The 72,089-nt window shown below is 40.5% G+C and overlaps 1 long non-coding RNA gene across 1 annotated transcript; it reads left to right on the forward strand.

Annotated features, from left to right (window-relative positions):
• The first annotated feature begins 35,012 nt into the window (after positions 1-35,012).
• LOC123022776 lies at positions 35,013-54,135 on the forward strand. The gene is made up of 3 exons (XR_006414575.1): positions 35,013-35,124; positions 36,200-36,274; positions 53,375-54,135. It is a non-coding gene; the product is annotated as an uncharacterized LOC123022776 (long non-coding RNA).
• Positions 54,136-72,089: the final 17,954 nt, after the last annotated feature.

Genomic DNA, 72,089 nt, shown 5'->3' on the forward strand with positions numbered 1-72,089 from the left:
CAGTCACATGATGGACAGTGACTATGATGGCATCTCACCCTATGTAGTCAATCAAATATGGCTATGTACTGATGTGTCCCTGTGAGCAAATTAAGCTCACAGGGTACATTACCTCCACTGAACACTTCTTTGGGGCTGGCCCAAGATATCATGCTGTGTGGATTGAAAGACAAGATAGCATCCCTCCTTCTCCAGTTCTACATTAAGGAAGCCAGGCAGATTGGCAGATGGATCCTGTTTCAACACAGGCAGCTGGGCAGCGCCTCCCACTGCATGTGAGAGCTACAGGCCAAGTTGGGGCAGAAGGCAAGCTGCCCGGCACCCACTGCTCTGCCCTCCAAATTGTTGCCGCTGCCAACAGAAGCAGTCCCTTGTTCTGCTGAGTAAGAGGGATGGCTCTGCCAACTCCCGCCCCCCCCCCCCACACACCTTTACCACAGTCTGGAAGGGAGGACCCCTTAAACAGAGTAAAAAGAAAGCTTCTAAAAACATACAGATCAACCTTAGAGAACAATGTCTTGGGAATTCAGCAAATAAAGTATGCCTTTTGCAGTAAGAGTTTCTAATCTACTCTGAAATAAATAAAGACTTCTATTTATATATACAAATTACATCAACACGCCTGTCATTTTCTTAGCACCATTTTTGCATAGTGAAATAATAAATGAGTCCATGAAGACTGAAATGGAAATACTATTTAAGGCTCAAATTAGACCTTTTTTTTTGCAGAAGTTATCTAAGTATGCTTCTAAGTATACAAAATGAGAGAGCTTTACATTGCAAATTCTATGCCTGTCTATGCAGAGCTAAGTCATCTAGTATGCAAAGGAGCTTATTCCTAATCTAAAACTGTAATATTAACCACACTTTCCTGAGAATGAGCAACTTTGAACAGTGGGACTTACTTCTTAGTAATCATGCATAAGATTATATTGTTAAGTTATTGTTCAGTAACAGTGGTGAATTGTTAGCTATTTGTTCTTGTTGAAGGAGGAAGAAGAGGAGTAGGAGCAGGACAGTGGCAGCAGCTTGTTCTTATGCATCATTAAGTCTTCTTCAACTTATGGTAACCCTATGAATGAAAGCCCTCCAAAATGTCCTGTCCATGGTAGCCCAGCTTAGCACTTCCATAGTCAAGGCTGCAGAGGCATTATTTTCTCTGCATTTCTGCTAGTTTTCCATTTTCTTCCTACTAGCTGGCAAAATGCACAGAAATGTCATGTATTTTTCAAGTGTCATAATTAAATTATCTTTTCTGTTTTATTAAAAGACTATAGACACAGAGAACATGAGAAAACATGCTGTATCTCCACCTGGCTTGCCATAACATATGGACTAATTCAATTTACAGGATGAATGGAACAGCAGACTTAATTTTCCCTCTTAGTTGGCTTACGGTACCATTTTTGAAGCTCAACCGTCTCTTCTGAAAATAAGTGACTTCACGGCCTCCTGAGAAGTGCATAAATTGTACATCCTGTGCTCATGTCCTACAGAAGCACCCCTGTCTGGAACTAATGAACTCATTAGACATAAACCCATTAGACATAACAATGAAAATTGGATAATTCTCTGTAGATATACATTAAACAATTTGCAGTTCTTGTAATCATAACCCTCCTTACTTGGGATTTTAGAAAGGGTTTGAGGCAAAGAAGAGGTTGTTGGATCATAATATGCTGCCTTGTATCAGGCACACCTTCCGAGATCAGACACAGGAGATGTGAAAGAAGATTAGATATGCCACTCAGCAATGTCAGTTCTCAGTTGCCTTACTTGGGTGGAAATCTCCTTATACCATATTAAAATGGCTGGTAGTTTATCTTCATATACTGCATTAAGTTGCCAGGTAACCAGCAGAAGTATAAATATTTCAAAAACGTTCCTTCCAATGTTTCGTGTTATTTTTATTTATACAGCCCTTGCAAATTAGGCCACAACAGACAGACGGAGTGCAATCCTATGCAAGTTTAGCTAGCAATGATAACTACAGCTCCCAGCAAACCCCAGCCAGCTATGCTATCTAGATATAGAAATATTATTCACTAGCATATTTCACAGATGGAAAATGGGGCATAATCTTAATGCCACATATCAAGGAGCATTGCCTGGATGCAGCTGCAAAACACTGTTTGCTCAGGTATCTGCTATGTACATTTATTCTTCAATAGATTGTCTGGCTATGTTTTAAAAGCCAGGAAGCTGCTTTCCCTTTTGGTTAAGTGTATGCAAGAAAAACATAAGCCTTCATCATACATTAGGAGTTGTTTTCACACATTGTTTCTGCACATGAAGACAGCAGGTGGTGGTAGCCTCCTCCCCCATCCATGTCTTCATAAGTGTATCTGTAATATGCGCTTGTGCAGATATGCACATGGTGTGGTTGGATTCTGCTTGATGGAGCAGGTAGAGCACAGTCCTCACTTTTGAGCACATCCCTTATTTGAAAGGTAATCTGGTCAAGGCCCAGCATAATTATAAGGAGCACTAGGAAAGAAGAACTGGCCTTGCAGTTGCCCATCAACAGCACCAGGACAGCAGATGGAGCAGGCACAAGGGGCATCCAATCTGTTTTTGACACCCTGGTGGGAAGGGCTGCATTTCCATTTAAATTATGGTAGGCCAAACCTTTTTTATTTTCCCAGGATTTTAAGGTTTAGATTGTGATTTTAACTGGGATTTTATTGTACAGGATTGATACTGTGCCTTACTTTGTTTTATTGTAAGACCATCCTGAGACTATTTGGTAGGGGATGGTATAGAAAAGTTTTAAATAAATAAATAATAAACATTATTTCTAAATTTACATTTAGGATTCACATATTTTATGCAGATCAATGTCCCCTTTTGCCCCCCTTCTGTGTGCTAAGCCATCCTAGTTGATGTAACTCATTTTGGTCTCTTCACCATGTCTGAGATGAGTGTTGAGGAGCCCTGAGGAAGCAGGTGTGTGGCAGATGGGAACCACAGGCTGCTCCCTCACTCTGGACCAGTGATGAAGTGAGGTCATTTCAGACTCTGAACATCCAAACAGAGCAAGCGTTAACTAGCTTTTGTTAACTAAAATGTCAGCTCTCCTCTGTGCCTCATTCCATGCTTTGAAGAATTAAATATATTTAAAAGTAAGAACAATAAAATAACTATCTGCAAGGATGCTTCAGGGAACAGTATCAGCTCTGGCCAGCCCAGGTGGTGGCACTGGATCTGTATGCTGCTTTTCCATCACCTGCCACTCAGGATGGTCATTTGGGTCTTCTGGGGCTATGGGTAGAGATCTCAGAGAAATCAGTAATGGGAAGGAGTTTCACTTTCCAGAAATGCAATCTGTGCTTTCTGTACTAGACCAGTTATTTCTGAGTTATGCAGAGTTTGTGGACTTGTGGACTAGTTATACAGACTTGCAGGGATCTGCACAAATTCACGCTGGCACTGATGTGCATTTGTGCTAATGAAAATTAGTGCACAGGGAATGCGATTCACATTCATCCCTAAAATATCTGATTCTGTCAATGAACAGACAACAGAACAAAAAATGCCTGACAACTTGCAAAACACAGAAGGAACAAATTTAATGAAATATGAGCAGGCTTGGTTATGGGACACCGGTCTTTTGTAAGAAGCCGCCCCAGCCCCATTGACCACTCCTGGCTACTGCCATGCATTTTCTAGAGTGAAAAGTGCCACAGTGGCTTCTTGATGGCGGCTGGTTAGCTGTGTGGTGCTTTTTCCAGCCTGGAATCAATAGCTCTGCAAACCTGCAGCTCCTGCCTCTTATAGGCGTCATGGTGCGGTTTAACTGTGGCCTATATGTTGTGCGCTGATGAATTCCAAGCATCTTCAAAAAATGAATGAAGTTCAAATGATTCTTTTCGATCAATTGCATCTCCCTCCCTTGTGTAAGTGAGTGACTGGCGCTTCAGAGATAACCTGAGGGGGAGAAAACAACAACAAAAAAAGCCTGTAAACATTCTGACAAGCCTTGTTGAAAACAAAAGGCAGCATTCAGCATAAGTTAAATTTGGTGCTTATATTATCACTGACATTGGTGCAGCGGTGACCTTTGAAGAATCTTGTGAAAGGAAAGGGCATAGAAAGACAGCTTTATACTACAGTTCTCTGCCATATAAAATCCAGTTCTAAATGAGTCCAGGCCACCAAGCTCTACTTCTTGGCAATCTCTCCTCATTCCCACGGGGCCTGTGCAAGGTTCCCATGGAAGAACCCTGGGAATTGAGAGACAATTATCGGTGAATTGCATCTATAATCCATGCTGTATTTGTGTCACATCTTTCAGTTCTTAACTTCTGTTGTTGAGAGTAGAAAATTTGTGGTGGCCTATTTTGTCACGTTTCCTAGAAAAAAAGGAGATGATGATGTCATATCTTGAGCTCTAGCTACTATTTGTTTAGTTTTTGCATTTTGAAAGCAATCAGCTGTTTTGAAGAGGCATAAAGTAATCTGTTTCTTTAACAAGCCAACAGTATCATTAACACCAATGGTAATGGAGAGTTCCAGTACTTGGGAAGAAGGTCTAGTCTCTAGTTGAATATGGGTGCAATGATATTTCTATTTAGATGAGCAAAGGCTTACAATCCCCAGCATGTTCCAACCGGTTGGGGCATACTGGAAGTTGTAAGCCTTTTCTCTGCTTAAACATGGGTAGGATTTTTCCTTAAGGTTTCAAACAGCCTTCGTCAGCCTGGTAACCACTAGATGTTTTGGGTTTTGACTCCTATCAGCCCCAGTCTGCATGACCAATGTTCAGGTAACCTGGAAGTTGAGTTGGAGAAGGGTGGTTGTAGAGAAGCCCTGTTCATGTGTTACGCACTTGTAGGGTCTTTCCATGTGAAGACAGGTATCGCTTTCCTGATTATGCAGAGCAAGACATGTGAGCAGCTTCAGGCAGATTGAGATTCCTTTGCAGTCAACTGCATTCGAAGAGGGAATGTTGCAGGAAGCAGATACAACTTGGGGAGTATGACTGAACTCCTGCCTCAGCACATGAATAGAGCTGTTCTTGAACCCTGGAGAGCTGCTGGAACCCTAGAGAGCCTATCAGTAGCAACAATTTGGGCAGATGGACCAGTAGTCTGAGCCAGTGTAAGGCATGGACGATGTTCCCAGCTTCTGAATTCAAAAGCAGAACAAAATCACCTGTTCCTTGGTCAAGGCCATGAAGCTTGATAGATGGATTCATGACAGAAATTTGGCTGGTCATAGCTGGAATACAGAAGCAATCTGGTGTCAGGAAAGAAGCTCTTAGAGTAAGGGATGTTGAACATGCAGCCTTCCAGTTGTTGTTGATTCCCAGCTCTTATCACCCATAACCATGGGACATGATGGCTTGGGATGATGAGAGTTGTAGTCCAACAGACCTGTTGTTCAGCAGGTTAAGGAATGTTTTTCACATCGTTCACACATGGGATAATGAATGATAGTTCACTATACAGTTCACGTATAGTTTGGTGTAAGCCTACAAATTTTATTTTACTTTTTAAATAATTACATATGGAGGGATGCACTATTTAGTTAAATTAATGTGTTCTTTATTTTCATTTTTCAATATTTGATTTTCTAAATTCAATGCAGAGCTTGGAAGCAAATCTTTTTCTTATGCTTTTAAGTTTGGGCTTCCCAAAACATCTGCTGGATTCTTTTCTATTTATGCCTGAATCTAACCTTGTTAAAAGTAGTGGCTGAGAACAGGTTTGCTTTAGTTGGTTTCTGGCAGACTTTTTTTTTTCTTGGGATTGGATTCCACAAGGATTTTGTTCTGAATTAACCTTTCAAACACAGTTCTTCAGGTTAATACTTAGGGATCTAGTTTCCTAATTGATAATTCCATATTCTAGCAGAAGCAGTTTGGATGCAAATGTGAGAAAATGGAATGTAGTTAACACCTTGCATTAGTTTAACAGAAAACTGTTACAAAATGTATTTCAGGTATCATATGATGCAATGGAGGTTTAAGTAATTTTTTTCCTGACATAATCCATTTGTTGGCTATGTGGAAACAACAAAGCAGACATGATATGTATCTATATGGTGGAATTACGCTCAAATACAGCTGTTTTGTTTTCAATTTTTGTCTAAAATTAAGGCTATCATAGGGTAGCGTCAAGATGCTGTCATTGACTGGGTTTGTACAACACGTTAAGCCATGGTGGTTTAGTAGGATGACTGAACCCAGCCATCTTCCTTCAGGGTAGTTTATAGGCCATTCTGGATTGGCCTATAAATTACCTCAACAAACCATGCCTAGTAATAGGGTTTAATAACCCACCATGGTGCATTTTGCATCTGATTTTCTATCAGCCAGAGGAATTTTAAACACATAGCAAGGTTAAAATTCCCAAGGGGGTTAACATGTTGTGTGATCCCAGGAACTGACTGTGTGTTTTAAAAGAACTTGGCCCAGAACACAACATTAAATCATTACTATTTCATTTCTATTCCTGTATTTACTGCTGTTTTATACCACTTTCCAAGCAATTATTTTCTCCTAGAGTGCCTCACATCAATCAAAAAGAAGACAGGCCCTGCCATCAGCTTATAAGCTACAGTGATGAGACACACAAGGAGAACACAGGGGAAAGGAAATGAGTTTTTCAAGACCAGAATAAGGTGGTGAGCTCTAAGTGAGCATTTAAATGCACTTTGGGCCAGGCTGGTCTCCCTTTCCTGGTTCTTGCCTGAACAGCAGTTGGTGTCCTTTGTCTTTTTAAGGGATGGATAAGGTCAGATCTTTCCACTGACTTCTGCACTCCAAGGGCAGCTATCAGTTAGAGTTAAGCATTCTTTCTACCCAGGAGGGAGAAGCAAGCTCCCTGCAGCTGCCTTTTCTCTAGCCAAGAGATGGGACAGGCTGATCTATCCCTTAGCCTGTATATCAATATCTTCCTGAACACCTCACAAAATAGATTGTTCACCATTACTTACGCATAATGGTGTCTTAACAATGTGGGCTTAACATATACACAGTGTGTTCAAAATGAGAACATCTGTTGGGGAAAAAATGGTCAAGAAAAAAGGTACATGTTAGCACATCATGATTATTTCTTATTATACATCTATGTACAAGGAGTACACACACACACACACACACACACACACACACACACGAGAGAGAGAGAGAGAGAGAGAGAGAGAGAGAGAGAGAGAGAGAGAGAGAGAGAGGTTCCACTTCAACACCCATTACCCTCTGTCCATGTTCTGCTGTGCTGCAGCTTGAAGTGACTGTGCCACTGCTCCAGGTCACACAGCCCCCTTTGGAAGGAATGAACTATAAGAGAGGAAAGAAGGCTTCTGTCAGTCTACTGCATGAGAACAACACAGCCCTCCTTCACAGGGCACTTGCTCACAATTCCAGTTCATGACATAGTGGTATCTCTCTGCGGACCGCAGCTCTATGGATGTGGTCTGTGTGTCCTCAGTGGGGTCATTCCAAGCATTCACTGGCCATGTGTTTGTGCACGGTGGCAGCTCAAGTCTCTGTTCTCTGTGGGAGACATGACATGCTCCACATGACAGGCAAGCCAAATGTCCCTTTCTTCAGTTCAGCCTTACATAGAATGCCTTGCCTTGCCTTGCCCTGCCCCAAGCCCAGGACTGGGAACCTCAGCAGGCCCTAGTTCCTTCCAGGGTTTGTCATTCCCTTCTGCCACAGGAGGACCCAGTCACCTCTCATCTGCTTCCACTGAAGGTGTTCTCCTTGATCTCCTTTGACACTGAGGAAGAAGATACTTTGAAAAGGATGTTAAAAAGTGTGATGGTCTCAGCAGTCACTTATTTATTTATATTATTTATTTATACTTCCTTTTGTATGCCACCTATTACCAAAGTCTCAACGTGGCTGATCCATGCATTATAGCGTGTTTTTAAATTTGATAGCTTTCACCTGTGGGAGGGAGAGAACATTTGTGGCAGCCTTGAAACTAGTGTATTTTTTCATGAGTGTCGGCTAGCTTCATGCCTTGCACATGTGCCACACACACACACATTTATTGAATGTGGAATAAATACATATTCATCTGTATGATCTTCTGTGTAATTGGCTACATGTGTGGAAACATATTGCTATATATGTGTAATAGATATATGTACGGTACATATAGAGATGTTGTGGACTGGTGCAGTGATAGTCTATGTTTCCACTTGACACTTAACGTGGCTGCCTATCAAACCATCCTGGCCTTTCTCCTGCCATCTGCAGCCTGGAAAACTCCTTGAAAAGGGGGCTTCCCTTCAAACATATCAATTGTCGTAAAGAATCCAGCCTTTAGTCTCTTGAACTTGGACTTTGTTTATGTAGATCCCTTTGGTAATGTGCAGTGCAAGGGCCATGTATAATCCTCCTGTACATGCTTTTGTCTCACAGACAAGGTCAAGCAGCCTTTCAACCCACTCAGACTCCCAGTACATTCCACACTTAATAGGCATGTTTGCAGTAGTGGATCAAAATGCAGCCCAACAATTTCAAAGATTCGAGGTAGATGAACCTGTGCTCTTCTTGCCATGCCAAGTGAATGCTGGGGAGAGACATCAAGCAGAAACGGAGGGGAGGGGGAACCAAAAGCAACAGAGGAGGACACTGACCAGGATATTGATAGAATGGGGACAACGGGCAGCAGTCATGAAAGGAGGTAAAGGGGATTTAGTGCAATATGTCCAGCAGTTGTCAGTTGCTCTTGCTTGCTTGTATATAAGCAATAGCAGGAATTTAAAAAATACAAACAAAAAACCGCTTGTGAATGGAACAGCTACTGCTGTGGTTACAGCAGTAACTGTTCTGAAAATGAGATGCAAAAAGGGATGAGAGAACCAATATTTTGTTGGATTTGCTGGAGTTTCAGTGAAGTGTGAAATGGGAAGAAGGCATGGACAAGTGTCACTTCAGTGCTTCAAGCAAGGGCACTTAATTGCCTAGTGGAAGATACAGTCTCTTCCCCACCCCACATTCTGGTGCACCGTCTTCTCTCATGTTGCTTTGCTCATGTTGCCACTTTGACAGCAGAAACATACAAGGAAATTAACCAGGCAAGATGACACATATCAGACAGCTGAAAGTGTGCTGTGTATATTTGTGTGTGCATATCTGAGCACAATGGGTGTGCAACTGATGTTTTTAATGGTCTGCAGCTATCAATAGTCTTCCAGAGTGCTGCTTGGACACTCTGAAGAATTGTCAGTGACCATTGAAATTGGGATTGCAAATGTTGTATGTCAAGCCAGTTTTCATGATCTCCAGAAGGAAAAACAAAAATGGTATAAAAACAGCAGCCAGGCACAAATGGCTTGCAATCATAGCAGGAAGGGCTGCAAACCGGTGTCCGCCACACCCAAGTGCCACTTGGACCCTTCAGGCATGGCTGGCAGTAGCTGGAGCTCAGCAAGCTTGGTAAGTGTGGCAAGCGGGTTTTGGTGCTTGGTAGCCAATCCCCAGCATCCATGATAGAGGCAGTTCCCAGGTTCAGATAACAAGAAGCTGTTGAACAGTTATTGGAGGCCAGGCTGGTCTGTTGGCCATAAACAAGGCAACCCTGTGGGAATTGGTCTGAGTCTGCATGACACAACAACGCATTGTAAGTAACAACCCAGGAATGGTGGCCATGCCTAGCAAACCCAGTCTTAGAGCGATGTGCAAATTTGCCCTGAGGGAATCATGGTTTCCTCATCTTATACCTTTAGGTGCATGGGAGTTAACATGCACCCAAGCTATTTCCCAGCCTTATCTAGTAGTAACAAGTGCCAAGCCCATCACCTTGCTAGAATGAAGACTGCCAATTTCTTGCTGTTCCTGATCTCATCGGAAACCCATCCTCTTCCAGACGTGCACCGCTACTACCAATCTACAGAGAGAAAATCAAAGGAAAACTGAGTACTGAAAGGCTTGTGGGGGAAATGTTGCATTGATGCAAGTCCTGGCCGCTGTACACTACTGCTATCAGTCAAGGAGGCACTGAATTTTATATTGCACGCACATGTAAATGTGCACATGAACCCCCCGCCCCCGTCCTGCAGGTTTTACTATTGTGAAGGCTTAACGATCAATACAACAATGGGTTTTTTGCGGCTGCTGTAGACACCATCTCTCCAGAGATGCAGTGCTTTAAAATCCAAGGTCAGAACCTTGAAAGGCAGAGTTTTATGAGATACATTTGCCTGAGCTTGTAGAATAACCTGGAGACCCTCTTCACAAGGTTGTCCTCCAGTTCCCCAAGAGCACAAATATAAAACTGATTTACAGAAGCATCTGCTGAGTGGTTTTAATAGTGATAGAGATGCATTTGGTCATATTTCCTCAGGCAGGTTAATAGTGTGAGACTTAATATTCCCTTTTCCCTCTACCAAGCAACCAGTCAAAGGGGAAAAGGCTAGTTGGTGGCAGAAGCAGATTCACTGTCTGCTAAGTGCAAGGGTGTCGTAAATGACCGAGACTCGCCGGATGCCCTCAGAACACATCAAATGGTCAGTAATTGAAAAGACAATGTCCTAGTCCCACTCCAACCCTCAGCTGGCTTATCTGTGTGCTGAGAGTCTAGCATGGACTATAGAGTCCTTCTCTTTCACTGCATACGAGCATTTGACCTCTTTATCTGTGTAAAAAGATAAATGTAAATAATAATATCTCCCAGGTATCTTCTAGTATTTAGCTCTAATTGATCATGGAACAATTTTCCAGTCCAGCATCAGCCTCTTCAGACTTAGTGAGTCACATGCTTTTTATTGTTTCCCTAGTCAAAGAAAGGAAATCTCAGCTTCCTGGAAATCTTAGCAACTGGAGAAAAGAAGATAAGGAATGTTTATGTTTTCCATTATATTCCTTCCTAGCAGAGATTCTGTAACTCATTTACAAAATACAGTCTGTTCTAAGAATGCTTAAAATAATCTCTCTCTCTCTCTCAACCCATCTTTTAACCCATCTTCCCCTACCCAAGAGGGTTTGGTCTGGATTCCCATCAACACAGGCCAACAAAGCCTATGTTCATGGATGATAGGACTTATGATCCAAAGCATCTTTGACCTAAGAAGTCTAAAAAGTGCAAGATTATGCCATGGTACCTGACTGGGCTTATATTGTTTAAGGCCTTCCTTTTCAGACAGGGGAGAAGTTCTATGACAGCTTTACAGGGTTACTTTGGGGTTTTGTGGCCCAACCAGACATGTTGCTGAATGTGTAATTATAGCATATCTATCCTATCTTTCCTTCTCACCACCCTATTGAATCCTTCACAACAATCTTATGAGGTAGACTAGGCTGAGAAACTGTGACTAGACCAAATAATCTAGTGTGCTGTAGGGTCAAGCAGAGATTTAAATCCAGCTTGAAGCCTGCGAATGGTGCTGGGTGAGGCTGACATGCCTAGCTGGGATATAAGCAGATGCCGGCAATTCCTGTCCTTGATGCTGGCCCTGCAGCTACACTGCAGCTACTTATTTCACAACACAATATTTTGCCTTCTTATAATAGCACAAGCTGCTAATTATCTCTCAGAAGAATTCCTGAGTTCAAAAGGGGTGCTACTTTTAAATATCAAACTATTTCTCACTTCATTTATGGGAGTAAAACAATGTTGTGACACAAGTATCAACATTGAAATGAGAAACAAAAATTTTTATTCAGGCAATTGTTTTCTGAGGTGAGCATGTTCTTGTTTACAGATTTTAGTTCCTTCTTCCTGTCTTGCAAGGGCACAGTACAACTTCCCTTTTAATATTTTCTTAAAAAGCAAACCCAAACAAAACCTAACATAGGGATAGACCTTTGGAATGGCACCCATTTCCTTTTAAATACAAAATGTAAAGACTTCTAGAGTACCAGGAATTTTCCTAAGAATGCTATTTCCAGTATTAAATATGGTATTTCCTAAGAAGTGGGGGTGTGTTTATTGAAAAACTCATCTAAAAGCTGACAGCCCTAGAGCAACAAACTAAATGAGCTTCACAGTTAAAATTGAAAAAGAATTTCACTTCTGAAATCATGACTTGCTCATTTCTCTGTAAGCTACAGCAATACTTCTGGAGCAGCGTAACTGAACATTGTAAGTTACAAACCGAGGGCAACATTTTGTTCTTGCTGGGCAGAGGTACTCTGGGGTTTAGGGGCCAAGGACAATGACTTGATTAGCAGTGTAAGGAGAAATGTTTGTTATGCCTCTCAGGCATGTGGGAGAAGGAGTAGACTTGAGATGCCTTTGAAATGGGAACCGGGGCAGAGAACTTGATTATTCTCCAAGGATAATGTGTTTCAGTCTTATTTCTATACTGAGCATCTTCTCCCACACTGCTTAATCTCTGTGTGTTCCATAGCAGTCTATACGTCTCTCATTTTTTGGCCTCACATGCACACACACACACACACGCACACACTCCTGTATCTTTTTTTTTTGCGGTAGTCTATGCAGGCAAGGAGAAATAATGCCCTTATTTCACACTAATAAATCAGGTCTCAAGTTGGCTGTTCGATGAAAAATACTTATATTTTTTAGGCCAGTGACCCCCACCACCCAACTTTACCAAGCTGGAAAAGAAAGATCAGTGGTCACTGCACTCCCAAGTTGTTCATTTGAAACTACCCAGTATATCATCATACTCACAAGGAAGTGTCCAAAACGAGCCTAGTACAAATGCCCCACCTACCCTCAGGACCATTAATCTTTAGGCCACCATATACAATCCACACTGCTGTGTTTCACAAAGAAAGAACAGGTGCACTGCCAAATGGAGCCTGACTGAGCCCGTCCAAGGTTACATGGGAAGGCACTCTCAAATTTTGTTTTACAAAGTAGTGATAAATTGTGGTGCCATTGTTTTATAGCCATTATAGCTACATGACAAAATTTATACCAGTTTATCTGTCAAGGCGTCCAGCAAATAACCTTAAGAACTGTCACCCGGTGAGGTCCTTTTACAATCTTAGGTCTCTGCTACAGATCACTAGTCCATGGGAATCATCAGTCTCTCAAAACTGCAGTTCCCACTTAGTCCTGTACTAACTAGCCAAGAATAGTAGAGTTCTTCTAGTCAGGAAGAGCTGCCTTTGTCTACCAATTGAATGTTCACCTTGGTGAACTAATTAGGGGCTGTTGCAAACTCACCTTCCACCATCCCCCCACTCCTATCCAGTTTCACCTGGAATAATGATAGACACTTTCCTGCTGCCCTCCAGGCTAATGGGCAGTTTGTTTCCTTTTGTGCTGATTCCAGACCCACTGGGCATGTGGACGATGCCAGTGTTAGGTGCAGCAGTTCACACTTCAGCCAGCAAACCTTCTATTGAGGAGTAAGGGAGAAATGGACATACTGTCAGTGTCAGGAAAGTTCAAGAAGCTGGTTTATAAATGTCAGACAAGGAGAAACCTCTTATGAATTGGATATACTTCATTCTTCAGTTTGGCAGGCCATTGTCAGCTGGATAGACTAAATCCTTCCGTCCTTCCTTCCATCCTTCCTTCCCTATTGCTTTCGAATAAAGGCAAGTTCTTCAATCTCATTGCAAGATGTTGAAAGTTCATTCTATGAAAGCATATTTCATCTCTTTCAAATCTCAGTGATTAAATTTTTTGTAAGTAATGCAGAATTATTTACAAAGCTGTTTGGTACAAATTGCAGTGTTTTGTAGCAATAAGGTCAGACTGATCATTGCACTAGAGCTGGTTTATACTTGCATCTTTTTCTAATGTAGTAACTTTGGCCTTTGCTAAAGTGGGGGCATCCTCCTGAGCTGGACTACAACTGGCCACCACGACCAAATGGCTGGATATGATGGGAGCTGTAGTTCATACCATCTGGGGGCAGCCAGGTTAGGAAAAGCTGTAATCTTTTTCTGCTGGGCTTATAATGTCTAAGTGATGAGTCTTCCAAATCCTGCTGTGGAAGCATAAAATTGAGGTTGTTGAAATGTATTTTACAGAGGACACAGCCAGGTTTATGTTGCTGAGATATAAGGCAGCTGAAAAATCTACCTTTACCTAGGTATACGGAAGCAGCACTTACAAAGGAAGACATCATGGAATGTCATGGGATTTTCCATAAATCTCATATCCAATTCTAGCCTAGGTAAGACATACTTATTATTGCTTGTGCAGATGTAGCTTTCCTAAATTTGTAACATCCATAGTCATGAACGTTAATCTAGTCCTACCTTCTTTTTTCTCTGTATATGCAGTACTGCTAAACAGTGGTTTAACCATATGAAGTTATGTAGTGTGAGCAATAAGGGGCCCCACATAACACTGGAAGAGCTTGCCAGCATATGTAAATGTCCTGTTAAATCATGGAGAGCTTGTAGTAATCCCCTAGAAACTCCACAGAAAGGACAGTGGGAATTCAGTAGAGCAACACAAAATCTAAGCAGCTGGAGTCAGAGAATTTGGCCAGCTCCTCCAAAGCTGGGACAAAAGGCAGCTGTTTCAACCCTGGGGAATTGTGCAGTAATTCCTTCACATAACCTCACTTCTGAAATCCTGGGAATGACAGAGAGATGAAGAGTTAGAGGCTAATCAGGGATTTAAAAGAGGGTGTGTGAAGGACTATTGGAGGGGAGGACCAGAAACATCTGTCCTGTAAATTCAGCGGCAGACAATATTGATGTACACTGGAGTGGTGAGGGACTGCAAAAAGGATGGCACCAAGCAAAGGCTGCCTCTGAACAATAGGCTCAGTGCTCTAGCTGGCGTGGACTGTTAATGAAATTAGCTAGGCCAAGAACCCTTCTGTCTGGCATTTCAAAAGCAGGCTGCAGACCTCAGAAACAAAGCATGTACCCTTTGCAGACCCTTTTGATTAACTAACTTGCTTCTGCTAGCAGACTGTTAACAACTGGCCAGGCTTTGTGGTTTTAAAAGACAGAAACTAATCAAGGGTGTGTGAGCCAGAAAATGTTTCTTTCTGTTTAGACTTTCTTCATCTGGGACATTTGCTTTCCGAAGTCATCCTCTCCCAGCCTAGTGCAATCCAGATGTGTTGGGCTACACCCCATCATTCCCAGAACATCTGGAGGACACCAGGCTGGGGAAGGCTGTCCTATGCTTATCAGTGCTGTTTTGCTTTCATTGTGTGAAGCAGACAATATTACCCTCTGTTTCTGTCCTAAAGACATTTCAGGTAATGCTTGGAGCTTGCTTTGAATGTTGGTTCATTGTCTGCTGCCTTCTAGGCTGCCTTATCTCAGCTCCTACATGGAACACACATCTATGTGTGTGTGGAGCAGGTTTCAGTCCATGTATTAGGGTGACTAGATGCCATGGAGCACTGAAAAGGGAATTTTCAGTGGTACTGATCAACATGAAGAAGGAAGAAAAGTGACAGCTGCAGGAATCCTTTTCTCAGCACAAGAATAAAGAAAGAAGCCCAGTTTTGCATCAGACATAGCCACTCTGAATATTAAGAGGGCTTTTGAACTCTCAGGTCTGTCCAACCTGAGTTCCCAGTCTGGCCCTCTGTGCTAATCAGATACCAGAACCCTTTCCCCTTCTGTGATTGTTGATCATTTCATGGTACCCTGGTTCTCGAATGTTCTTTCCCCATTCTAAAAGGTTGAAATTCCTCTCCCAAGTCTTAGAAGCAGTAAGGAAATTGAGCTAAAATACACAGGCATATTTGCATTTAGCTCCACTCTTTCTGACCGTGGCCCCACCCACCACTGGAATATATTCCCGTAACAGCTTCAATAGTCCTGTTTTAAAATGTAAACAGGACATACAGATGTTAGCTTGTCAACTAAGAAATCATTATTTGTGGCAGCCACAAGTCCTCCCACACCCCCTCTACTGGCAAAGGTACTTCAGTGGGTAGTTGCCAACTAGATGCATTTACTCTTGGATGAGGCAAATTATCTGTTTCCAATTCAATCAAGAGTGAGGCAGTATGGAGACAGCCTTGGTTGGTCTATGCGAAGACTTATGGCAGAAGGGAGACAGGAAGAGTGTGACCTGTTGATTCTCAGTTGGGAGGTAAGCTATTACAATACTTTTGCTCCTACTTGGATCGTGGGCTCCTGAAGGTGGTTCTTGGGCGACGTTGTTTGACTTTGTGGATTATCTATTATGAAGTCCCAGGGAAGTTAATTTTACCTCCCATGCTATGTAGCAGCTATATGAAACCATGTGGAGTACATTGCCAACAGTGTTGATGACACATCTCCTTCTCTTCAGGTGAAGATGTGAATGTACTTAATGAGTGTCTTGCTGAGACAATGGACCTCATGAGGCCTAAAAACCTAAACCTCAAATCCAGAGAAGACAGATATGCTTTTGGTGGATTGTAGACATGTGTCAGAAATCCATTTCAAGGGTGAAAATTTATTGGATTTCCTAGACTGGGATCTCTGGATTGGGGTCTCCTTTGATACACCCATAGCCAGGAATTGAGCGCCACATGATGTGCAAACAGCATCCCTCTTCTGCACCACATACAGCATCCCTTGTTCGTGCTGTTGCTGCACATGAGGTGGAAGACGTTTGTTCATGCAGGGAGCCCTGTGTGACAGCTGCACAAACAGCATCCTTCTTTCATGCCATGTGCAACAGACTTTGCTTGTGCCACTCCACAACCTTCATTCCATGAGCATTCTTGGACTTCTTCTCAGCTTGGCTAGCTTCCTAAGATTGGGTTATGCATGAGAGGAAGTCCATGAACTGCAAAGCCAAGACATTCAGTATGCCCTGGTCTGCTTGTGTGAAAAGAGTTACTAACACCAGAATAAGGGTCTATTTTGCACTGTGGAAGAGGACATCGAAGCGATCCATAACTATGAAATTTGCCATATCCTTGCTAGAGACAGGATTATTCCCCCCGATTGTAGAAGGAAAAATAAATGCATTTTATATGTACAGTTGGGCTGGCACTATGATTTTGCCACTTTAGAATTATCCCCATTATCTAAGCACTGCTAAATGTGACACTAGAAAGGTCAGGGTTTAATATTACATCTTTTGTCCTTCGTAGCATCATAAGTACCTGCTGGAGAAGATGTCTGATTACAAGATGAGGGGCTTATTTCCCACAACTGCTGAAAACCATAAATCTTGACTGTAGTTTAAGCATGACCAGTTTTTGATTTGTTCAGTTTTAATACTCTGCTTGCTTTCTTCTTTGCCACCACCTATTTTGCCATTTAATCACTGGAGCCCTAAGGTAGCCTGATTTAGAAATGTCATTAAAACCTTATAATAACATTGTATTTCTTCTCGGATTGTTTTAAATGGATCTGTCAGCACAATGTTTATTGATGACAATTCATCTCTTGGAAACATTCATTCCTGTTCTGTTCTTCAAGGACAAAATGACTCTCTAAGCTACATTACGATTTAGAGCATTTATGTAAGAAGGATGGAAGAAACAAGTTCAGTTCACTTTTTAAAGAGAACTTGCCCAGTTTTGCACTTTCAAAACAATACAAAACAGAAACACAACAATCCTTTAAAAATCCCACGTTCACATTTCCTAATTTTCCCATGGAACTCTCCAATCAAATAATGTGCACAAACATTTGTAAATTAGGGAAATATGCACACTAAATCCACATATTAGTGAAAACAATGTTAAATTCCATCATACTAGGCAAATGGTTTGCAAATATGTATATATTAGGCTAATTTGTATATAAAATGCACGTGTTCAGGCAAATGTACAAGAGAACACATGCTACTTTCATGAGAACCCTTTTCTCAATGTTCTTAGGAAAAATATCAAGGTTCAGCAGACTAAGCTTAAGAATAAAAGAAATGAGAAACAGAAAGAAGCCTAAATTGACAGATTTGCCCATCCCTGTGATATGGCAGAAGTGGTTACTGATGGAGTGATCCCAAGGCCATATACGGACTTGGAAAGCCAAACTGATTCCCTACTGCACTCCACCTAAACCCTCTCCACCTGTTTCCCACCTTCCCTCAGTGCCCAGTGTGATGTTGCAGCCATGGCTATAGTAGCACTCCCCATCTTTATTCATTTCTCTGAGGCTGGAGCAGCAAGGAAGGTAAGTTCACGGAAGGGAATAAGGAAGCACTGACTTCAGAGATGGCTGCATGAGTAGGAAGGAGGCAGACAGGATGGAGCATTTTTTCAGGCTCATATTAAAAGCAAAGGTGGAGCCACTCACTATTCTTGCCTTGTAAGTATACAGTAAGCATTTTGAGCTGCTAAGGTTTCTATATGGGAGCCAGTAACTGACCTCTAGTGGTGCTATCATAGGCTGATGATGTGCCCGCAATATTCAGTGAGCCACAGGGTCTTCAAGTGACCTGGTTTGGATGCCATGGCAAACCACCAGGGGTTAATCAGCCCTTGCAGTATTGCAGCTTGTGCTGTCTGTCATTATAAAAATGTAAGTCCTGGCCAGGGAGTTCCATGGTTTGTTGCATCATATGAACATGGCCACCAGGTGTTATTTGATGGTCAAACGAACCTCACAGAACCTATGCTCTGTTTTAGGGTATGCAAGGGGTGTTCAGTTCTCAAAAACCTCCTGCCAGTTTGACTAATACATGACAAATCAAAGTACTTCTACCAGGGCTTGCCTAATCATAATAGTAACTGGCAGTTGCTGTAGCCACTCTTGGGTAAATTAATCACAATGAGCCAAATGGGACCATTCTTTTATTTTAATGTGCAAGGCCCCCACTCCCCCCAGTTATTAGCAGTGGCCCAAAATCCTGACCAACCTGGGAAACATGAGGCTTGGGAAGGGGTTGTTTGATTCTTCTTTCCTTGTCATGTTCTTGTCCAAAAACAAAAACAAGAAAAACCCCCATCACCAGAGTTGCTGTTTGCATTACAAGGGAAGGCTTCATTGGTGCCAGTTGAGGCTTTCCTTGAAATGCAGATGCAACTTCAGAGAGGTGATTTAAGTCAGTTTCACAGCATGGAGAAAAAAAGTTATACTATTCCTCCCTATCTCACATTGTCTGGAAGTATCTCAAACTTCTCTTTGGTTCTGGTCTAAATTTTTAAAAATGTGATGCTATTGCATCCATGCAAATCAGATAATCCAACTTGGCTTTCCATCTCTTCATTCCATATATTTTGAAGTCTTTTCCCCCTTTCACTTTGTCCCCATTTTTGTTTTGTTTTCCACTCATCCCCCTTAAACTGCCCCTAATCCTAACCCTTGGCACTGTAGTTTGAAGCCACAACAATCATATTAGTACATTTGTACTATGTTCCACATTCTTTGGGAGCTGAGGACATTGACAAGGTTTGAAGCATCTGTCTAGAGCCTGGAGTAATTAAAACTGTGACAGCTTTTCCCAACCTGCCAGCTCCTGATGTCTTGGACTACAACCTTCTCCAGCTCCTGTCAAATTTCTGAAAAAATGCAAATGAATTTATGTAGTCTTGATACCTTATACTCAAATGTTAACCAAGCGTAAGTCTCAATTTATTCATATATGGGAAGAAACTGAAGCTGCAATCCTATACCAAGTTGCTTGGGAGCAAGTGCCACTGAACTCAATGGAGCTTGCATCTGAGTAAATATGTATAGTATTGGATTGCAACACTGCCTTTGTCTGCCACATATTTACTTGTCTGTTTGCTCCTTTGTTTTTAGTGGCCAAACATTCTTTTAACTTTCTCATGCTCTCATTTTTAAAAGTTTAAATGTACATTTGAAGTACTCACCTTCAGTATTGTGATATGTCAACACTGAAAAGACATGCAAAGGAGAGTTTTTCTGCCCCTTTCCTTGTAACTATCAAATGCAAAATTTGACTTCAAACACCTTTGCCATTTCCTGGCAATTTTATTCAAGCAATGCAACATAGTAATCAGTTTCTTTAAGGATAATCAGTCTGATTTACGTTTCAGCTTCAAGTGTGAGATGCCCAGAACTAACACAGCAGGATGCCTTTCATCATGTCATCTGTGAGTATCTAATTAGTGAAAGGAGTGAAAAGTCTTTGGATTCTATTTAATCCACCTGAACTTGATGGTAAGATGGCTCCAGATCATTAAATGGCAGAAATGTATTAGTGAAGCACCAGGGCCGTTTGATTCAGTTCCACTGAACATTGCCTGAGGAGCAGCTAGACGGGCAGGACTTACCACTGCTTTGTTGCTAACTTGAGAAGCTGGTGGTGCACCAGAGGCTGATGGTCATATAAAGCTGTCCTTAACCAACTCTCTACTGGCTGTTTTGCATTGATTATTACAGCATTCAACCACATGTAGTTATTTGTCAGGCTGCAATCCCATACCATCTTTCCTCCTTCTTCCTTAATCTTAATGTGGCTTACTTATGAATAAACATGCGTAGGATTTTAGCTTTATATATGCCCCTTTGAAGTCATCTGACCTGTGCTTTCTCTCAGTACACCAATTCTGATATTTTTCATATGTTCTCAGAATACCCAGTTGCATACAGTTACATTTATTCCTTTCTCTCAGCAGCATGAAGTTTGCTTTACTTTGGAAGGAAGTCTTTTGGGATTTTACAGAGATATTTACAAGCCTACAGAGACACAGCTTAAATGCTCCAATAGGCAGCAAAAGTCAATTGTTCCCAGTTCAGGTCTTTACCCTTCAATACTTACCAAGTTCAAACTCAGATGCCTGTTTTTCCCAGGTTCACTCATATTGAAGCTTCTCTTCATACGAAGACTCTTACTTCACATCATGCTTAAGTGGAGAGGGGAAAGGCATTTTTTTAGGTTTCTCATTTTATCGTAACATTATATACAACAATTTTTCCTCTTGCAAAGAACCAAAAGCAACTTACCCATCCCTTCTCCTACCCCTTTTATTCTCACAACACTGTGAAATAGGTTAGGCTGAGTGCCAGTAATTGATCCAGTGAGCTTTATGGTCAAGTGAGACCTAGAACTAGAACCCAGATTTCCCATGTCCCAGTCAAACCCACCCTAACCATTATACCATACTTTCCTATGATTGAGAAGGCCAGATGAAAGTGAACAGGGAATCACCATAATCAAGCAACTATTTGGCAACTTCGCTAAAAGAACAGTCCTGTGCAAGTTGGGACAGAAAAATGGCCTGGACCATGCTAGGAGTTATAAGTTGTTCCTCTGTCTAAGTGTCTGTAGAATTGCATCTTAAAACTATTACAGGCAGTCTTTAGCAGGCCTGTTCAGTCCATTAGACTTCTTACAAAACCCTCTTACAAGACATGACTTCGTATTATTAATACCAATATTGTATATCCCTGGTTAAGCACATGTCTGAAGAAGTTCTAAGGAGAATCTACAAGAGGATGAAATCAACCTGAAACCTTATGAATATATGTTCAGAACAACAAATGCTCACTCAAATATCAGAATGACAACTGTAAAATTGCCAATTTCATGTCCTTTTTCTGTGTTTGTGATTCCTATCAATGTTATTTTACTCAATGTTATCTTTACTCAAATTATTTCACCTGAAGTTGTTCCTTGTTCTGTTTACCTGATCTTGAATAGAATCTATACTATACTTGATCACAACTTTAAGAACCACTGTAGATTAAAAAAAAAGTCATTGATGCTGAATTGCATAGTTGAAGCATTAACATTGGAACTGGCAATGTACGGATATTATAGAAAGAAAGAATGGGTTCTTCCTTTTATTGTAAGAGTGGAAGGGATTTTCTTTGGTTTGCTTGTTTTTTGGTTCAGATATAAAATGAAGCTTTTTAAAAATCAACATACAAAACTTCACTAGGCATTGAAATAGTCATTTCAAATTGTCACATAATGACCATTTTACATCTCTATCTTGATAAAATGACTTAACAGCATATTTGCACATATGAAAATGTAAATCCTTTGTTGGACAGAATGCACACAGGAATTCCAAAAGCATCTCTAGCATTTATTTTACTGTTGTAGTCACACTATTTGCATAAAAAGCAAGAAAGGCTAAAGGCAAATTAAACCTCATGTGTTTAGAATATCTTCTAACCCTGGAAAGAGCAGAGATTACTTGAAGATAGAATAGCATGTGCTTAAGACTTGAAAGGTATCACCAACAAAACTACTGATATAACATCCCAGGAGAGTGATACCACAAAATTATACCTACATTTTTCAAGTACCATTCTTTCGGTCCACTCAGCTCCAATACTAGTTGCTAACATACAGGCATTTAACAGCACAATTAATTAATTAGAGATTAATTTAAGATCCTGATTGTTTTCCTGGTCTGGATGAAAAGGGAAACTCTAATTGTCTATTCAGATATAAATCTAATTGAGTTTAGTAGGAAGCACATTTGGAATTTGAAGTGTCATGGGCACTTTCATAAAATAACTCCCATGTGGGGGCTTGCCTGTTCATAAAATGACTACCATGGGGAGGGGAATGACTATTCTACTTAAGGTCCATTACTCCTGAACAAGGTAGATGCGTCTTAGTCTGGTATTTCAGCTTTGTTACTCTAGTTGACTTCTGTACTTATTCTAAACTAGATAAGCTGGAGAAACATGGCATGAGTTTATAAATGGAAAATCTAATAGTAGATGTGATCATCCAGCAGGAAACAGAGTTGCAGAAACAAAGAAGTAGTTGTGTAATGTCATCTCAAATTAGCAAACCAGGATATGAATTAAACTCTTGCTTTGACATGTGTCTGCGTTACATGAACTCTAATTCATTTGTTTCCCATTTTGTTTGAACTGGAAAGCCATAGTTGTTAGCTTTAGAACAAAGCAAAATCTTAAACTGCTATGATTTAATCTTAAGCTATGATTAATGGAAAATTAATTAAAAGGGTAGGATTGATGATATCACATACTTAGATACATTCATTCATATTGCATCTTGTTAAGCCAAGAAATGATTGAGGTCAGTCGAACATTGGACAGTCTGAATACGCTCTGTATGACGTTTTCTGGATTCAGGTAATCTGTTTACCACCTCCTACCAGACCTGGTTGAATAAGTGGTCCTTTCAAATGCTTCTTCTGATACTTCTGTCAAGGATGTATGAGACAGCTATTGGCAGGTGTCCTCTGCAGCCCTCTAAGCATGAAATGTACATTAGGGAAAATCAGAGGGAACCAGGAGTAGCTAAATCCCAGTGTAACAGTGCAAGCAAATGTTGCATGTATTAAAAAGTTAATGTGCTGTTGGAATAGATTTTTTAAAAGATATACACAAATGCAGTTACTTCCAAGAAATACATTGGGGAGTACAGCAATTGAAGAGTTACTAATTCTGTCCTTGAGTCTGCTAATGACTTTCTGTAAAACCTAGTAAAAGCAAATCCATCCATCTGTGAAATGTTGGTAGGAGATTGCCTAGTATAAGCTTGAGACAGATGGCCCATGCTCTTGCCACAACTGAAGGACTCTTCTCTTAGATATTTTGGGTTCATGCACAGGATTTAAAAAAAAAGCATTTGCAAGAGTATAATTTTTGAAACATAAAATACGTAAGTGTCAAGCTATCTATGTGAAGTACAAGATACAAACAAGAGAGAAGAGTCCAAGTGCTCAGTCCTATATAGGTTTAAACAGAAAAAGGACTATGCGTCACAGAGAGCACTATGAGAACCATATTGTTAGGCAGCCCTGGAGCCATCTTTCCAATCCTCCACAATTTGAAAGGTAAGAACATAAAGATCCTGAACTATGTAGATGATAAAAATAATACAACAGATTTTCAGAATTTGAAGAGTGGTAGGCACCTAAAAGATCAGAGCATAGGACAAATTTGAACACATTTGTACATGTTAATTTATATATGTTAATATTTGTGTATAATTAGAAATAATTCCTATACTTTAAATTGTACAGAAGGGAAGCTAATTAACCCTTTGCTTGCTTGCAGAACAGAACTGGATGTTCCCATCAGAACTGTAGTGTCCCAAATTGTACTTGGTTGAAAGCTACCTTCCATGCATCCACACTTTCTGCCCAGATCAAGAGAAGGACTGTCTGGTACCAAGAAAGAGCTGCAGGACCCCTTAAACTTTTGCCAATTAATTGCAAACTGAACATGGCACATTGGCAAGAGAGAGTGGAAATCCAGTGTAAACTCTAATATCCCATTGTATTAGGCTGCACATTTACACAATGACTGGGCAGTAATCCTCATTAAATATACTGGGTTTTGCTTCTAAGTGAATATATTTCCACCTTTTCATGCCATCACCAAAAAGTGCAACACCAGACAGATTCCTCAGGAATGGGAAATGTTGCTTTGTTGCACCCGGTCTTTGGGGAACCCTCTTTTTTCATTGATACTCCTGTAGGTATCTCAGCAGGGTTGGGAAGGGAGAGCAAGGATCACTGACAGCCTTCACCCAGACACATCGGACCTTGCTTGCTGCATTGAAAATTATTGGTCCTGGAGCCCATCTCAAGCTACCTCTGCTGAGATCAGCAGCAGTGCCATCCTGCTGTGTTCTTCTAGATGGGGGAGCTGAGCCATCTTCTGCCAACTCTAGAGCAGACTAAGCAGAGTGTCGTGTAGCGCTGATTGGCTCCCCCTGCTGCAAGAGGAGCGGTGCCTGGCAGGAGAAGCTGCAGTTGGGTTAGCAGACTCAAATCTTTCCAGTAAGCAACCCCACTTCCATCTTTCCACAAGGTAAAGGTCCTGGGCCAATTTGGAGGACACAAGAAATGAGGAAGGCCCCTGGCCTTTGATCTAATATATGAGAAGCCAATTCTAATATATGAGAAGTCAATTTGCTCTTCCTTTGTCAGGGCCTCACCAAGGCCAAGTAGCAATTTGCTGGACAGGTTTCCATAGAGTAGAGCACACTCTGAGAAAGTCAGGTAACAGTGGAGCTGTTAACAATTTTGGAATCTGAACAGCTTCTTGTTTAAAGGCTTGTGCCTTCATGCTACACTCTCAATAAGTCTGCTAAGTGAATGAGTCCCAAGGTCTACTAGTAGCTTTAAGGATACTGAGAGAGAAGCATCAGATTTGTATGTAGGTAGATGATGGCAACTGGGGCTGTTCTAAACACCCATGCCCAGGTGAGCCCTCTATTAGATTACTCATATGCAGAACAGATTTTTGCAAGGTTGATGAGCTTCTGAGGTAGCCAGAATGGTGCCAAAATGTTGTCCATCTCTCTTTTTATCATTGTGGCTTGACTGGGAGGAAACACCCCTCAAACAATATGTGTGGGGGCAGGGACAGAGTAAAGCAATTTCCCTGAAATTTTCAAGGAAAATTTTCTCCTCTAAACTGAGTCTGATTCTTTGCTAGGCACATACAAGAATGTATAGCAGAATTATAGCAGTTTTTCCAGCATGATGTCAAGAGATGCAACCAAGGTCAAAAGCCAATGGTTCAATCAAGCACAAACACAATCCAAAATCAGTCAGCTTGAAGTCCAGAGTCAGTAGCACCTTGATCTAAACATGCTGCAAGGTCAGAACAAAAACAAGATAGATCAACATCGGAGATCAGAGGCTGATTCTAGAGGTTCTTAATGTATAAAGGACAGCTAATATAGCTCTACCAGATCCTCATTAAGGTCTCAGCTGCATTGATCCCCGTGGAGTCCCATCATCATAAAGAGTCTTAGTAACTGAACACTTCTTCTTAAAGGAGCTCTACTCTTGAGGGGATGATGTTCTAGGGACCAGATGGCTACCTGGAATCTTTCTACCTTCTGAGAAAGCAGTTCTGGCAATTACTTCCGAAGCATCCCAGAAGGTTTGGCCAGCAGAAAGTGAGAGGTCCTTGGCTTTTCCTGCTAATAGAGCCCCTGGAGTGACACAACATCACATCACATCATGTGATGCAATGACCCATTCCAAGAAATGCAGAAAGCAATTGGGAAGGCCTTATACTGGTATGTGTTGTATGCTCCTACCTCATAGTAAAATAATCAAGGGGGAAAAAAACCTCCCAGGTATTTCCAAAGGGTAAGGTAATCAGCAACTTCCTCTAAGAATTTCAGGACATTACTCCCTCTCCATGATTTGGGAAGGATGGGTTCATCCTGATACTGAACCTTAAAAATGACATTGTAGTATTGGAAAAAGTAGAGTGAAGGCTAACTAAAACAATCAAGTAATTCCCCTATGATGAATGGTTGCAACAGCTGAGACTGTTTAGCTTAGAAATAGGGGAACACAAAAGGCGGTGTTCAAAATTATGCATGGTGTGCAGAAAGTGGAGAAGGAGACGTCTTCTCCCATAATACTAGAACCTGGAGTCATTCCACAAGGCTGATTAGTGGGAGATTCAGGACAGTTAAAAGGAACTACTTCTCTACCTAGCCCATAGTGAAATTCATTTTCACAAAATATAATAATGGCTATCATTTTGGGCAGCTTTAAGATATGACTGGACAAATTCATGGAAGAGAAGGCTATCACTGGTTACCTGATGGCTATATGCCTCTTCTGGAATCAGAGGAAATATGTATATGCATGCCAGTTGCTTGGGAGTATGGGCAAAGAGGTGCTGCTGCAGTCCTATCCTGCTGCATGCTGTGTGTCTCATCCTAGTTTGCCACTGTGTGAACAGACTGCTGAAATGGATGGACCCTTGGTCTGATCCAGCTTGGCTCATCTTACATATTTATGATCTTACAACAAAGGTTGAGAAATTGTATCCCATCCTTTTTCAGGGGACTATGATATCTGGGGACACTGGAGGGAGAATTTTGGCCTACTGCTAGAATAAGTAGCCCTGGTAGGCAACTCTGCCTGTTAACTATTTCTTACCAGAAAATCTATCAACAGTCTTTCCTAGCATATCATATTGATTTTTGAAAATCATGAAATCTCTCCTTCAGTCTGTCACAGGATGCTAAACTCCTCAGGGTGGACAACTGGTAGCCCTCCAGACATTTTGCCTTACAAGTCCCATGGTTTCTCACCATTGGTTACGCTAGCTAGGGCAGATGGGAGTCGTAGCCTAAAATATCTGGAAGCCCACAAGTTACCCACCTCTATGAAGGCCAAGCAAGGCTATACTGACTTCTGCATAGTGGTGGTTTCGCTTGGCAGGCTAGGGGTGCTGACAGAGTTAAACTTGCTTCCTTAAACAAGTATTGAAAGGGCAATAAACAATCAATTCCTGTTTCCTGCTTCTACAGGGTGTGACAGGAAGCAGCTCTAAGATGGTAATTTCTTCCCTATTTACCATTTTCATGCACAAGAGAAAGCCTGAATGCAGAGACAAAGGCAGTTTGGAGTGTTGGTAAACATGTAGCAAGGAAAGACTAGAAAGTGATCATGTGTCTGTGAATATCAGAAGGTTTTTCTTTTGTCCAGACCATAATGCATAAGCTGCCAGTGGCAACTAATGGCTAAAATAAACTTGAGTCATTGCCCTTGGTCTTCTTGAAATCCCAGGCTGGGGTTGACAAACCATCTCTTTCTTTGGAACACCTCCCCACTCTTCATTCAGCACCTCACTGAAAAGAAAGGGGGAAGGGAAACTTAAGCTATCGGCCCTCGCTAAAGTTGGACGCCTGATTTCCTCTCCTTACATCCTATCTCTCCCCCCCACCCCATTCCCTTTAAGTCTCCAGCTGGAAAGAACAGAAATTACAAGACTGCTAAGCAGGGTGCCCTTCACAACATGAATAGGAAAGAAACTGGGAAAGACAAAGGGACCAATTGATTGATTGGGGGCTGTAAGTTCTGCACATACTAATCTTACACAGAGTGGGAGGAAAGAATGTGAGTCAATGAAGGCTAAGCCATGAATTCTCTCTGCCTGGCATTCAGTCTATACTGAGAAAATGAATTCTCTCTCTTTTTAAAACAATATCAACCACAACAATGGGCTATCTTTTTCTATTGCTGATAAACCTTTATGGAGTATCTCCAGGTAAACATATCAAACAAATCCAGATTAGATAAGTGTAGTCTCCCTGAATACTAAAATAAGGGCCTGATGCAATACCACTTGGATAACCATCCTATAGTTCTTCAGTGCAGTAAGAAAACTCACTCAGAAAGTAGCAATGCTTCTAGAAAATTGCTTGAGCTTTGTAAATTGATAAAACAAACATAGTGTCTAACTTTTCAACATTGGTTTCATTATTCATGGGTTTCAAAAGGTAGTTGTTACATGTCTGATGCTCTGTGCATGACAAGGACATAAGAAGAGATGTTTTGGATCAGCCCAAAGGACTATAAAGGCCGATATTCCGTTTGCAGAGTCACTAACCAGAAACTGCTGTCCACAAGCAGGACAGAAGCACAACTTCACACACCCACTCATGATACTCAGATGTCTAGCACCTCTGATACTGGAGGAAATGCCTCCTTTTATCCAGCTCTATTGTCTTCGCACTTTTAAAAATGATTCAGAGGAGTTGCTCCAAGCCTGGTCTCTTTTTTCCTGCATCTTTTCTAGTTCTATAATGCCCATTTTGAGATACAGTGACCTGAACTGTATACAATTTTCTAAGAACGACTTTATAGCAGATCTTTTTTCAGACCTCAGTGCAGATCCATGAAGAATAGATCCATGTGGGACCATTTGGTGGGGATTAACACACATGGTCCTTCTCCCCTCCATATGATTGGAATGCATTTACAAAACATACTGAAGCAAACCACAGGGTTGCTTTGATTAAATATTCAATATTTAAATAATCAAAATCAATATTTTGATTGAATGTTCAGGAGATAGGGTGGCCAAATGTTCTCCTTTACAGAGGACAATCCTTTATGAAGGGTCACTAATGACTGCCCTCTCCTTAAATGGCTGTCCAGTCCAAATGCAGTATAAAGAACTACCAGAAAGGAAAAAATGAGCCTTGAGATTTCCTATCAATGATATCTGGTCAGCAAACTGAGCGAGGCACACAAATTATCTGGTCACAGTCATCCATACCATAGTGAGATGCACTGTGTTTCTATTTAAGTTATAAATAAGTAACATTTATATACTGGCCAGTATCCAAAGCTTGTTAGATGATCTATAACAATTAAAGCTAGAAAATACAGCATAAGATACAATACAAAATCATAGCAGTTTAAAACTGCAGTATAAAATAAAACAGATTTGCAGTTGTTTGGTGGCAAATCAGATTCCCAAACCTGGATCTGTCATCAAAGCTTTAGTTTAGCCCTTGAGGAAATGATTATTTCTGAATATAAGTAAAGCAGTTGCAACAATTATGCAAATAGCTGTATAATGCATATGTATTATCTGAGTAAATTCTGGCTTCATGGAAAAAGAAAAGTAGAAACATTATAAAAATGCTATATGGAATAAAAGCTTGCTATAGATTCATATAAACAGATTTTTTTTTCAGATGGTGACATTTGAAACAATCATGGGCCAGGATTAAATAAATAGAAGAAATAAGTGAATTTGTTATTTGTCCTATTGTATTTGTTATTTGTCTGGACTTCTAAGCAGTTAGCACTGCTAAGGAATAAAATATAATACTTTATTCTTCCCAGAAAATGAAAAACAAAAGTAAGCAAACAAGCAAACAAACCAACCAACCAAACAAACAAAAATAGAAAAGGCCAGCATGCCACCTCTCTATAGAGTCCCAGAAAGGCAAATACTTTGCCAGAGGCAAAGCAGCAACACAATCATAAAACAAAAAGATAATGTTTCTGAATGAAAGAGGACTGGGGATTCAAATGCAGAATCATTTCCTTTCCTCATTGCTCTTTTTACAGGTATTTTCTTGCTAATTTGCTAATATTATCCACAAGGATATGATGTTCTTCAACCTGTGTAATCAGCATATTTCCTAAGTCTGCAAACAGTCCTAATAAATAGCATTTGGAATATGTCCTACTGAATTCATTAGTAGTTAGTCCAAAGTAAACAAACTATATATCTAACTGGTATCCAAAATGCATTGAAATTAATATGCACTACAATAATACAGAAATATGATTCTAATGCAGAAAAATGCATTACATTTTACCATACCTTTCTTTGAATTAATCAAAAACCAATTTACAAACACCAAAAAGCAGATCATGCATAGATAGAACACAGTTAAAATCAAATATTATAGTTTTTCATTTGTCTTCTGTTCTCAGTTAACTTATTTTAGAAGATCACAACTTTCCAGTAGTAAGAGCAATAAAAATCAGGAGCCATACTTCTGAATACACATAACTCATATCTGGATGTCAATACATTAATCAGTTGATTGTTATCTTTTGAGAAGCAGCTCTACCAAGCTAGTTCAGAAGGCACAGCAGATGTTTTTTTGGGAAGGGTGATATGGTTAAGGGTAGTTTTGTACATTCCTTCAATATGAAAGTCCAAACCATTTCATACTACATAGATTATTGCCACTCCTCAAATTTGTACCAGAAGCTAGTTTGCAGCTAACCTAAGTAATGCATGATTGAACTGGCTTACAACATAATTGTTTGTGTAACTATTCAGAAGTAAGTTCCATTTAGTTCGGTGGGATTTGCTTGTATGTAAAGGATGTTTCAATAGCCATTGTTTCAATTGTTCACCTCAGAACCATTTTGCAGATTTTTTCTAAGCTACATTCTGTTTTGGCACAAAGGAATTTCTGGTCATGTGTTATAGCTGAAGCAATATTAACAACTGGGACCAAAAATCTTATGAGCACAATGGCCATCTTAAAAGATCAGTAATCAGTACCTAGGGCAGGCTGAAGCACTATCAAGAATTCAGAGCACGTCTGTTTATTTGAAAAGTGTGGGGAGATTCTTGGTCAGTTTCAGCATGAGACCTGGAATGAAGCACTGAGAACTTTTCGACATGAGACATTTTCTACACAAGTGCATTCATTGTATACTCATGATTCCTCACTCACAGTGAGTGCAGGTGCTTTGTACAAAGCCATCATTCTCCTGGCCCTTTCCCGTGCATTGCAACAATCTTTGAGGAGCCACATCAAGGAATGTGTAGTATTACTGAAAATGGCACCAGGAAAATCTCATGCATTTCTGAAATTCTACTATCCTGCAGCATCACATTGTGATTATATATTGCAACATCTAGAAAGACAAAGAGAAAGATTTGAGGAGGAAAACACAGATAAAAGAAGTAATATTTATCCCATAGAGAAACTAGAAGCAGAATCTCCAGTAAAGTGGTGGAGATAGGGAACCTCAGGCTTGCGAGTCAGATCTGACCCTCTGACCTGCCCCTTTCCCCCAGCCACCAATCTTTCAGTGGTGTCCTCACATTTGTTCATTTCCCGTATGTTCTAAAAGGTTGGCACACGTCTCCTAAAGCTTAGATACTTGGAATAAAAGTTTTTATGTGCTGTTGTTGTTGAACTTCATCTCCTTTTATGTTTTGACCCATCCATCACTGGATTGATGCTCCAAGAAAATTGAATTTAATCCCTGGTCTGAAAGAAGTTCTCCATGCCTTGCCTACGTCAGCCCATCAACTTATGCTTTACCCTTCTACTTTTGGTTCCTGTCATAACACAAAACTCCCTCCCCCTTGATGCAAAGGTGTTGAATTTCTGTTATTTGGCAGTTTTCTGGGCATTTCTGTCAAGTCATTCACTCATTCACTCCAGGTAGTATCTGAATTTACTGAGGCTGCCTGAGAGTTAAAGAAACTCCCTGGAGCACAATTGGCTAATATGAAGCTTTTCCTTAGCCTCCTTCTTCTGGCAATGGGATAAAGGTTCCTTCATATTGTGAAATGTTTACCTGGGAAAATAAAAGGGGAAAAGTCAGGATATAAATATAATAAATAAATTACTCAATAAAGTTCCTATGTTATACAACCGGTCAGCAGTGAGAAAGCGTTGGGTGCTTGTTTTCAAGTAGTGCTGGCTGGATTTCAAAAGAATCAGAAGAGAGGTGATAAACAGGAGAGGGCCTGGGAATGTGGACCTTGCAGAGGCACTGAGATGAGGGAAGTGGAGATGCTTATCTCCAGGCTAGACTTCCCAGATGGACAGGCAGTTTCTGGGAGTAACCAAAAATTACAGCTGGCAGGAGGGGTTAGTGTTCTGAAAATCCAGTTCACTTAACTGTGGCATTATTTTGCAATCATGCTCTTGGGCTAAGCTTTTAAAATGATGTTGTACCATGAACGGTGACAAGTAATATGATAATCTTTTTAAATTCTAGTTGGCCTCATGAAATCAACAATTGCCTGATGAGTTAACTAGCGATGCTATAATGACTGCTCTTGAAACAGGTGGTGAGAACAGTTTCACACATTCTGGTTGTCAAGTAATAATTGCAGCTATTGTGAAAATCATATGTGATCACACTTCAAATTGTTATTGAGGTTAATTACTAATCAAGCTTTTCATACAAGCTTTTTCACATTCAAGTATTGTCCCAGAATAATCACCATCTCCTTGGCTCCCTCACATTCCACAAAATATGGTTTTATACATTTCTTTACTATTCACAAACTTTTGTCATTATCTGTGTTTAAAAACCTAGAGCTTTTTCCCATATGAATTAAAGTAAATGTAGGAAGATCATAATGAGCAGAAAGTGGATTCCACCCTCTATAAATACCACCATTTTGTGAGGATATTTATTTCTTGATATTTATTTCAAGATACCCACCCTTTTAATGAGAGGGTGGGTATTTCAAATTAAATAGGGGCTCTTGCGTATGTGAAAGGAGAAACCAAATTAATGAGAGAATCTATTTCATGGTCCATCTGAGATAATGTTATTCTTCTTGTAAACCTAGCTGAGCAAGAAAATGTTTCAATATGTTAACCTGAGTCTGACGGCATTTTGGTAGAAAGTCACTATTCTGTGCTATTTCACTTTCTGTATTTTGTTCACATCAGAAGCTTTCAAACACTGGGTTGGTTTACAGAACCCTTGGGGAGCCCATTGTGTCATTTAACCCTTGATGAATCACGGTGTGTGCTTCACATAACTCAGTTTGTTGTAGGGTTATAAAAGGACTGTTTAACTCTTTAAAATGCTACTTAGTCTGGAGACATGCTAAACTAAATGAGCCATGCTAAACTAAATGAGTGGATGTGGTGTGCAAATATAGTGTAGGCAGATAGGAAATCAGCTGAGCTTTTCTGGAAGGCATGTCTTGGATCAAATCTATCAAATCTAGCTCTTCCACTCATTTTCCAGTGCTGTCTGTCTTGACTGGGTTGCTGGTGGAACTGATTAGGAGAACAGAGACAGAGATGCAAGCACATGAAATGTTATAGACCGGGGTGGTGAACCTCCAGCTCAGAGGCAAATTTCAGCATGAGGGGCCTCTCCATCTTGATCACTAGGTGCTCACCCTTCCTGAGCCCCACTTCTAGCAGAATGTGCTCTGTTTTCTTTCATGCATTCTGCATGTGTGTGCATGTATGAAGGCCATGCATATGTGTAAATGCATGGGTATATGTTTGGGAACTCAAGGTGCATGTATGAATACACATGTGGATGATACTTTTATGAGTAATGTGTATGTGTATATCAATGGGTCTAGCAGAGAAATTTGGGTTACCCACATGCTTTGGGCCTGGGCTGTTCCCACTGTTGGCATGCAGTCTCTGGTGCCAGTATGGCTCTTAGGGCAAAAATGGTCTCCACCCTTCCTATAGGCAGATATAACCAATCATTTAGCACAGGAGTATAGAAATAAAATCAGGCATGTAACCTCAACAATTTTACATTTAGATCTCAATGGATTAATTTCTTTCATAAATATTACACACAAAATAGTGCAGTTTCTTAACTGGCATAATGCAACCACTTCACACATACTATGACATTCCTCTGTTGCAATAGTTATCTTTAATCTGGTTTTTTCCCCTGCCTGCTACTGCATTTAATTGCACTGCTTTGTCTCTTATTTCCTCTTATCTCATCCCTGGCTCTCTGAAAAGCAGTTACCAAACAAGCAGCCAGCCAAATTTTTTTTTCAGTTTGCAGATAACGGCAAGGAGCTGGTAAGTGTCTAACAGTCATGAATAGTTTCATTCTTTGATTAGCTTGGTACTCCCATATCCTCCCATATCTTAGTAAGTGGCCAAAGACTTCCTTTGAGGCAGAGAAAAATCTCTGGAGGATTACGACTCTAATAAGAAATGTCAACATTTGTCTAGGATCAAGAAAATATTCACATTCTTTAATTTAAAAGTGGAAACAAAATCATTATAAGCAGATAAAGAGGAAACAAAACAAGCAGTGGGTAAAAACAGAAACATGAACCCATTAAGTAAATAGCAAATACCAGAAGTTTTGTTGAAATACATATAAACATGCAAGCAGTTTCCCTAGGGAATGGATCATGACCAGCACAGTAATTTCTGGATTTTTTTGCAGCATCAGATTATTCTTGACTGAACCTGAGATGGAGTATTCTATTTTCTTTTGTTTCAAATATTCTACAGTTGTTTTCAATTCTATTAATTCATTAAGCGGGGGGGGGGGGCATGGCTTTCTATGTTCCTTTGAATTGCCCTGTGCACACCCATCTTTCTGGGCTTTCCATAACTTTCTGTAAACTGGGCTGAATTGCATTGCCATGTCTTTTGATAGGAAACCTGGATATGAAATCACAGTGAAGTCAATGGAGCAATTTCAGGGTACTTTGTATGAGTTGTTATTCTCCTCATCATTATATTCTTGTACTGCCCAACAGTTGACACTCTGGCTGATTCACAAAACAAAACTTAAAACCATCAAAACCAATAACTATAATGAGGCATATAGAAAAAGATGTAAAAGTTTACAACCATCTAAAGTGAGAGCAAAAATGATCACAGATAGATAAATATGGAATATAAAATGCTTGCCATAATAGTATAGAAATGTTTAGTTTGAAAAATATTCTATATGTAGCCTCAGAAGGAAGTTTAAGGTTTTAATCCTATGTTATTTAGGATCCTATGTTATTTTAATCCTATGTTATCCTATGCTATTTAATCCCCAATAACATTGAGGATGGTTGGCTGGGGAATGCAGGGCGTGCTAGGACTTTCTTCTGTCAACACATGCATAGGACTGCATTCTAAGTATCAGCAGCAAATGTCTTCGGGAAATTTTAGCTGGGTGGAAAATTAATAAATCAGTTGTACAACAGATCATCTTTCTTGCACAATTCGCCCATTATATGTCTTTCTGCTTTTTACTATGGAGTTCAAGAATGTGCATGAATGATTGTTCTCTTTTGTGAATACTATTTTGTACAGTTTAGAAGGAAGAACTGTTTCAGTCTACTTTGATTTCAAGTTACCATGGTTTATCAATGATTCTAAAGGTCCTCAAATGTGTTGTCCGGCAGATGCTCCTCTAGCTATGAAGGTACAATTATTTCTATGGCAGGATACATATACAAACATGTTTTCTAAGGTATAATCCAGACAGTTCTCACTGATCTGGTTTGCATGAAATTACAACCCAGTGTTAATAACTAGCCACAGGGGGTTGTCATTCATCCAATTACAGAGCACTTCCAGTAGGATGGCTTGTTTGTTTTTGAGAACTCATAAGCTTTTGTTCCAGGGGTGGGTTGTTGAGTCATCCAAATCTGGATGTCCCAGTGGCAGTTAATCCAAAGTGCCCAAGCAGTACCTGTGAGGAGCTATCACTGATTGGGCACTCTTGTTTTATAATGTAATTTTCTGCTTTAAATGTGTGCATTAAAAAAAAATCTATGAAGACTTACGAAACCATGGAGGTACACACTTCCATGGATCTGGAATTGGAAGTCTATTTTTGGGCAATGTCCCGGGAAGTACCTGCTTCCCAAAGCAGGGTAGCAAAATCCATGGAAGTATGCTTGTTCCAGGCCAAGATATTTTTAAAATGAGGTGGCCAGCCAGTCAAAGCTCCTCCAGTGTATCACTGCATATATTGGAGGACAATCCCTGACTGTTAACTCAAAGATCTCTGTTTGCATAACTTTTTTAAAAAAGTAAAAGGAGAAAAAGCTGTGATAAGTCAAAGATAGCTTGTGATTGTGATGGGGCAAGGAGACAAGGCAGCTTCAGCTACCAAGTCTCCTACAATACTAGCTGAAGGACCAAGGGGAGAAAGGCATGAATAACTCATGATGAACTGTTAGGCTTATTGACCGAATGGGTTGTTATGGCATGTGAAGCCACCCATTGCAGTAAAACCAAATTTGTTTCTGTACGGCACCAGCTGATATCATAATTGGGGTCAATCTTGTGAATGTCTCCTTACCTCAAAGACACTCGTAATAGACAGAAAGTTAGATTCCAGTGGGAAGTTCCAGGCCTGTTTTGCCCTTGATATCTAGGGTTTTTTTTTTAATGAATAGGGCTTTGTTTTTGTTTCATCAGAAAGCATTTGAAGATTAAAATATGTTTTCTATGAGCAGTTTGAGCACATGAAGTCTTTGTCTGTATACTAGGACAAGTTGGCTCTTAAAAAAACATGGCTGACAAAGGATTCAGGAACAGTAACTGGATTCCAAAGAGGATGATGGGTAAGCAGTTTCTTTTCATCATTGAGAGGGCCTGCAGCTCAGTCGCAGAACTTCTTTGCATGCCAAAGGGCCCAGGGTCAGACCGCAGCATTTCCAGGCAGAGTAGGGCAGAAGCTTCCTGAAAACTGGCAGGCCACCATAACTCAGAACTGACAGTACTGGACTAGATAGACTAATGGTGTGGCACAGTCTCTGTGATCCAAGTCCTTGGATTTACCAGTATCAAGAGCTATAAATATGGTGCAATTCCCTAATGGGATGTTTGTTTGTTTATTTATTTATAAAATTTGTATGCCATCCATTACTCGCATCTGTGGACAGTTTACAACATAGTTGTCCTTGACAGCATTTCCAATGAAACATCTTCAGGCCTTGGTTTGACTTTACCTATCCATGTTGGTCATTGGATATCCCTGGATAGGAAGGAGTACCAGATAACTTCCTTTTCCAGTTGAGCCTCATTCAAGCTCTGTGCTATCCCTTGCTTCCTTCTTATAGCTTCAGACCTGACTCTTGGCTTATTCCATATTTCCTTGTTCTCAGCTCCTGGATCATGTTTGATATCTACTCACACTCCAATACTTCTAAGCAAAGACATCACAGTGTGCTTGGAAAGCCTGAATAATGAACCAGCTTTTAATGTTCACTGATATAACAGCCTTCCTTTGATTATCCCAGGACACTGACAGAACTAAGAGAAAGTTACATGTCTTCAATTTGTCTTGCCATGGTGATCCCACGAATTAAATTCCTGGGAAATAAGATTAAAGTTCATGGAGTTTGCATGAATCTCTCAGCAAGCTTTGACCTCATGCCCTAGGCTGAGCATCATGAGATGTTCACAGGGGTCAGGGTCATTCTATGATGGTAGAAGACTGCCCTATGAATGTGTCTTTAGACAATTCTCTCTCTCTCTCTTTGAATAAGCTCTATTTGTTCTTCATTTGTTCTGGTTATCTGGACACATGTTGGAACTGTGTTGTTATGCTGGATGTGCCTTTCTGGGAAAACTCAAGCTGACATATTTCAGGGAGTTTTACTACAGCATCAGCCAAGCAGATATCTTTTGAGTCAAATTCAAAGCATGATAATGACCAGATTATGGTCACAAGGGTCAGTTGGGTACCCTGTGCCTTTCTGAAAAAGTTTCAGCTAACTGTAAATTTAAGGAGCAGCATAAACCAAATAATCAGCTGTTTATTTAAAAGTAACCCAGTCGACTTACAAGAAGCCTTTCATATAAATAATAGTTAGGCAACTCAGTAGTAAAAAGAGATTCCAACCACTCAATCAGAGTAGGTCTGGAGGAGGTTAGCACGTTAGGAAATGCTAGTTCAGCCTAGTGTTTGTTGCTGTAGCAAATGCTAGCTTCTTTTAGTCATTCCCACTAGCACAAATGATATCAGTGGATGCTGTCCAGCAACTGATGAGAGTGATGATATTATATCAGTTTTCTTTGGCTGTAGATTGGATCCAGCTTTATGTGTGTGCAACCAGGCTGGTAGAATTGGACTTCCCAACCTCTTACCTCAGCCACCCAGATATTATACAGAGAGTAAAGGGACTCTGCTGAATAGGAAAGCTTAAAAGCTTTCTGAAGGTTCCCCAGGTGGAACTTTTGAAGGTTCCCCATCAGGTGGAGTCACTTTTTGTGCCATTCCTTTATATGTCCTATCTTGTAGCACATAGAAACATAGAAAAAGAGCGAGTCAGAAGGGGCCTCCCGGGCCATCTAGTCTGATCCCAGATCCAGCTGGCTCTGCTTATGGCATGCCATGACATCAACAAACCAAATGAAATTTCTGGATGTTATTTTATTGCTATTAGTATCTTTTGTATTTATTTAATGTGTACTTTTAAATTTGTTGAATTGTGTTCTTTGTATTATGAAAACATTGTTAGCCATAATTGTTAGTTATATTGAATTTAAATATTTTAAATGAATGAATGAAAGAGGCAAGACATTTATCATCTGTATGTCCTCCCCTAGCTCACCATGTTATAGCCATGTTATAGCAAGCACCATGTTAAGAGACAGGAAAGAAAGATAGCTATATTGAAGCTTATGGCAAAATGGCAGCTAGACCATATTGTAATGCAGTAGTAAAGAGAGGTATATGAAAACACTGCCCTGATACCAACTGTACATCTGGGATTTATTCATGTGTCTTCACCTGGAATATATATATTTTAGATTCATGCTGATTTTTGGCCTATCTTTCATTCTCCTTTGTTTATGCCTGGATCCACTCAATCATTGTGCTTTAATAATAATTCCCTTGTGGGACATGACTCACTTTCTTTCATATGCGATTGTTTGTAACCTACACAGTGTCTTTTTGCCAAAATATGATACAAATCAAAACATGATCATTGGCATGATATGTGAGCATTTTTTAAATGAAAGTGCTGCAAGTAGGGCATCTACACTTACTGTTGCCTATTATAAATATGACCTGGGCTGGGTAGGTAGCATGAAGGAGCAAAAATGGTCTGAAAATCTCAACTTTGATTCAAAGTAAAAATTCGCAGAGACATAATCCAGCCAAAGTTGTGCCTTTTAAAACCCCATCCATTTTAAGTATGTATGAAGATATATCTGTCATATCGAAATCAATGTGATTGAATTGTGCCTAAAATTTCTAGGACTTACAGCTTCAAAAGATTTGAACAATGACTGACATAATGCACAAAGCTGGGGGATAATTCAGTTAGGGGTGTACAGTGAACATGAAGAAAACTTTCATTTCTCTGAATAGCTCCTTGCACATCCCCTTCTTGAAAAGTTCTAGCAGAGTAAATTATGCAAGGTAAGCGCAAAAATGTGTGTCTGTTCACTCACTACAGTAAACGCATGTACAATCAGTCTCCATTGAGTTTGTGCTGCTTGTTGCAGATGCATTCATTTCATCTGTTCATTTGGCCCAGCTGTTTATGCTTGTTGATATAAATAAGTTCCTGGATGGTATCCCACTTGGAAGCATAGCAAGGATGCAATAGGAAATAAACATGAAGGAAACACTAATGGTCTGCAATATATGCTAATCAAACAAATTACACTAATCTACATTGGTATGTTTATAGTCTGGAAGACAGCTTTGTGGCCTGCATATTTATGATGTGCTCAGTCGTTCCCATGATAGAACATGCCTACATTGGGATGAATTAACATGTGTATCACCCCGGATTTATTCAGTTATGCCTATACTTTGGGTATGAATGTGCATGCTCATTCTGGTGACCACTTGCAGTTGTGTGGATTCAGCATGAGCACATGTTCAATCTATCATCTGCTAAGGGCTTGCATACAAACATGCTTGCTGGCATGTGGACTTGGTAAATTAACCTGATTTATACAAGTGGCAGGATTTATCTTCCATCTCCGAATGAGAACTTGGGACAGTTTTTCTTTCTTACAGTGTGAAGTACACACCATCCTGTTTTGTCATGTGTTTATACACATCAGAGCAATGAAGATAGCTTTCAGAAGTGCTCCAACATTGCACTCCTGTGCTTGAGTGGGGAATAAAGCAAACAATACAGCTAACTATAAAAATATTAAATAGTTTAAAGCAAAAAAAGTGACTTAATCTTTCATGAAATGACAAGTGTAATCTGATTAGTTTGTACAGCATTAGCATTTGAATGAAAAGCTCAGTAAAAAGTCAACAAAAGCCTCTACAAGACAGGAATGGAACACAGTTTTTCATATTTGAAGCTAGCCAGCAAAAGAACAATCAAATTAATTTTCAAGTACTAGAATTTCACACTTAAACACTTCATTCTTAAAAAAAACAAAACAAATAAACAAAAAATCCTTTGAATACCTTAGAAAATGGCAGTATGGTAGGAAAAAGTGAATAATATAAGTAAACTGGAATGCAATAGTCAGAAGGGAAATAAGAAATCTCTGATGTTTAGAAAAAGGAAATTAACAAAACGGTATAGAGGCCAAAATTACCTAGGAACCTCAAGATCTAAAGAAACCACAAAAACCAGAAGACAAATAGATACAATCTCAAAAATGAAGCATGAGATATCAGCTATCAGAAAGTGCAGCTGTTGCAGATTATCCGTAGTATTCCGCATGATGCCAGTTCCTTTGATGAAACCAGCTCTCCCTTCAAAATGCAGTTGCAAACAAATGAGGTGGTGACTAGTTCCCATTAATCTTCCATAAGTATCATGATAAGAGCAAGATCTGTGCCTAGACACTTTGGAAAGTACACCCTGAGCATGAGGTATTCTTCGAAATGTACTATATTAATAAATACCAGAATATTCAGAGAAATACAACCCATTATTGAGCTCCCTTCCCAGTGCCCAATGGCTGCCAATGCCAGGTTTACGATAGGCTTAGTATGGCAGTAATCACTGAGCAATCACATCCTTAGCGTTTACAGAGCATCAGCAGCTGTGGCTCGTGTTGGCAAGTCATGCTATGCCATCGTGCAAACAAGTAGGTTGGCTGTTCACTGAACAACCCATGGTACACCTGGCAGATAGTAGAGCTTACCATGGGTTGTTCCCCTCTTCCCCCTCAATCATCCAGCTGACTCCAGTACAAATCCTAGTACCCCTCACAACAGAAGCCTCTTGTTTCTTCCTTTCTGCTCTGTTGTTTATCCCTTTTTCTTCACTGATGCCTGTTTTGGAAGTCCAATTGGTGTTGTATTATTTTGAGCCAGTGTGGTATAGTGGTTAAGAGTGCTGGATAAAGACTCAGGAGATCCAGATGGTACATGGTAGGGATGTGTGAGGATGCTTCCATGATCATCTGTAGATTTCTTTTCCACTCAATTCGCTTTCCAAGACCAAGCTGAACATGAAAGGAATTCCACAATTGCAAGACAGATAGATTCCACTAGGTTTCATCTCAACCATAGTGCACAGTTCCAAATGGTACCACAAATGGTATACAGTTAGTGTGGCTGAAGTGGTTAAAGTGTTGCACTGGGACTTGGAACTCACTGGGTGGCTTTGGACTAATCACAGACTCTCAGTCTAACCTACCTCAAAGGTTGTTGCTGTGAGGGTAAAGTGGTGAGAAGGATAATCTTGTAACCCCCCAAGGGTTCCTTGAAAAAGAAATACAGGCTGTAAATACAATGTAATAATTTTAAAAGTATTTCTTCAGTCCCTGAAAATTGTGGAACCAAGTTTAGAATAACATCATCATGATCATCTATTCATGTGTGCACTGTTATTGCTGTCCAGTATAAGTACTCTTGCATGAAAAATGTCCTTGTCTGTTTCAGCTGTCAAAAGGATTGGTGAAGTAGAGGAGATAACAGACTGAAAAGATGAGATTGCATATAGGCTAATTTGCACACATTTGCCAGGGACCTGTTGGCAAGTTATCATTGGGGAAACACTGATAAAAGTGGAAAAATCAGCAAGAGAAAGTGCACCAAAGTTCGGCCAGTATCCCCCACTTAGCGATGTAATCCTCTCACTTTTAAGTGTTGGACAGAAAGAGGCTATAGGAGCTCCTTGCTTTGTACAACTCCTTTACAGAGCACTTACTGCTGTGGTTATTGTACCTTTCTGACAATTCTTTAGAAATGCAGAAACACATGGACATTTAATGGCTGGGAAATAAATAGAGGAAAATATGCACACCTGCAATAATGGCGCAGCTGATCAAGGTGTACAAATTTCTGCTCCATTTACTTCCCAGCCATTAAATTTGCACAAGTCAATTCTTCTGACTTGTGCTACAGCATCCTTCTTTTCTCTTGCTGTTATTTCTCCCCTGTTGCTCACAACTATATGCAAATTTGCATATAGGCAACCTTGTTTGTCAGTTCTCATATCAGATAGCTGTAAGTACACACTTGAACACCTTTGAAAGACCAATATCATTCTGCTTCTCCTCCTCCTCCTCCTGATCAATATTACCACCCCAGATGTGCATGCATGAGGCACCAAAATAAAAAAAGCTGGGGAAGAAGTTATGGTCTTTCTAGAGTGCTGCTTCAGCAATGGTGTAAAGGCAGCCACTAGTGCGATTGCAAAATGAAAACGGCACAGACTTCTTTTCACCTTTGTGAATGGCTATTAGCCATTCACAGTAAACTATGATGACATTGACTTGCTGGACCTGGGTGAAAGCCATGCAATAGACCCTGTGTTCTCAAGGCGGTTTGTTCATGAAAAATAAGTCATCCTACAGAAACCATGGCAAGTTAGATGATGCACAACCCACTGTGGCTTGTTATGCAATATAGGCTGTTGTGTTGTATGAACCAGCTCATTGTGACTTTTTTTAATGGTGAGTTGCTTCAGTGACAGCAAATTAAGGCTGTACTTGTAGGTTTGGGAGTAAATCTCATTGAACTCGGTAGAACCTGCTTCCCCATACTCATTTAAATATTTCTATTTCTAAATATGTCAATAGAATAAATATGTTCTGTTACAAAAGCTTCAAATATATGCAAAGCTGATATAATAGTAGAGCGCTCCATTGATTATATCAGCACTGGCACTGTTAATGATAAAGGAAGAAGAAAATACAGCATGGTGTCTAAGGATATTTAAGGAAATAATTATAACTACCACCAAAACAATTCTGTACACACCCTCCTGGGAGTAAATCTCATTGCTTCATTAGGACTTACTTTTCAATAGACTTTCATAGAATTGTACTATAATAATCCCAAACCCACAAAAACATCAGTCATAAAAAACAGAATTAGAATACAAACAATGGCAAATATAATAAATAAATAGCAAAATTTAATCAATCAGAGCTCCACATGTGAGAAAAAATGTGACAACTTTCTAATGGTGTGTGAATCATGAAACTATGTGGATAGGGACAACTATTTCTACCAACCTGCTAGATTCTATTGTTCTCACAAATGCTGAAGGGTCACATTATGCCACTGTGATTGGAGCCTAGATTGACTTTCTTCCAAGTGCTGCAGCATTTTCCTACTCTAGTGTGGATAACTGTTATAAAACCAGAATGCCTAATATGGGAAAGGTTGCTTGAAAAATATGTGCTGTAAAAGCAATGGGAATGCTTGAAACTGATTTCATTGAGTGTGAATATGTGAGAAGACACTTTCTATTTATGTATTGATGCTAGAAAAGTGCTTGCAGTCTAGATTCTTTCCACATTGCCAGAAATTTGACATTTTCAGTTGTTACTTCATCTGCTTTGTCAAAAGGCGTGAATGTTACAAGTCTGAAACTCAAACTCTTTTTAGCAGATTGCTTTTGGCTTGTAAAAACTGTGTTGTAAAAGACATCTGCAATTTAACAAGCAAGAGATTTCTGTTCCTTGCTGTCCAGGACTGACTGTTGATTTCAGAATTTAGGCCTGTATCCCTAACTGGCAGCGTTTATTTTGTACACGGGAACTAATATTCAGAATTGAGTTGCCAGGTGGGGGGGGGGGGGAATTCCAGGGGAATAGGTCACTGTTGTCTATATTTCATGATCTCTCCATTCTACAAACACTACTGTCTATTCCTGCCTTTGTATCCTACCTTAGCCTTTATTTTTTGCCACTTTCTCTTTATTAATGGCCATCACCACCACACCTCCGTATTCATGTTTCCATGCATTGTGTACATTACACATACATCAAAAGGACCCAGTTAAACACAAATGGAATTCAATTTCATTTTATATGGCAATTTTCCTTTCCTTTTTTCACATACCCATGCATGCACAAACCCACCATAAAATTAGAATGGAAGTAACTACACTTGGTGGTATTAGTGTCGAAGAGTTGGAATTTGAAGCCCAAAACATCTGGAGGCTTCCAAGGTGGGGAAGGCTGCATTACATAATTTATTTATTTAAATAAATAAAATAATGATAAATAAATAAAATAAATAATGATCTGACCATAATGGTTATGCAATAAGGGATTAACTGATTCATATAAGTAGCCACAAGGTAGATACAAGGTGATAAATCAGCCATTTCCAATGTGATATACTCAAAAATGTGATCCACTGGAGAAGGAAATCCCAACACACTCCAGTATCTTTGCCATGAAAACGCCATGGACAGTATCAAAAGGCAAAAAGATATGACACCGGAAGATGAGCCCCTCAGGTCGGAAGGTGTCCAATATCCTACTGGGCAGAGGGCTAGTACTAGTAGCGACAGAAAGAATGAAGTGACTGGGTCAAAGCCGAAAGGACACTCAGTTGCAGATGTATCTGGTGGTGAAAGGAGAGTTCGATGCTGTAAAGGTCTATATTCCATAGGAACCTGGAATGTAAGATCTATGAATCAAGGCAAGCTGGACATGGTCAAACAAGAGATGACAAGACTGAACATCAACATCTTAGGAATCAGTGAACTAAAATGGACAGGAATGGGTGAATTTAATTCCGATGACCATCAGGTATACTATGGTGGGCAAGAATCCCTCAGAAGAAATGGAGTAGCCTTCATAGTCAATAAAAGAGTAGGAAAAGCAGTACTGGGATACAAACTCCAAAATGACAGAATGATCTCAGTTTGAATCCAAGGCAAACCATTCAACATCACAGTAGTCCAAGTCTATGTCCCAACCACTGGTGCTGAAGAGGCTGAAGTTGACCGGTTCTATGAAGGCCTACAACACCTTCTAGAATTAACACCCAAAAATGATGTCCTTATCATCATGGGGGATTGGAATGCTAAAGTAGGAAAGCCAAAAGATAACCAGAATAACAGGCAAGTTTGGCCTTGGAGTACAAAATGAAGCAGGGCTCAGGCTGGTAGAATTTTGTCAAGAGAATATGATGGTCATAGTAAACACTCATTTCCAACAACCCAAAAGACAACTCTACACGTGGACTTCACCAGATGGTCAACACAGAAATCAGATTGACTATGTGCTCTGCAGACAAAGAAGAGCACAAAAGTTGGCTTGAAACTCAACATCAAGAAAACTAAGATCATGGCATCCGGTCCTATCACTTCCTGGCAAATGGGGAAGAAATGAAGGTAGTTTCATTAAAATAAAACAGATTTTATTTTCCTGGGCTCCAAGATCACCGCCAATGGGGACTGCAGCCAAGAAATTAAAAGATGCTTGCTCCTTGGGAGGAAAGCTATGGCAAATCTAAACAGCATACTAAAAAGCAGAGACATAACCCAACCACTTTAATAGGTACATTTAACAGGTAACACCACTGGATAATGTTAAGAAAGGAGGCAGATCTACATTCCAGCTTAAGTCTCATTGATTTTAATTGATAAAATTGATAAAAATCAGCAGACTTCCTTTCTAAATGACCATTTTGGAAGCCATTCCTCCCCCCACCCTTTTCCTTCCTTCCTTCCATCCTTTCTTCATATATCTTAAAGTGGGCTTTTCCAAATGTTAACAGTGTTACAGTTACATACTTACCTTTTAGCAGGGCTGGGAGAAAGAAATTAAACTGGAATTTCAGAGCTAGGCAAAAATCCTATTGATATTAATTAAATTCCCTACTGTAACAGAAGTAAACATTCTGCCTGTTAAGTCATGCAGTCATTGATTAGCAGTGAAGGTAATTTAGGATCTATGATGACAGATGAGCTGTACCCTGAACTCTGATTGACCCCAGAATAGTGGCTGCAGGCATGGGCCAGATTCTCTGCTATGCCTTTTTATGATATGTAGTTTACAAAGCCTAGCCTGGTTCAGCCAGGGGCTATTGACTACTGAATTTACTGTCTGTGGCGTGAAATAATACAGCCTACTGCAGTATTGTATTTTTTCTGACATGTTTATGAGACCGTAAACTTCAAGTATGATTGGAGTTATATCCTTAGGTAAGTCTCGAACTGTTGTCATATACACTGCTTTATTATTAAATCTAAATCCAGGCACAATGCTGTTTTGGCCACCACTGCGCTATACAGTTTCCAAATCTACAAAGATTTCATGTTGTTGCTCTTAAAATCACACAAGTACCAACACACAGAAAGATTCATGATTTAGTAATGATTATCTAATCCCCCCTTTTCTTTTTTTATACCCACAAATTATTTGGATGTGGTTGTTCCATTCTAAGGCTGTAACCCTAAGCAGACATAGTGGAAGGAAGCCTCATTAAATGCAGTGGAACTTACTTTCAAGTAAATATGTTTAGGAATGAGCTGTAGGCCTTGTAACAAACCAAACCAAAACAAAACAGATGTGAGAGAATCATGATTTACTGGTAATCACAGACTTTTGTTTTCTTTTTTAAATTGTCCTGAGCAATTTGAAGAAGCATAATTTACAAAAGCTGTGATTGTGAAGCTCAGGCTGCATGCCCAAGGTCTTTCAACAACTGTAGCCTGAGCATGTATTGTATACACTGTACATGTTGGGGACAGAACTTTATGTTTTGGTCCTCTCTACCTCTAGATGAGTCATACTTGTACAGAGATAACCTGGGCTCGTTGACATGATTGTTCTTCTAGTAAAGCTTGATAGTATTATGGTATTCCTTGGAGCTCAGAGAAATGAAGCAAACCAGGAATTGGCTTGAGTGCAGGTAGAGCAAAACTATTAGATACAACTCTGATATGTGCCTATAATGAGGCACACTTAGAGGCAGTGGGAAACAACAGCTCACTGCCTCATTATAAACTTCCTACCTAGCAGAGATTTTTTGTGGGGAGTCATCTGGGGCCTATCACATGCTGATCCCAACAGCATCGTAGACCTGTCTCAGGCCCACTGTAATATGTTAGCTGGACACTTCCAGGACAACATTTTTGGCACCTCCTGAGACTTAACTTCCTGTTAGCAGTCTGATTAGTTGAGGTGCTCAGAAAAGAGCCTAGTCCAATTTTCTTGATAAATTTCGGTTGGTTCAATTTAAAGACATTGACAAGGTGCTTGTAACCACTTCTGTACCGGATCCTTGCCCCTTCTGGCTTATAAAAACCAGCGAAGTAGGAACAACTGGCTGGGCCAGAGGAGTGATCAATGCCTCCTTGCGAGAGAAAATAATCCTATGTCAGCTGAGAGAGATGGAATGAGAAACTCCCGCAGAAATCCTCTGTGGGAGAGACCATTTCACCAACTTACACATGTCTATTGCTGGTTGTCGTGAAGAACCAACATTCAAGGAAGGTGAAAAGGAGTACCCCCCACCAAAAAAAAAAAAAAAAAAAAAAAAAAAAAAAAAAAAAAAAAAACAGAAATCAAAAACCCACAGTTGGATACTGAAACAATTTATACCACAACATTTTATGGTGATTTCCAGTTGTAATATTGAGTCCAGCCTGATAAAATTGTCACTACCATCAGTGTCTTTACACATGATCAGGCTATCACAAATGCACAGTTTCATTTCTGGTAACCAAATACCAGACTGGAGAAAGATTTATATCCCAGAGAATGAAATAACACATGCTGTCACATAACACATTTATTTATCACAACATTTTATTCTACCCCCCTTTTTTTCAAAAAGCAACAGTATTTGCACAATAATGCTGTGATATAAGTAGGATAGGCTGGAATATAAGGCATGTTCATAAAACTAGGGTTTTGAAGGTAGGATTCTACTGGGAGAGGAGAGGAGAGGAGAGGATGCTATGCATCACAAAAAGAGGACACAGATTTCCATAAAATCTGCCTATGAGAACTTATAGGCATGATGTAAATTTAGAAATAAGTATTATAATTTAAACAGAAATACAGTGCATCCCAGCCTTACTCAGACTAGTGCTGTTGATGGGCCAGTTCAAGGCCCAGCTCTTCTTTGTAATGGTTTCTTTCTTCAAACTCAGGCCAGATGACTTTTCAGATAAAGGACAGCTTCAAAATAGAGGTCTGTCTTCTGGCAAAACTTTACATAGGACAATGTCCTATGTAAATCAGGACACATGGCCATCTCTTGACCCACTCACACATAGAGCTGTGATGATCTCTTCAGAATCCCAGCCTTGTTCTATTCATCAGACTTCTTCTCATGCTTGGCTCCTCCTCAGGAAGTAAGCCAAGCCAAGAGGAAGTCCAGTGGCAACCTTTTCCTGCAGTACATGCAGCACAAAGAAAGGCTGCAAGTCCTGTGGGTGGAAGGACACAGTTCGCACAGTGCCCACATGTACTTGATTTCTAGTAGGCGCCTGTGCCAATGCTAAGCTTGCTTATGAGGAAGCATACTCATGGCCACAAGAAAGCAGGCCAGAGTCCAGGGAACTGAGTCCAAGGAAACCAATGGTTTCCCACCCCTAGTATGGATTCCTCATACATCCTTACTCACGCATTTAACGAGCATGTGAAGGAGGAGCAGGAAGTATCCCTGCTGGCCCATTTAGAAGCCACAAAGTCACAAACCCTTTCCATATGACTCCTTCTAGCAAACCCAGTTAGTTCATGCCAGATTATATTTCTAGTATGGAAGCTGTTTTAGGACTTCACTGTGCTGCAGGGTCATGTATCATTCAGCTCAAGTGAATCCAGATACAGGCCCAAGCTTCTAGAGGTTCCAAGGGACATGTAGGCAAGCCTCTGGCTGCAGGCACATGTGTCACTAAGAGGCCTTCAGTGCAGCCGTTCAGGTGCCGAGTTGCCATATTCCCCACAAAAGCTGCAGTTCATACTGCCTCTCAGATATACAGTGGGTTAGAAGCTCCCACAATTGCCATGGAGAGAACAGGATGAGGAAAACATTATCCCTGGGCTCCTTCCTCACCATGCAAGTTCTGCTCCCACCAGACCAGCACTCAGCTGAGCAGTGGTGCTTGGAATGCCATGAGTGTGAAGGCGTGGGTGGTATTCATAGAGAGGGAATCTCCCTCATGCATCACTGCTCCCCATGAATGTCCCATGAGAGTGAAGGAGAGAGATGTGAGGGGAGTGACTAAAGGGAAGGAAGGCCATGTAGTGGGAGGTTGAGAGGAACCCCGAACCATCCATTGGGCCCACCCATTGGCAGGTGGCCCTCGAGAAGAAAAAAAGGTTGCTCTGGGGTGGAGGATTAGACAAATCCAAGGATCATAAGGCTATCAATGGCTCCTGGTAACGATGGGTATATACTGGCTGCAGGATCAAAGATGAGTTTGAATACCAGTTGCTAGTGAACAACAGCTGGAGAGGGGTTTGGCTTTCATGTCCTGCTTTTGTCTTCCCGAAGGCATCCAGTTAGCTTCTGTGGGGCACAGGGTACCTGCATCTAGTACACAACAGCATATGTGAACTGTGTATAGTGTGTGTGTGTGTACCGTACACACACACACAGAGAAAGAGAAAGAGAGAGAGAGAGAGAGTATATGTATGTGTATGCTTAACTCTACATAGCTTTCCCAAACTTTTAAGAGGCTAGAGAGTACTTGGAAGGGGACTTGGTGGGGAGGGGGCTGTAAAAGTTATCAGGTTATTCTGACACAAAGAGGAGTGCAAATTAATGGTTCTCATGGATATCCCCTCTTATTGTTCTGAGGTGTCTTAGGCAAACCCTTCTGTTAACTCCTGGGAGAATTTGACAAGTACCTGAGAAATTCCAGAAAAGTTGCTTTACTGGAATTGCAGTTGCATGTGGCTAGAAAAGGAGCATGTGCCAACATGAATAGATTTCTTGTTGAACCTGACTCAAAAGGAAGCTATCATATAATGACTCCCACACCCTGCTTTGTGCCCAGATGATAATTTTGTTTCATCTATCAAGCATTTTCACAAGATACAAATTTTAGGAGTAAATCCAGGGATGAGGTTTATTATGAAGCCACTCGCATTCCATTTTAATAATCCCGTCTGCTTCCAAGGCAGATTTCAGAGACGTATCCGTGTTCTGCTGGATAGCTTTAATGGGATTACCTTTAAGGCTGTTCTAATAAGTGGTGTTATTAAGTTGTCTGGCTCACATTGAGTCTTATACATAACCACTGGAGTTTCCCTCTTTTCTCCTGGTTTTGTTACAAATTGGAATTAGTGTCTATCTGGTGTAGGGTTTCAAGTTTTAAAGAGGATTGGATCTCATGGTTAAATCCACCCCCCACTCCCACCCCTACACACACTTTTAAATGAAACACCCGATTATCTTGGAAAATCCCATTCTCTTATTCTATAGAAGATGTCCAGAAAGTACTTAGAGACACTATTTAGGTCATATCTGAGGCAGCCATGTGTCCTTATTTACAGAGGATAGTCCTCCACTTTAACACATCCTTTATTATTAAATTTATGGCATGCCTCATAAAATAAATTTCTCTAGGCATTTTATTAATCATATATTATAGAATGAAACATTTTCCTGTAAGCCTTTATTTAAAGGGCTAACCTATCCAAACCTGTTTTAAAGATAAAGAGCTGTAAGAATTGTGGCCAATCAGTAGTTAGCACCTACACAGCAGACTAGACATAATAAACTATTATATTAAATATAATAAATAATTAAACCTGCACATATAAATTAGCAAATGCAAATTGAATGCAATCGATGTTCTCTTTTTGGATACTGTATGCACTAGACAAATCTACCATGAAATCTAAATAAAGGACCTCCCATGAACAATGTGACAGGGATGATTCCATACAAAGGAAAAGCAAATGAATAAGAAGCATTGTGGCAAGTACTCATGAAAGTCCATAAATATTCATACATTCTAGCTGGAATGCAACCATTCCAATACAAGCTACTTTTCCTTTTAATTTTTAACACACCACAGATGAGACAATGTACTAAGTTCAGTAGATGCACTATTTGCATGATCTTCGTAGCATATGGCATTCAGGTTAGTAGTGAATGCTGAATCCAGGGAGAAAGATTTTCTCTCTTTCAGTAGTTGCCCAGATGGGAGCTCACCATGCCATCTCCACAGATAGGGAAAGAAACCTGAAGCTAACAGGATACAACCATATGGACTCATCATTTATTCAGTATGAGTGTGGATATATTTGGTTGATTGTTCAGTAAGGTATGAAAAACTGAACATATATCCTTGAAAAATTGTCCCGTGGGTTCTTCTAGTAATTAGTTGTGCTCAGGTTTGAAGCCGGGTGTCTCAAGCTATCTGAGTAAACATCCTATTTTCTCTTATGTTGCTGGAAGAATTAGTAATCTGGTTATTTACTGTTATGCCTCTATAGAACTTTGGAAAAAGATTCCTGTTGCCTCCTGAGTTTCTGGGAGCTTTAGAAAGGAGAGGCTTGATTCTTAAAAGACTAAACAATTGTCTAATTGAGGTGGATCCTACACAGACTCACTTGGGGTTATCTAGAATGCTCCTGTAGCCAGTGCTCTTTCTGTGTCCTTTTGGATGCCCCCAGTTGGAAGGCTTCTAGGAAAGGTTGTTGTAGTTGTTCAGTTGCAAGGTAATGTCTGACTCTTCGCGACCCCATAGGCCACATTTCTCCAGGTTCTCCTCCATCATTCCCTGAAGTTCTCCAACCCCACACCCACCTCCCTGCTGACCCCATCCACCCCCCCCCCCAGCCTCTGCCATCTGCTTCTCCATTTGCCTTCAATTGTTCCCAGCATTGGGGTCTTTTCCAATGAGTCCTTCTCTCTCATTAGCTCAAAGTATTTGAGCTTCAGCTTCATTATCTGTCCTTCTAAAGAACAGTAAGGGTTGGTTTCCTTTAGGATTGTCTGATTTGATTTTTTTGCATTCCAAGGGACTCTCAGGAGTCTTCTCCAACATCACAATGCACAAGAGTCAATTCTTTTGCATTCAGTCTTCCTTATGGTCCAACTTTCACAGCCTCTGGGAAAGTTATTGTGCTGCAATTCCATTTTTCTATCTTAATGGATCAGCCCAGTGGAAGAAAGAACGAAAATGGAAGAAATGGAGGGAACTCACAGAAATGGAGGGAACTCACAGGAGAAGGAAGCAAGAGGATGGTATCATAAAAGCCTCATCTAATATCACCCCAATGGCAGTTGTTGCAAGAAGGGCTTTTTACCAGTTTTTTAATAGTCCAACTATTCCCCCCCTCTCTCCTTGGCGATCCTCACATTTTGAGAAGCAGGCCTGTCTTCTCTCATTCATATTATGTCACATGTCCATATTAGGCTCCTGTAGTGTGCTCTACGTGGCACTGTCCTTGAAGACACTCTGGAATCTTTAATTGCTTCAAAATGTACCTGTCAGACTTTTGAATAGCATCAGTCAGATCATATTGTATCAATATTGTACCAGTTTCATTGGCTGCAGTTTGTTTCTGGGCAAAATTTAAGGTGCTGGTTTTCACCGCTAAAGCCCTAAACAGACTGAGACCTTAATACCCCAAGAATAGTTTTTCTCCATACAGAGTAGCCTGGTGATTTTGCTCACCATCTGAAGCTTTGCTTTGGGTCTCCTTGCTGTTAGAGGCATTGGAACATGGGAAGCTGGGTCCACCTAGACTAGTATTGTCAGCACTGACTGGCAGCAACTTTCCAAAGCTTTCCCAGTCCTACCTGGCAATATTGGGGACTGAACATGGGACCTTCTGCATGTAAAACATGTGCTCTGCTACTGTGCCATGGTTCAAAGAGGACAGATGAGGACCCAAAGTGGGACCTTCATCAGCCATGACCCTAATATCTGAAACATCTTCCTGAGAGATCCATCATAGACTTCTGCTGTTCATTTTCAATGAAGGGCAGGCTGGGTTTACTCTCAGTGAGCTTTTGCAGACTATCACCCTTACATTATTTGATGCTACTACTGTTCTTTATAGTCTTTTAAGATCTGGTTTTGATATCTTGTTTTTATGATTACATATTGTTTTATTTTGGACTGTAAGCCACCTGGATTATTTTACATGAAAGCAAGGAATAAGCATTTAAAAGAAATAAAATATTTTGGCATAGGTCCCACTGAACTTAATAGGACTTTTGAGTAGACATGCATAGGATTTCTCTGGTTTGGTACATGCAGACAGTAAAACATATCCTTATTCCATCTTCTGGGATGCTCTCAATTCTGCTAATGCTTAGAAAAAGGAGAAGAATTAATTAAAGGTCTTCTGAAATCCTGGCTAGGATAAAGGAATGGATTAATCATATTGATAGGTCCCTCTTGGAACTATTTTATTTTATGTATTGATATATGTATGTATTTAATGCTGTTATATTCTGCCTAATTCACAAGAAATATATGTATATGTGCTACTGGTGGTTTTTTAAGTGCTATCTTGAAATATTTCTTTAATCTTCTGATTTTTACATGGCTTTAAAGAAAAAAGAAGAAGAAAAGAAAACTTTTACATACCACTGGATCCCCTGAGGGAGGAAAAACCCAAAACCAAAATAAAGAAAGAGCTAAGAAGAAATCACTGGAGATTGATTTTCCAAGTGGAAAAGGGGAGGATGGTGTTTTGAAGCATATCCATCCAACCATCCATCTATCCATCTGGCTGTGTGACTTATATTCTTGATCTTCTGATTTGCCTGTTGCTAATCAACTGTCTGCTCAGCTGCTGCCCATATTTCCTGCTATCTGAATACATTTTTGCAGCATCCTTTTAGAGGAACAGCCTTACGATTTGATGTCTTATGAAGCCACTCTTTTGTTTGCAGAGAAAGGAATCAGTCAGTCGCGGAGAATGAATGCCATGACCCACCAACCACCATACTTATTAGCAGACCCCCATGGAAACAAAAAGAATGGCATGGAAAGGGAGTCTGTCCAGGTTGGTGTGCAGTGGAGATAGATGGTGGCCTGTAGAAATGTAATTGCCTGTCTTCCACAAGTGAAGATGAAAAAGAGCTGCTTGTTACAGATGGTTATTGATCATCAGAATTGCTGAGATGACAATGACAAATCTTTCTAGTGACAAGCTCTGATCAGTCTCATGGTTATTTTGTTGGACCTGCATGTTTCCATTTCTCTCAGAGCAAAGACAGTGGAAAGTAGGTATGATCAATGTTTCTGTAATCCATTTCAACCTGGACCTGCAACATATCAGAGGGATGTTCTAATAAATGTATGGCCTTCCAGTGGAGTTTCTTAATTTGGGCAAGTTGGAAACCCTTTTTCAGCTTTTCATAATTTGTTCCCTACAACTAGCTCAAATTCCTAATCTTCATGTGGTGCTTATTAAGACAGCCTAAATATAGAACATTAAATCTCTGTGTATTTCAAGTTATCTGCAAGCCTCAAGAATCGGTAAAAGGAAACAAGAGAGAGGGCAACCTGCCAGCAATAATATGGCTTTAACAAGAGTATGAAATATTTATAGAACACATAAGGAACAAAAGGAAATATAGTATTTCCACCATGCAAATCTATTTGCAGTAATTTCAGTATTTTGTCCTGTCCTGTGTTCTGAACAAGAGTTACCAACACCAAGGTTCTATATGATCTGCATTGCATATTCCTAATTTATTTTGTGCATCCTATTGGAAGCTTAATATGTAAAGACTGCAATACTTCTAGCACTTACCTGGGAGTAATCTCCATTTAACTAAGCAGGCTTTATTATGAATAGGTTTGCACAATAGAAATGCCAGTATTGGATTGCATCCAATGGTATAATTTAGCAAGTGAGAGAGAATTGTGATGAAATGTATTTCACCTCCTCCTACACTGTCCCAGTCTGGGGTACCCTCCAGAACAGATTTGTACATGTACATGCTGGGACTACAGGAAGAAAAAAAAGATAGGCAAGTCCCACTGTTGTTGATATGTGAATGCATGTCATCTCTGACTTATGGTGACCATATGAATTAATGTCCTCCAAAATGCCCTGTTCTTGTCTGCCCTGCTCAGTTTTTGTTAACTCTGGGCTGTAACTTTCTTTGTGGAATTGATCCATCTCATTGTTGGTTTTCCTCTACTTTTTCTGCCACTGACTTTTTGTAGCATTTTTTACTTCTTCAGGGAATCTTGCCTTTTCATGATATGCCAAAAGTATGATAGCTTCATTTTTGTCATTTTTGCTGCTGGGGACAGTTCAGGCTTGATTTGATTCAGGACCCACTTGTTTCTCTATATTTCTGTCCAGGGTATTTGCAAAGCTCTCCTGCAGCATTGTAGTTTGGAAACATCCATTTTCTTCCTGTCAGCTTTCTTTCCTGCTCAGCATACACACTCATACCTAGTGAGCAAGTACTATTACACAAGATAATTTAACATTGTGCAAGCACTGGTTTCCATTAGCACACTGTCAGTTGCACTAGAAGAATGGCACTATTGGATACTAATCACAGTCCTGTGAACACTCAAACTGGAGGGAGGTAACTGGGTGGTGGGGGCGGGGGTGCCGCAAGGTTTGGTCCTCTGCCTCAGGGCTCTTCAACAGCTTTATTAATGATTTAGATAAGAAATACAAGGAAAGATAAATTTATAGACTGGGTGGAATAGTGAACACCCTAGAAGACAGAATGAAGATCTGAATGCTGGGAAAAATTTGAATGCTGGGCTGAAAGCAACAGAATGAAATTCAGTAGGGACAAGTGCCACGTCCCCACCTAGGAAAAAGATCAAATGCATTGATATAAGATAGACAATACATGGCTCAACAGATGTGAAAAAGGAAAAGACCTGGGAGTTATTGAGGATAACAGGCTAAATATGAGTCCACAATGTGATGCAGCTGCAAAAATGGAAAATGCTATTTTGGGATGCATTAATAGAAGTCCAAATCATGAAAAGTAGTTGTTCCCTCGCTAGTTGATCTCATCTGAAATACTGTGTCCAGTTCTGGGCACCAAGATTTAAGGTGCAGAAAAACTAGAAAGGGTCCAGAGAAGGGAATAAAAATGATCCAGGGTTTGGAAACTCTACCCTATGATGAGAAAGTGGGTGACCTGGACATGTTCAGCCTTGAAAAGAGAAGACTGAGAGTGGACATGGTATCTCTCTATGAGTACCTCAAAGGCTGTCAAGAAGAGGAAGGCTAAGATCTCTTTTCACTGATACCAGAGTGCAGGACACGGAATAATCAATTCAAGCTGCAACAACTCAGATTCAGGCTAGATATCAGGAAAAGTTTCTGCACTGTTAGAGCAATATGACAATGAAGCCATTTGCCTAGAGAGGTTGCGAGCTTCCCACACTAAGGACATTCAAGGCAAAACTGGACAGTCATCTGAATGGGATGTTGTAAATTGGTGTCCTGCACCAACAGGTGGTTGGACGCAATGGCCTTCATAGCCCCTTCCAACTCTACTATTCTATGATTCTACAATAAGCTGTTTAATTAACATAAATGAGAATATTTAATATTGATTCTGTGTGAAATCACTCCATATAGAACTCTATCTAATTAAGGTTCCAGCTCAAGCAGAGTTCTACACATGTAGACTTTCCCTGTTATATCTATGATGATACATGATATCATATATCATATACAGTTCAGGTACTATGAATTTTAAGGCTAAATACAACCATTTGACTTTTGTGGAATTCTACAGGCCCTTTGTAGGTGCTGAAGGGTTTCCAGCCTCAAGGAAACAAACTCTTAAAGCATATAAATAAAACTGCTTTGGCAGTTTTTTCTTAAAGCTTTTTCTACCAAAGAACAGCATTTGTGCCAGATTAACAGATGAAAGCCAGTTGTGAGTAGCAGCATTGTCAGTGCCAAGCAGATATAACAAGTTTGAACAGGGAGAAGCTTCATTGGAGATCACACTAGAAAGCAGGATCTAATTAGAGGATCAGGGTGGTTGGTAGGGGAGATGGAACCCATTTCCAGCAGAACAACATGAATTTCCTCTGAACCCAGACAGGTGTTGTGAAACAGTGGGCCCACACACTTTTGGCTTTATCTTCCTTTGGAAGATAAAGGAATGTATCTCCAGTGGTTATCCATATGGAAAAGTGGTCCTTTGGCTGAAAAAAATGTTCCCCACTCTTGATTTCTAGCCCTTTTCATGTATTATCTGAATATATAATGAATGTGCATAGAAGGACATTCTCTGCTTCAGATCGGCATGTCCATCATAGTGGCTCACTTCTCATGACACAGCTGTCCATCAAAGGTTAATTTACTCTCAGGAAGTTGTAGCACATGCCAGCCACCATTATGAATATGCAGACCATAACTTGGGATTGTCATGTTATGTGAACGTGGCTAGGGAGTTCGCTTAAGGATTAAACAACACTTCTATAACTCACAGTCTGTTGCAGATTTATGCAGGGGTTCTTTAACCCTCAAATGATCACAGGAATATGGGTCCTCAAGACTTTGCAAGTCCGAGTTATATTCATAATGACCATAAACTCCACAGTTCCTCAAGGGTAAATTAACAGTCAATGGACTGTTGTGTCAATCAAATCAAGCCACTATCTGAGAAGAACTCCACATGTCTAAAGGTATGTATGGAGAAGTTCCATACACAGGGACCGCCATCCTATACTAATGGAGAGCTTTTCATCCAATGAAAGCAATATGTGTCAGGAGTGAAACTTGCCATTGCTGTCACCCATATCCCACAAAACACATTCATTGTATGTGTAAATAACATCTGAATTTAGCATCTGTGGCAATTCTCATCTATTTCTGGGGAGCACTTTTAGAATTATTAAATTATGTTTATTTATTATGCTTTATTTAAATCCCACCTTTCTCCCAGTGTAGAACTCAAGGTAGTTCCCAGGTGGTCCTTTCTCCAAGTTCAGGTCAGTCCCACTGCTTAACTTCAACATGGCAGATGCTTTGCATGGCTTCAGCCCATAAACTGGGCTGTGAGGACTATCTATGATTCTATAATATGGGAAGTCATAGAATCATGGAAGAGTAGAGTTGAAAGGGGCCATGAAGGCCATCAGGTCCAACCCCCTGCTGTTGCAGGACACCAATTTACACCATCCCACTCACATGGCTGTCCAGTGTTCGTATCCTTCACAAAAAATATCAACCACATAGATTATGCCGTAAGCCCTCTATAACCCTAAAAGGGAGTATGCATCTGTTTGCCTGATAGGGCCATTCACTCTCTGAATTTAGTATGCATAGCAATGGAACCCTTTGGATGTGTATCTTGGGATTATTTTTCAAAGACATTTCAATGGGGCCATGTGTTTTGACTGTGTGATACCTTCTTCAGGTAACAGGTGGAGGGCTTCCTACACCAGCCCACAGTTCTGCAGCAATGTGCCCCCATGCAACTTCTTTGCATCCCACCATGACAACATGTTTTTATTTATTTGTAACTTCTACCTGCTGCTATCTTCATTTTTCATGAATGCCTCTGAGAAGGCTATTTGTCCTATGTGATTGACTATGCATACCTATGGCAGCCATTTTATGTTATATTTCCAAATGTGCCCATGGTCCCAAAAGCTTGCATATCTCTAGTGTAAAGCCCCAGGAAAGTCATCCAAGGATACAATTATATGGCTACTACCTCCATCCTGCTGTAGGATGAGCCCATTTCAGGGGGATTGAATCAGCTGGCCCCTCTGTCAGGGGATAAAGACAGGGGCCATAAAAGCCTTGGGGTACCAGGGGGTGTGGATTCATTCAGAAGGGGCTGCACAGTGGGTCCACTATACATCTGTGTAACTTTGCTTGAAGACTACTATATTCAAGCCAGGGCTACTTCAAGTCTCGTGAAGTCCAGTCCATTGGCTAGTTCTAAATGTGGCTGAAAAAAATTAAAGATTTCACTACTAGGAAGTGTTTCAAATAGCTTCCCTATGACAATTGTAACATGTGTGCTCACTCATTCTTAGATAAGTGCTGAGCATGTAAGAAGATTTGCAAGCAATGACAGCAGGGAAAGAGAATTTGTAACATGGATTCAAATTCTTGTACATTCCCACTTTGGTCGGTATGCTAATAATCAGAACAAACCCTTTTTCAGTTCAATGCCCTTTGGGGATGGAAAGGAAAATTGTACTTGGAAGATAAGTAACTCTCCACACATTCCATATTAACTAGGCTTCCCAAGTTGAAGAAAATTTTCAAAAACTCTTTCTTTCTGATTTCACAGCTGGTTAGTTTTACCATTTCTTTCTCAGTATGAAAAATTGTGCCTGTTTGTTGCCTCAGCTGAGTGAAGAAACAACAGAAGAAAGAGGCAGTGCATAAGGGATACACACAAATAGTGATGGCCAGCTGCTTTTGCCGTGGATTTTCCTGTACTCTGAACCTCCTACAAATTGTTAGTGTTACTGCTTGCTATTCTGCTTGCTATTCCATAAAGAGATAACAAGGCATTCTGTACATTGCACTTCTGAAGGGTCACTGACCTCTATTTCTAACTTGATCTAAAATGAAGAAATGTTTCTTCAGAGACCCAGAAAAGAAGAAGAAGAAGAAGAAGAAGAAGAAGAAGAAGAAGAAGAAGAAGAATCACAGACAGTTGACCTTCAGAGATCATCTATTCCAACAGCCTGCTCAGTGCAGGAGTCTACAGCATCTGCACAGATATCTATTTAGTCTCTGTTTATATAAGAAACTTATTACTTCCAAGGCTATCTGTTCCACTGTCAAACAGCTCCTACCCTATTTTCCCGTGACAAGATGCGTCTACAAATAATTTGGGTTTACTGATTCCCCAGTATCCCATGCAAGGCCATACTCCTAAATCTGGGCAATCTCACCTGTCGTGAAGCAAGTAGAAGAATAAATCCGTTAGAGTGCAGTGCTGTTAGTGGTGCCTTTAGATTAACTTTGCTGTGTGAGTCATGAAAAAGGAAATTCTGAAGATTGCACTCAGATTGGCACAGAGGCAAGGCAACCTTTTCTGGTCCAGGTCTTGATTGCCCTTCTGGACCAAGTCAGAGGACTAATGACATCAAGGATGCAAGTCCCCACCCCTGGGCACTTTCTGTCCCAGTGACACCCATGGTCCCATTATACCAACCCAATTCCCCCCCCCCCGCCCCAGAAAGAGGCATAGATGTTGACCTTCTCTGAATGGAAAAAGACTAATTCAGGGTACCTGCAAATCAGGTGCCTCCTTCCCAACTGTGGCATGCATGGTACAGGAAGGGACATAAACAGGGCTTCCAGGGAGACTCCTCATGTTGTTTACTTTCGCTGAATGGAGATAACAAAGGGTTCCCTTTTGCACTGCTCACCCTCCCACTGTGATTAGAGATAAAATGGGGATTTTTCTCCCCATCTCCTCCCCTTCTCCTTCTGGTTTCCTAAAGCTCTTGCACAGAATCGGAAGATTTTAAAACAGCAACGTCTCTGTAAGCTGAGCAGAAAATCCCTAACTAGTTAAAAGCGTATGAGGTTATTTCCATAACTATGGATCTATGCCAACCAATTATTTCATGTATATGGAAAAATTTAAATGTTCCTCTTTGTATTAAACCTTATATATGTGACAGATACTGTATATGGTGATTTTGAGAAGATTGCTGAAGTTACAAGGTCCCATGCCTTACCAGTGCTAAGTAGGAAGCCAAGGTCACTGTTAAGTGGAAACTGAGTACAAGCATTCTCTATGAACAAAGAGAGCTGGCAGAGGAAGGGATGTGGTTAGACACTGGCATCCTGAAGATGTCTGCAGCAATGCAACCCTTGTCTTAAAGGAAAGCTTTAAATTGCCCTACACTGAAAGGAAATAAGTAGGCTTGTCCTGCTGATTCATGGGAGGAGAAAATGATGAACAAGAATAGCTTGCCAGCTCAGTTGACAGCTAACATTTTCCTGGCTTGTGGTGCTGGAGATTAAATTGTGCAAAGGTTACTACTCCAGTTGAAATTACTGTTGATTCTATAATAGGAGAACTTGGTAGATTGCACCCATTAGACTTGATGATTTACAATTTGGTCCACAGGGTACTATAATCTGTTCTTTACTGTGCTCTTTGCTTCAAACATAGCTAAAAATATGGAAGTAGAGAGCTAAGTTACAGGTTAATATTGGCTGGAAAAATTCTGAGTGTAATGCAGGGGTGTTGAATCTCTTTCAACCCAAGGACTGAATTCAATTTCAGAGAATTTCTCCATGGCCACATTCCAGTGACAGATAGGACCAATTAAAAATGGGAGGGACCAAAATACCATCATATCTTAGCTTAGAGCTCTTCCTGTCAATAACTAAGTCTTCCATCTAGGATACACAAAACAAAAGAAAACAAAACAAAATGCAAATGCTGAGAAACACCAAACAATTGGTAGACAAGAAAGAGTGTGTGATTGAGGAAAAAGGCATGACCACTGGGAAAAGCCTGGTAGGCTGGTTTGGGACATGGCAGCTGGGAATGACATGGAGGCAACTGCCATGATCAGGGAACTATCAGGGAAATTCATAGCCAGGAAATACATTGGGGCTTTCCTGGCTATGAAAACTGGTGCTGCTGAAGTTCCGTTCACTCCCAACGCCTTTGTTATACATGTAGTATGCCTACAGCATCACAGGGTGTTGGGTGTGCATTAGGTGCACATGTTCATGAACAAGGCAGCCTGCTTCAGAAAGATTTGGACTTTGTCTGAAATAAATCAGATCTTCTTATAAGTGGCTCAAAGTGACTCAGGTTGTTGCTGAAATTTCAGATTCACTTCAGACTGATACAATCAAACATTTTAGCTAGATCTAGTTTGCTGCCCAGCTGTCCATAAAAAGAAAATACCAGCCAGAGGGGAGAGGGAAGGTGGCGACAGTGACACACGCATTGGTGCCTTCCCGCCTTGACTTCTGTAGCGCGCTCTACGTGGGGCTGTCCTTGAAGACGGTCCGGATACTTCAATTGGTTCAAAATAGAGCTGCCAGGCTGCTGACGGGGACTGGGCGTTATGTTCACATGACTCCAGTCCTCCATCAGCTTCACTGGCTTCCCATTGAAGTCTGGGACCAATTCAAGGTGCTGCTGATGACCTATAAAGCCCTAAACAGCTTGGGTCCTGGCTACCTGAAGGAGCGCTTACATCCATATACACCCGCCCACCCCCTGAGATCTGCGGGAGAGGCCCTTCTCCGGGAACCCTCCATGAAGGAAATTAGGAGGGTAGGTACTCGGAGGAGGGCTTTCTCTGTGGTGGCGCCCAATCTATGGAATGCACTCCCCAGAGAGGTCCGCCTGGCGCCGTCGTTATTTGTTTTTCGGCGCCAGGCGAAGACCTTTTTATTCAAATGTCATTTTAATTGCTAATATTATTTGCTTATTTTATTCTTTGGCCAGGGTGACTTATTTTATATTGTTAATTTGTTCTATATTTTAGTGTATTATATTTTAATTGATGTTTTGTGAGCTGCCCCGAGGCTTTGGCGAATGGGGTGGCATAGAAAATTTCTAAATAAAGAAATAAATAATAAATAAGATGTAGGTCCTTATTTGACTTGCATTCTGTCTAACTGGCAGCTGCACTCAAGGCAGTTTGCAATCATCTGACTGACCGTTCTAGCTTCCAACCAGGGAATGACTTTACAATGGCATTCTCCAATCTCAATGCTTTTTGGAAGGAAGTGGAAGTAATGGAAAAATGCCACTGGTCTCCTTTGCTTGATTCTTGTTCACTCTTTTAGGGCTAAGAAGATGATTGTTTCAGAAGTTGGCGCTTGCTTCTTGTGACCTATGTGATCTAAACATCTCCACATTACAGTCCAGACTAATCAGTCCACAAAATCTTTTCCATTTCTGACTGGTTCCTTTTCTAAAACCCATGTCAATAATTCAAAATCCCTCACAGAGATGACTTCCATAGCGAAATCTGGAAATGTGTCACACCCCCTTCATAATTATTGCAGGACAACTTGAGTTATACAAATGTGCAAATAGTTATGCAGCCAATAGAAATGGTGAAGAGATAATTAAAAGGGAGGGACTATTTCCTTCTGAAATTTCTTCTTGACTTGTTCGTTAAATAGATCTGATAGCATCAAACTAGATGAGTTCAATAAAAATACCCACAGAAACTGGATCTGCAATTTTTCTTGCAGTTTCTTTAAACTTTCAAAACTACCACTCTACTCCCAGCCATTCCTAAACTTAAACATACTGTCACACTCACACAATTCACTTTTTATTCTCTCTCACACAGATGTGCAACTGCTATAATCAAAACTATTTCTGTGCAGATATGGAGAGAAGGGAAATTGTTATTATTATTTCTATTCTTAGAGGTTTGGAATGTGCCTATTGCAGCTTGTAGAAAATTATAAATATCTAGATATAAAATAGGTTTAATAGATACCATCCGTACACATCAGAATGATCATATAGCTGAAAAGTGGAAAGATAACATCTGAAGAAAAATCCAACTAAATAATTTTGATCCCTTAATTGGATGCCTTGGTGTCTCTTTCTCAGGGGCTTTCAGATTTCCCTCTAGTTTTCTGATTGTTTTATACTAGGGTGGAATCCTTTGGGCTCCAGATGTTGTTGGACTTTGACTTCCATTAGTCCCAACCAGCATAGCCAATGTTTACTTTTGTTTTTAATACATTTCGATATCATGTACAACATAAAATGATCTAAATCTGAATAAAAGAATAAACTATACAAACTTTAGCTCTGCTAAATCCAAGGCTGTGGCTTCCTTTATGGGCTCAATCCATCTCATAGTTGGTCTTCTTTTTCTTCTTCTGCCTTTGACTTTCCCTAGCATGATTGTCTTCTTCAGTAAGTCTTACCTTCTCATGATGTGTCCAAAATATGACAGCTTCAGTTTTGTCACATTTGCTTCAAGGAAATCTCTGGCTTGATTTGATCCATGATCCACTTGCTTGTTTTTCTGTTAGTCCAGCGTATCTGCAAATGTCTCCTCCAGCACCATGTTTCAAACAAATCAAATTTCTTTCCTGTCAGCAATTTTCACTCTTCAGCTTCCATACCCATACACTGTGATTGGTAATACAATAGAGTTGGTCTCGGTCTCCAGTGAAACATCCTTATACTTGATGATCTTTTCTAGTTCCTTGATAGCTGCCCTTCCAGGTCTCAGTCTTCAAATTTCTTGGCTGCAGTCTCCCTTTGAATTGATGGCTGAGCCAAGTTATGTAGAAACTTTCACAATTTCTATTTTTTTCATTGTTAACAGTAAATTTCTGTAATTCTTCTATGATCATTATTTTTGTTTTCTTCATATTCAGCTGCAGGCCTGCTTTGACATGTCCTTCTTTCATATTTCTCAAGAATCATTTCAAGTCATTGCTGCTTTCTGTCAGTATTATGGTGTCATTCGCATATCTTAAATTATCATTGTGTCTTCTGCCAGTTTCCACTCCTTCCTCTAATCTAATCCAGCTTTCCTTATGACATGTTCCACACACAGATTGAACAGATAAGGAGATAAAATGCATCCTTGTCTGACACCTTTGCCTATGGGAAATCATTCTTTCTCCCTAACCTGTCCTATTACTAGCTTCTATTCTGTAATACAGGTTACACATCAGGACAATCAAGTACTGAGTCATCTTCATTTCTTTCAGGACCATCCATAGCTTCTCATGAGTCACACAGTCAAAGGCTTTGCTGTGGTCTAGAAAGTATAGACTGATTTTCCCCCCCTGAAAATCTTTGGTGGGCTCAAGTAGCCAATGTATATTTGCAATATGATTTCTTATGCCTTTTCCTTTTTGGAATCCTGCTTGGATATCCAGCGTTTCTCACTCATTCTTTGTTGCAACACTTTGAGCATCACACATTGAGAAATTAAGTCAATGGTCCTATGTTGCCTCACTCTTTTCCAGGGATTGCAATGTACATTAAACATTCCCAGTCTGTGGACCATTGATTGTTTTCCATATTTGTCAGCATAGTCCTCTTCCTAGTTGCCACCAAATGGATAGCTGCAGGGTGTGGTACAAACAGGAAATACTTTGATGATGAACATAGTGGTTAGGCACATCTATATCAGAGTTGTAGCCATCATCATCTTGTGGGTTTTAGGTTCCCCATCCTTATTCTATAACTTTTTAAACTTCTGAAGAACTGCATAACATACAGTATATTGCTAACAAAGCAATCCTATAGTCCCTGAGAGGGCATCCCAGGAAATTTAGGATGGTATGGATTCCCTCCTGTCATCAAGATTGTAGATCCAGCTTCAAAATTATTTCTCCTAAATGCAAGAATGGGCATCAAAATGGAAAATCTGGTTCATTGCAAACAAATATAAAGGGATTCAAAAGATCTTCTATTTCAGTATAAGTGGATAGGATCTGACCTGCAGTGACTGACCAACAAAGAGACCTTGGGGTTGTGGTGGACAGCTTGTGAAAATGTCAAAATAGCCTGTGGCTGTTTGTGAAAAAGGCAAATTTCAGGTCAAGCATAACTAGGAAAAGAGTTGAAAACACAATTGACTATATCACATGACCTTTATACCAATCTATGGAAAACTACATTTTGAGTACTGTGTATGTTGTAGAGTTGAAAGAAATGGCAGCAAATGGCAACTGGAACGTTCAAGGGGCTGGAGCAACTTCCCTATGAGATTACAAAAACTGGTGCTTAATCCACTTAACTGGAGTTAAAGTGTTTGGCTTAGAAAAAAGCTAAAAAAAGGGGAGAGCGGCCAGAGACATGATGGAGATATGCAGACTAATGCATCATATGGAGGGAAGAGATAAAGGGAAGGAAAAATATCTTAACAGAATTGCATCCCATGAGGCTGGTTACTGAAAGATTCAGGACTAATAAAAGAAAGCGTGTCTCTATACAGCACATAGTTAAACTGTGGAATTCACTTCCGCAAGATGTAGTGATGGCAACCAATTTGGAAGGCTTTAAAGGGAATTGGACAATTGCATGGAAGACAAGGCTATCAATGACAACTAGTCCTGATGGCTATGTGCTACTTCCAGTTTTAGGTGAAGTGTGCCCCTGCATACCAATTGCTGAGAAATATGTGTGGGAGAGTGCTTTGGGTTCATGTCCTACTTGTGGGTTTCTGTTGGACAACTGTTTGGCCATTGTGTGAACAAAATGCTGGACTGGATGAGCCTTTGGTGTGATCTAGAAAAACTCTTCCTTTGTTCTTATGTAGGCAGTTAATGGAGTCATCAAAGAACACTAAAATGGTGCTCTATTCTTTTTTCCATGTAACATTGAAAGGACAAGCAATTGATTGACAACCTGCAATGTAGGCAGCAGTAGATAGAAAGTGACCTAAATGTTTCCTGGGACTATGACAGGCAGAAGAAGGATTGCAGCTGGCTGACAGCAAGCAGGAACATGACGGCTGATAGACTGCTTATTACATGTGAAGGGTGAAGGAGCTACCATGCACTGGGAATGCAAAGAGAGATAGCTCTTTCTGCTTCTCCCACACATAGAATTAGGTCAGTTTATGCAAAAGACTGCTAAATGAGGAGTCAAACAGAAGGGAGTAAAGATGGTTTCATATTTGAATCATTAAAAAAAAGATTTCTCAGGTATGCGTGTAAAATAACACTAAGTCAACACTGAGCTTTTAAAAATGTTAATCTCTTTACAAATACTGATCTCAACATCTTCTAGTATGGGAGAAGCAATGATTGTAGGTAGAAGTCCAAGATAAAGAAAAAGACCTAGATCCAATGCCAATGGGTAATTTATGTTTCAAACTTAAAGAATTGTTCTAATTAAATAGCCACATTTCTAGGGAATGTGTTTGAGTAAAAAGTATATTTCCCATGTGACTCTCTACATAACTGCATGTAGTTTCATTCAAAAATTGGAATGAACAATCAGCATTTGTGGCAAAAAGTCACAGGCATGATGACTTTGCAAGCACTGTTCCTAGGTTTCTTTCTTAGCTTGTTTAATGTAAGCACCAACCATGGAAAGGGACTATGCCAGGGCTGGGACTGAAGTACAAAAAAAGAGGCATAAACACTCAGTGCCCTCTCACACAATCCAAAAGCAATATTCTTCAAAGCTATGATTTACCCAGAAAAAATGCTTCCAATGATGGCAAAAGAAGCCTTCATTTCCAGAAAGAATAGCATCTTCACGGGCGTATGTCTCTGTGTAGGACTTTCATTGTCATCATATGTGAGAGGAAAAACAGTGACTACTCCTCTATCCAAGATGTTCCTGTCCCTGAAGGGGCATGACTGCAGCAGGTATTTATTTATTTAAAAAGTCAATGGAATATATATAGTTCAGCCCTCAGAATCATTTGTGTATGAACAGTATTATAAGCATGCCAATGTGTGATTCTTATGTCCTGTTTTTATAGCCTCATCATATATTCAGGTATATTAGCAGTTCACTCTGTTGTCTTGAATTAACGGTAGGGTAGGGCAAACACCCTTTATTTGAATGGTTGTCCAGTCCAAATCTGGTTTCAAGATAAAGAAGCTTTGGAAGGAAGAACTTCGGGCCTTGGAAATAGCCCATCAACAGTACAAGGGCAGCAGATTGGGCGTGGCACTCAAGACAGCTGGTTACAGTTTTCCATACTAGGATGTGTGAGGAACCCATTTTGGGAGTGGGACTACAGCTTTGTGTGGGTGCCCATCAGAAAGTGAGCCCTCATGAGCATTGCACAAGTAGCATCCCGCTTCTGGGCACATGACCTGTGGCCTTTACTTGTGCGGAACATGGCATGTAAGAAGGTTGCCAATTGTGCAACCAGAGTTCTGCGAGCATTTGTGGACTTTCTACTTAGCTCTCTTCTAAGCAAGGGCCAAGCATGAGAAGAAGCCCAATGCACAGGGAGGATCATTGCAACCCCTATTCCATGCTATGCTGAGATGTAATTATTGATGTTGACTTTGCATTTATACATGAACCTACATACCTGATTTTCTTTTTCTTTTTCTTTTTGTGATGCATTTCTTCTCTTTGGACAATCCTTAGGGCCACCCCACTTGAACCTTACAAATTAAATCTACATAAATTTCATTCAACATGGGATTTGCAAGTAGATCTAAGGCAAAAATGTGCCACTGAGTTTCGTAGAATTATTGTTGGCTCCCCTTGCTCCACAAAAAAGTATGCCTAGGATTGTGCATTGCAATTGAATTGGATCCTTTCTTGCTTAAAAGTTCTGCCAAAGCACTAGAACTATTTTGGAAGACCAAATGAGTATAGATTGCAAGCTAGCAAGTAATATTTTTAAAAGTCTCACTATCTCAATCCTGTTTGAAATTTTCTACCTTGAAACTTCTAAAAGAGATTGGTCTTGATAGTCAAAGTATTTTGATGTAGACAACACAGCTAAAATCCATAAGGGCTTGGAGAAGGAAACTAGGCCCCGTCACATAAGGTTTAGTCATTTAATAAGATCCCTTCATGTTCAAAAGATCAGCCAGCATGTTTTTAAAAGACAGTGTCACCTCTGTAACCTATCCCTGCCATCCAATCCTAGCCTATTATTAATGAAAGCATGAGCCGTCTTAGTAAGTTTATCATACTGGCAACAGCAGGTGCCTTATATATTTAGGAAGTGTTTGTGCTCTTTTCAAATGGCAACAAAAATAAATTGGATATGGAAATGTTACCCTGTAAAATAAAGGAAAGTTGTTCATGAGAAAATATAGAGCAAGGAGTGAAATCACCCCCTTTTCTGTATTATACAAATAGTGATGGCCGAATAATCAATACTGTAAAAGAAAACCACGATCAGGGGCTGATTTATAGGAACTCCTTGACCCATTGTGAAAATCATCTCCCTCTTTTCCAGATAAAAGGGGGAAGGAGAGTTAACGTGCTCGCCTATATGAAGGTGATGACAAGGACACAGAAAATGGAAGTACAGCAGTGCTTGCATTGTCTGCGGAGTGGCACTGCTCTCCTCTGGGTGCTACCTCCTCAGGCAGTAGCGCTGCTCCTCAATATTCCTGTCAATACCTATTCAAAGAGGGGCAATGCAATGCAGTGTCGTCTTTATATAGCCGAATCTGAGGGCCTATGTGGGGGTGTCCTCCTGTTAGATGCTCACCTAAATATGGCGAGAATGGTTGAGAGTAGGGGAGATGTGGGGAATCTAGTTCCATTGGGTTTCTTCAGATTGGCTCCCTGGACTCTGGCACACTTTTCTTCCCCCCTCATACTGCCTCATGCTGAGCCTTTGCATGGGCATTTGGCAGGGAGCAAGTTCAAGCAGAGTTCTGCTTCCACACACGTGACTTAAGGCTTTGTGCACTTTTCTCAAAGAATTATGCACTTTGTGTATCTTGCACAAACAGTTACATACGATCCATACTTTGTACAGAGAACATGCCAGTGTTCTGGAGTATTCATGCACTTGCTCTCAGTTCAGCCAGCTTCCTGGTCAGGGCTGAGCATGAAAAGAAGCCCAGCAAGAGCAAGAGATTAGTTGAGAGTGCCAAGGAGGCCAAAAGCAATGCTGCCGGGGGACAGACTTTTTCATTGGTTTAGTCTCCCAGCAGGATCACTCAGGAGGAATGGTCAAAGTTGAGGCACCAGACTGTGATAGATTTCTCTAATGGTGATGGGAGCAGAGGAACCTCTGAAGGCCAGCTCGTGGGCAGTAGTGGTAGTTGAAGGTGACACAGGTGGAGAATCTTTCACAGACAATGGCAGTGACACTCAAGCTAACTCTGGTTAGGTCTCTGCAGGAATGGCTATCATAAACCACCTCTGAGAATGTCTTACCTTGTAAACCCTATGATGAAATAATCCAAAATGAAACAAAAGATAGAGCCCGGAGATGAGACTCCCAGGTCAAGAAAGTACTCAACCAGCTACTGGGGAAGAACAAAGGATGAGAATGAATTGCACTGTCACCAATGAAGCTACTGTATCAAAAGGAAGTCTAGTGGTTTTCATGCACAGAGGTAAATGGAAAGCATGGTACTGCAGAACACATTCAGTAGATCCTGATGCAAGGAGAAGTTGGCCAATTCACAATTATGATATATTTATGCACCAAACAAAGCAGAGTGCCAATGCAGAGTTGTAGCTCTTGGGTCTGAACTTAGGACCAGGTTTAGCATACAGGAGCTATTTTCCTTCTTTCAAAGTTCTGAGAAAAGCCCTGTACTCAGGAAACCAAAAAACCAAAAGTCAGATCCATCCCAGAGCCTGAGCAAACAACAGTGTTTGTTCAAATTAATTAGTAGAAACAAAAATAGTATCAAAGGCAAAATCATATATCTTCAAGTTCAAAATACTCCCCGCTGCTTCCCAATTCTATATGTACCAGTGGAAGTCTGACCTTATTCACATTACCAAAAAATGATGGAATTGATGCTCCTTGTTTGCTTTGTGGAGTTGTGAAAGTTGAGACCAAGTGACCACAGCTCTAAGATAATCAGAACATTGAAATATGTAATCCAGCCATAAAGAGAGTAAGTATTGGAGCTGTAAGCCCACATTTATAGGGATCTGAGACCAGTGGCAATTGGCCCATTTCTGAGACACAGTGCCTACATTCACACATCACCAAAAACAACCCTGCAAGGTTTCTGTGACTTGTGGATTTTTGCCCTACCCTGCCAGTCAGATGGTCACTCAGCTCACAGTTTCCATGGCCCCCACTCCATTCTCCTGCCCTCATCATACATTCCAGCAAAATATCTTCTGAACTGCCTTGTTCCCTATTGACCTCAGCGACCTTTCCTGGTTGGTGCACTGGGATTTTAAGGTGGGTTCTTTCTCTGCCTCCTCCAGAGTGCACTTCCATCTCTGCAATGATTTCTAGACACTCCAGCCCCCAAAGGATTTTTTTACTAAATTAAAATGAATACTTTTACCATGATTCTCCCTTCTCCTTCTGTTCATTCACCGGCTTTCTTCCTTTTTCAGAGCAAGCAGCATGAGGGGACATCACTCAGACAGTGGGAACAGAGTGAGTGATGATGTATATGTTGCTAGGGAGTTTGGGTAGTACAGATTGGTTGACTGGAGCAGCTGCTTTCCATTGCTGCTTTTGCCAGAGGGTTCAATTGTGAAGTCTGGGGTGTGGGTGATAGGCAGCTATGGACAAGATGCGGAGATGAAGGGGCAGATTCTGGGTGGAGGTCTGCACCAGGTTTAGAGGGCCAGAGGCAAGAGGCATGTCTTGGAACTGTCTGAGGTGAAAAGCTAGTGAGAAAGTAAGGTTCAAGAAAACACATAGTTCAAGAGTACAGGCCAAAGGTCCGGTTCTGGAAAGATAATCATGTTCAGGAGCAAGCCAAGGTCAGGGAGGATGGATTAAGGTACCCAGGAGAGCAGGGTCAGCCTGGAGATGAGGATGGAAACTGTAGCCGGGCAGGAAGCATGTAGACATGGAGGCATGCAGGAGTCAGGTGCACTGCATACATTGTTCCTAGCATCAGTAAAATAGAGCTCCTGGTTTAGGATGTCATGAGAAACTGCAGTGAAGTGTGGAAACCTGAAACCAACCATGGTATCTCTTTATGGTTTCAGGAAGGCAAATGTGCAGTAACTAGGTTCTGACAATACAACAGACCAATAAGGGCAAAACATCATCATGGCTTCTCATGATGTACAAACCCAGCCAGAGTGTGTCACTGAAAAAGAAAATGTTTTCCATCGCTGATGAAACTGGTCAATACAGCAAGTCAGAAATTACCTTGAAAGGTGACTCCACCTTCAAATTTAATTTGAACATCCATGACAAATAGACAGTTCAGATCAGCTGCCTATCTTGAAAAAGAAGATAAAATTGGAAAAGTGGTCTTGAGACAGCATCAAGGATATTACTCTGTTTAGATGGATGCACACCAGGAGTCCTAAGTGCAAGATGCTCTAGATGGCACCATTTGGACAGTCAATCAAGGGAGCAGATCGCCTGCTAACTCTGCTGTCACTTTCACCCCTGAAATGAGATATGGAGATTCCCATCAAATTGCTATATGTCTAACAAACTCTGCTCTGAGTGGTGTAGGCTAAATCAAAGCCGATCTATACTAGGAAACATCAGCAGTGCCCTTAAGTTGCTCAAAGCAATTGAGAAAGTCTGAATAAGATGGTTTTCTGTAAAAGTGGGAGTATCACACATATTGTTCCAGAGAACTGTTGCAGGGTAGGTTTTTAGGTCTGTGTAGTTCAGTTCGAACCAGTTAGATATCTCCACTTATAGCATCAGAGGATCACCATAACGCTGGATAATACTTTAGAAGGAAAGCCCCAAGTATTTTGATGCA

The sequence above is a fragment of the Varanus komodoensis genome, unplaced genomic scaffold (assembly GCF_004798865.1).
Source record: "Varanus komodoensis strain SLA01 unplaced genomic scaffold, ASM479886v1 scaffold2, whole genome shotgun sequence".
In the NCBI taxonomy this organism is placed as follows: domain Eukaryota; kingdom Metazoa; phylum Chordata; class Lepidosauria; order Squamata; family Varanidae; genus Varanus; species Varanus komodoensis.